The sequence below is a fragment of the Chlorocebus sabaeus genome, chromosome 15, assembly GCF_047675955.1.
Source record: "Chlorocebus sabaeus isolate Y175 chromosome 15, mChlSab1.0.hap1, whole genome shotgun sequence".
Taxonomy (NCBI): Eukaryota; Metazoa; Chordata; class Mammalia; order Primates; family Cercopithecidae; genus Chlorocebus; species Chlorocebus sabaeus.
The window spans coordinates 56,284,055-56,353,226 of NC_132918.1; the positions used below are offsets into that span (position 1 = coordinate 56,284,055).

General features: G+C 48.6%; 1 protein-coding gene across 4 annotated transcripts; it reads left to right on the forward strand.

Moving 5' to 3' along the window:
• The first annotated feature begins 9,900 nt into the window (after nt 1–9,900).
• Nucleotides 9,901–60,473, forward strand: KY (kyphoscoliosis peptidase). Of its 4 annotated transcripts, none has more exons than XM_008009062.3 (11): nt 9,901–10,801; nt 14,084–14,146; nt 18,190–18,252; nt 31,193–31,267; nt 33,068–33,130; nt 35,737–35,819; nt 40,033–40,141; nt 41,629–41,746; nt 50,025–50,213; nt 51,554–51,744; nt 55,920–60,473. In XM_008009062.3, exons 1-11 carry the CDS (start codon nt 10,489–10,491, stop codon nt 56,813–56,815), a joined length of 2,163 nt encoding a protein of 720 aa, XP_008007253.1. In that variant the 5' UTR covers nt 9,901–10,488; the 3' UTR covers nt 56,816–60,473. The 4 variants fall into 4 exon arrangements, with proteins under 4 accessions (XP_008007253.1, XP_008007254.1, XP_008007255.1 ...); XM_008009063.3 differs by having other exon boundaries at nt 9,901–10,747; XM_008009064.3 differs by lacking the exon at nt 18,190–18,252.
• The last annotated feature ends 8,699 nt before the right edge of the window (nt 60,474–69,172 follow it).

The following is a 69,172-nucleotide window of genomic DNA, read 5'->3' on the forward strand; positions in this document are numbered from 1 at the left end:
TTGTTATCTTCATAAGTGGATCTACACGCTCTCTTCTAAGTCAACTACGAGAGAGATTCGTTCATCTGTGTGTCCCCACAACATCAGACACAGTCTTAGAACATAATGTTGGTTACAGATGGAATGAAGGAATCATAATTGGATGGGAATGGGGGAGGGGAAAATCTGAATGAATAAAGAATGGGTGAATGGACAAAGCACATTAGATGGAAGGTATAGAAGGGTGGGGTTGGCTGATGGTTTGCACAGTGGTGTCTAGGTTGCAATGGAAGGAATAGCTAAGTGGGATGGATGGGAATAGATGGAGTGGATGGATGGATATGAAAGAGCATAGTGCTCAATCAAGTATGTGGTAGAGTGGAGGGATAAACAGATGGACAGAAGCACATATGCCATGTCTGGCTTTGGGCTGGGCAGGAAGGCTGCAAGAAACTCACTAAAATGTTTTCACCCCCAAATCACAATTTTCATTCTCTCTCCCATTGCTCTCAAACCACAAAGATGGGGGTGGTGAGGAAGTGGGTAGTTGACAACAGCCGGGCCTGGGTGCTACCTGCATTCCAGCTTTGCCCATACCCTCACTAAGGGAGTCCTGCCATAGACTCCAGGCATCACAATGCTTAGAGCCACAGGACCCAGAAAAGGGCTGAGGACTTACTTGCCCCTTCCTAGCCCTCTTTCCACTCTCACCCTCAGAAGAGGCTATACTGCAGGAAAATTGACTGTACTGGTGGAGCCTTGACTGTCCTCACACTCAACACCAAAGGTTGGAAAGCTGCCAATTTCACTTCCCAGTCTGCTTTGCCCACAGGGCAAGCTTGCACACTCACTGCACCAAAGTTCAGCTGGGAGTCGATGCTATGTTGCCCTCACTAAATCAAGAGCTCCCTGGGAGCAGGAGTTGTATCATCCTCACTGCCCCATTCCAGTGATAGAGTTCCTGGTACAGAGTTGGCATAGAAAAAAAAAGATGTTTGTGAGTTAAGTAAAATGAACAATGAGTCTTACACACAACTGCCTGTTGTTGGGGGCAAATAGTGATAGACCTTTGTCTAGGACACTGAGTGTGAATCCTAGCTCTGCCACTTCTGAACTATGTGACCTTACCAAGTCCCACACCTCCCCGAACCTTTATTTCCTCATCTGTGAACTCAGGATAATAGTTGATACCACTCAACTATCCCCTGTGGCTTTGAGGATCATATTAGGAACTGGCTTCTAATCTAGTCCTTTTTGAAGCCCCCACCACCACCCCAGGAGCCTTGACAGCCAAGCCCCAAAGCCGCTCATCCCTCCATGTCAACCTCCTTACCCGGAGGACAGAGCGGAGCCTTGTGGGGAAGGGATCGGCAGGCCACAGGACTTGAACATGCCCCACTTTCAGGCTTTTGCTACTAGGCCTGCGCATAATCACCCTGACCTCAATATTTCTCTGTGAATTATGGAAAGAGAGTTCTCTGAAAATGAGACGTGTGAAAAGTTCCACCAGGCTCCCCCTCTTCCCCTCATTTCATCCTTTCCAATTTAATAAGGACCACGGCTTATTAGCTGTTCCTGTCCAGCTCGCCTTGTCCTGTGCCTGCACACGTGAGACTAAAAATACCCGCGGCTCCTATTAGAAGCTCTGCCCCAGGGACGGGCAAGGCTGGAGTCTGCACTGACACTGAAAACGCTCCTGCATGCCCCCTGGGATCCAGGCCACTGGGCTCCTCCTGCTTGGGGCGGAAGAACACCAACATCCTCCTGCCAGGCCCCTGGGGGTGGACAGTAATAATCAAAAGGCTGCTCTTAGCTCATCTCGTGGTTTTGTTGAGATCCGCCAAAGCGCTTTTCTGTGTTCCTCCTCACCACCTGATCAGACAATCTTGAACCACTAGGAGAGGTCCTCTCTCAGGGGGCTGCCACCACTAGGAGCACTCTGCCTGGGCCCTGTGAGTGGCTGGCCCACATTTCAGCCTGCTCCTGGAAAAATGCCTTTTCACTGAAACGTGCAGAATGGCAAGCACATTAGGCTTGGGGGAGGACTGGGCCCATCCAGAAGCTACTGGGGAACTGTGTGAACCGATTTCTCAATCCTTTCTCTGTCAGTAAAATGGGCTTAAAGGCATCAGCCTGGCTTCGGGATATTGTGAAGACTACGTGAATTCATGGAAATGGAAATGCAGAATTCTGCACAGAAGGAGGTGACTGGTATTGAGCAGACTCTGGAGCCTGACCTGCAGAGGAGTGAGTCCTTGTTTACGTCAGAGAGAGGGGCGGGTCAAGGAATATGCAAGGAGCATTTCAATAGCTGGGTAATCAACACTTGGCTAGGTTAAAGAGGTAATCTCTCCATGCGCTCTCATGTGCCACTGGATACCTCTCTTGGCATTGCCCAGGATATTTTGGAAGTGGTGGTGAGAGACAGATTGATCTTCATCATCTCCCTCCCCAGCAAAGGGCCAAGAATGCCATGGAGTGTAAAGACTCCAAAATTCAAAGTACCCGAAATTTGGAAAGCAGTGCTTCCCACACTTGCACATTATTATATGCAAGAGGATGAGATTTTAATGAGCTCTGGACAAAAAAATATGGAAAGTAAATTAAGGTGTCATGAACAGAAATACTTTAAGAAAGGGAGTGGCTGACAAACTGATCAGGAAGAGACGTACCAGAAAGGTTAAGAATGAAAATTGCTCTTAACAGCATGAATCACGGCTTATGACTTCTGATGGGGGCAGGGGGCAGGGCTGGTGTCTGCATGGGACTGAGCAGCGCTGTCTCAGAACCAAGCTCTCCCCAAATTCATGCTCCAGATGGTTCTGTCAGTGTGGAGGATGGTGCCTTCAGAGCTGCTTGTCCTCGTTTAACCTTCTTCTTCGTTCCCTGCAGGTCTGTGAGAGAGACACAGAAGAGCAAATGCTACACATCTCTGGAAAGCTCAGTTCTAGCTCCAGGCTAAAGGAAGAAGTCTCAGCTTGCTGGGAGGATTAATTCTGTCCAATTTGATTCAAACATTTGTTGAGCACTTTCTGGGTGCAACAAACATAGGCACAAAGTGTTGGGGGATTCAGGAATGAGTAAGACCATGACCTGGCCCCCTGGCCCTCAAAGAGCTTCAAGTAATCAGAACTATGAGCACGACTCTGCCATAGACTTTGCTACGAAATACAACAGATCTGAGGTAGGTTGGAAGAGTATTTTTTTCCAACCAATATTTAAATATTTGTGCTGTTAAAGTAGGAAAAAGAACTAAGGATATGAATTTTTTAAATACACACACATGCACACACACTACACACACACAAGGTAAATTTATCCTTAAAAATTGTTCAATCTCCGTGGTAATAAAAATGAAAATTAGAAAAGGTTACTATGTATCGGCCGGGCACAGTGGCTCACGCCTGTAATCCCAGCACTTTGGGAGGCCCAGGCGGGTGGATCACGCAGTCAGGAGATAGAGGCTATCCTGGCTAACACAGTGAAACCCCATCTCTACTAAAAATACAAAAAATTAGCCAGGTGTGGTGGTGCACACCTGTAGTCCCAGCTACTCTGGAGGCTGAGGCAGGAGAATGGCTTGAACCCAGGAGGCAGAGGTTGCAGTGAGCCGAGATCGCGCCACTGCACTCCAGCCTGGGCAACAGAACGAGACTTCATCTCAAAAAAATAAATAAATAAAATAAAAAGAAAAGGTTACCATGTATCAATTATCATAATGGCAAAGGTTGATGTACCGATAGTTTTCAATGCTTGTGATAGTGTATGGAGAGGTTGACATACACAGCTAGTGAGTGTAAATAGGCACAATCTTTCTGGTAGGTAATTTGACATTTCATATATATATATATATCTCAATCCTTAAAATAGTCATAGTCTTTGACTCAGTAATTCCACTTCCAAGAATCTATTCTAAGGAAATAACCAGAAATGTAGTCAAAGATATTTATTATCACATTATTTATAAAAGTAGACAATGCAAAACAAACTAAAAGTCCAACAATGAGAAAATAGAAAAATGGATTGTGGAGTGTCAGTATAAAAAGTGACTAAGCAATCTTTTAAATTAGCTTTTGAAGAGTTTTTGGTAAACTATTCATTACATGTTCAGTGAAAAAAAAATCATGATACTAAACTGTATATGGTGCAATACCAATTATAGTTTTTAAATAAAAATATTCATTTTTATTTTACACCTATTGATTTGGTTTGGCTGTGTGCCTGCCAAATCTCAACTTGAATTGTATCTCCCAGAATTCCCATGTGTTGTGGGAGGGGCCCAGGGGGAGGCAATTGAATCATGGGGGCCAGTTTTTCCCGTGCTATTCTCCTGATAGTGAATAAGTCTCACAAGATCTGATGGGTCTATCAGGGGTTTCTGCTTTTGCTTCTTCCTCATTTTCTCTCGCTGCCACCATGTAAGAAGAGGCTTTTGCCTCCTGTCATGATTCTGAGGCCTCCCCAACTATGTAGAACTGTAAGTCCAATTAAATCTCTTTTTCTTCCCAGTCTCAGGTATGTCTTTATCAGCAGCATGAAAACGGACTAATACACCTATATATCATAAATGTTCATTTATTTTACCCTATGTGGTAGTCGTAATGAAATGAAATAGTAAATAACAAAATGTTTAAAAGTGATTATCTCTAGATGGTGGCATGATGGGATTTAGGCGGCTTTATTTTCTTCTTTACATAGTTCTTGCACTTTCTAAATTGTTAGTAATGAGCCTGAATTTGACACAGTCTCTTGTCTCCTGATGCCCTGTGGGACTTTATGACCCAGCTCACCCAGAGGGGTCTCCTGAGTCTGAGGACTGAGCTGGGCCTGGCCCTTTAGCTTGGGTGGAGGCTCTGTGTCTCCCCTGCCTGTCCTCTCCATCTGAGCCCAGTTCCCACCTCACCCAGCACTCTGCCCTACACTACCCCAAAAGATCCTCCTTTTCTTACACAGCATCTGTATGTGGCGTTTGACTGTCTCTTCATACCATCACCACCCTTGCCTAGCATCTTCCCCAGAAGGCCAGTCTCAGGTGACAGTGGTTTTGATCATGCCTAAGGCAACCGTGGGACCTGCACCCTCACCCTTGTGAATATCCTTGCCCCTGCTCTCCCATCCCTACTGACCAGGACCAGCATCACCGCTCAGATGGGCAGCTGAAGCTTCACCCACAGCAGACTGGCCCTGGCTGCTCTTCTGCTCCTCTCAGAGCTCTTCCCCTGCACCATAGCACCAGCCAGACTGCCCTGGTTTCACTTCCTGAGACACGCCATTTTCTCTCTCACCTCCAGCACTCTTTTCAGCCCCTCCTGTTTCCTGCCCAGGCTCCTCCTTGCCTGGAAAGTCCGGTCCCTCTCTCCTACTCATTCATCCCTAAGGACACTGTTTAGGAATGTAGCTTTCTTGACCCCTCCTCTCTGGGAGGACAGGTGCCTCTCCCCTGTGTTTACTCTTTCATTTCATCCTATGGCATTGCACATAGTGGGGTCTCAAGAACAAGCCGTCATCTGTGCTGGGAAACATCTTCATGGCAAACCTAGCAGAGGTGGAAAGCTCTCTTTACAGTGTAACCATCCTCACCCCAGAATGGTAAGGAACTATCACAACACAAAAATTTCTTTTCTTGTCTACAAAAATGGCAGTCTTCTGCCTTCCTCTCCATCCCTGGCAGGACTACCTCACTGCTCCTGAAGACTGCTGAATGCTCCCAGCCACCAACTTTTACTACTGCCACTGCCACCAGTTCTCTCCCCACCCAAAACAACTGATGCCACAGAGACTGTAAAATCTGTCCCCAAAGGCCCAGTTCAGGGCTTGAGCTCAAAGAATTTTTCCAAGACAGAGGTCTTGAAACCCCGGGTCAAGGTGTGTTCATCACGATTCTGAAGACCATCTTCCCCACAGGCTGACAGCTGATCTTTTCCCTGGCCTGGGCACTACGCAGCCTCAGCTCATGGGCATGTTATGGTCATATAGGTTAGTGGGGGCAGGTGTTGTTCAGCACATGAGCTTTGGAGCAAACAGAATTGGGTGGGGTGTCAAGGGTTGGGTGTCCCCTGCTACCTGTAAGACACATGTGAGACCTTGGGTAGGTCACATTAGGTTTCTAAGCCTCTGTTTTCTCATCTATAAAACAGAGATGATGCAAAGGTTTATCCTACTGAATGCACACGGCGAGTTCACCAGTGTCATCGGGGTGGGAAAGAAGCAGAACTGTGCTGTGCCGTAACTCCTGCCAAACAGGCTGCAGCCGCAGAGATCTGATGTCAGTTCTTCAAGGAATGGATTCTGTGGCTCACTGAGTTTTTCTGTGATTGTAGAACAGTGGCCACAGAGCAGTGATATGGGAAGGAAGACAACGCGGAGGTCAGAGATGGCTCTGTTTCCTTCTATGCTCCGTCTCCAACTGTGAAACCACATCCATGAGACCTTCCCCAGAGCAGGACCCAGCAGGGGGTCTGACCAGAATACAGGAAGTTGCCATAGCTATAACTACCCATAGCTAAGTACCTTATCTCATTTAATTCCAGCAACACCCTCACCCACTTGACAGATGAGGAAAACTGAGGCTCGGAGAGGTTAAGTACATTGTTCACTATTACCCTGCTGGGAGACAGTGTCTGGAAACAGGTTTGCCTGGCATAATTGTTCCAGAGGGGATTGATATGATTTCCAAATTTGGTGGGTGTGGGACAAGAGCAGGGGTGAGCTTCCAAATTAACTATTGGGATTGTAAAAAGAGGCACCACAGAGAACTGGCATTCCCCAGAACCTCCAAGGTCTGGGGTACCCAGGAAGGCTTCAAAGTAGAGGGAAGGAAATGGCTCCAGTTCCTTCTATACCTGCCCTCCAACTGTGAAACCACATTCATGAGACCCTACCCACAGGGTCCTGAAGGATGCCTAAACTGTACTTGCCAGGGAAGTCCAAAGGGGTTTTCCAGGCAGAAATCATAGCAATAGCAAAGGCTCAGAAGCAGAAGCAAGCTAAGCCAGGCCGGCCAAGAGGCCATGGGAAGCCTACACTGGCTGTGGAAAGGTTTCTAGGAAAGGTATCCCGTATCCCATGTAAGGATTCACTCATCTCAGGGGAGGCTGAGGGAGTTAGGAGACTGGAATTTGGTCTGTTACTCTTCACCAACCCACACCACTCTCTGTGTGCCTCTTCCCCACATCATCAATGGAGAAAATTCCCTGCCAAAAGCCTTTCTTGCACTGGCTTACTCACTCTATCTCTATAGGGAAGAGAGAAACTTGCCTCTTGGAATCCCAAGAGTGGTAAAAACAGTTATGACTGATGGTCCCTGCAAAACTACTTCTGAGGGAGCTGTGAGGGTCAAAACACACTCCTCTCTGGTGACAGCTTCAACTGCCAGGTTGAAGCTGCCCCTGGTGAACACTTCTCATCTCCAAAACAGCAGAACCAACTCAGGGCTCAGAACCATTCAGACAACTGACAAATCTCGCCTTCTAGCAAAGGAGTGGATGCAGGGCTGCTGACAGCTGGATGTGTCTAAGTGTTGAATTTGACGAAGGTGACAACACAACTATTTTGACTGCTCTTTGTCTTTTTGGATCCTGGAATTTCCCACTCATTTTGATTAAAATAAAGTTTTGCTCAAGAATGGAGAAAGCCCCTGGTTTGTCAGATCCTAAGACAAGGAGGCAGATTAATTATTTAGGTCAGAATACAGAGAGCCTTGCATCTTTTTTATTCAAGATAGTGGCAGCATGGAGGGGCTAGTATGGTGTGTCTGGGGTGTAGAGGACATGGTTTTTGCTGAAGCGTGTGTGGGTTTGGTAGGGAAAAAGGAAGAGATGGGTCTGGAGATTTGCAGGTTGGGGGTTCTGTCATTTGTCCCATTGATTGTGTGAGCAGCTGGAGGGAGGATTTGAGCAGAAGGGACAGAGTCTCTACTTGAATGATATCCCAGCCACCTCAATCTTCTCTTGTCTCTCCTTCCCCTGTCCTGATCTATCCAAATGCCTTCAGCCACATCACCTTCCCCATGGTGTCTCCCTCTCAGCCCAAGAATGGATAGTGGGGAAGAGGGGAGGCAGCTAGGTCAACCCAGGCCAAGGATGGGAATAGAGTTGGCATTAAGAAGAGCATCTCATCTATGCTCCTGGCAGGCCCCAGAAGCTGGGCTGTTGGACTGATGACCATGGGCAAACCTCTAGGAGGAGGGTCTAGGTGTCAGGCAGCATCAGGATCCAGGGGCAGCAACATCTCCCAGAGCAGTCGAGGTGACTCCAATTTCAGGAGTTTGCTCCAAAGCGGTGTCCACACTGCAATTCTTTCCAAAGGAAACATTGGTCCATGTCTGGAGGCATTCTAAGTTGTCGCAATCGGGAAGTGAATGTGATTGGCATCTAATGGGTAGAGGCCAGGGATGCTGCTAAACATCCCACAGTGTACGGGAAAGCTCCGCAAAAGAGAATTATCCGGCTCAAAATGTCAGTAGCGCCAAGGATGAGAGGCCCTGCTCCAAAGCTGTCTTCAGACATAGCAGAGAGACATGAGGCCTCCACACCATCTCCCCAGACCCCTGGCAGCCCATTCCCAGGTCAGAATATCCTTCTCCAGAGGCAGTTCTGGGAGGGGGCACCAGAGTTTGCGAGTTCCTAGCAATGACACTTTCCAGCAGGAGAGCAGGGGTTGGGAGATGGGAATGCAAGTGTAAGGAAAAGAGACTTCAGCTCCCCCCACCATCACCACCACTCAGACCCATCCAGCAACCAGGGGTGCTGCACACCGGCTTCTCGTTGGTTTCAGCACTTCAGACAACCTGACACTTGAAGGAGTTAGGCAACACTGACTGGCGCAGGGTAGCTGGGGGAACTCTGGGACCTGAGATCTGCCTCAGCAATCTCCAACACCCCAAGAGCTTTGCGTAATTCATAGTTCTTACTTCCCCAGCCACACAGAGAGCAAGTGTTAGCCAGCCTCCCAGCGGTGGGTGGGTGGGTGTGTGTGTGTGTGTGTGTGTGTACCTGCACACATACAGATAGGACAAGACTCACTTTAGCAGAAGGAAACCTGCCTTGGGAGTCACCCATCTCCACTTGTCTGTCTATGGCCTCAGCTCTCTGGGGACTCCAGTTCAACATTTCTGGAAGCCAATAACCTCTCCTTTCATCAGATGCCCAGTGGGTGAGGTGGGGGCAGGGTGGCAGGGGGCGCTGGTAATGCAATGAGACAACAGACTACATGCGACCAAACTGAGCCACTGTTATTGGGGGAAGACCTTCAGAATCTCAGGGTGTGGCTGTGACATGTCTCCTGCTTCTCTGCTCCACCAGTCACTTCTCACTCCCTCTGTCCCTTTACTCATCCTTAAAATGAAGTAAGGGTGAAGTATTTCCTACCTACATGTGAAGGTATTACCTACCATGTGAAGACCACTTTCTGTACACCAGGTGCCTTATATTCATGCCATTCTCACAAGAACCATGTAAGAAATTTTTACCAACCCAGTGATAAGGGTAAGAAGGTGGAGGGGAAATGGCTGGTCCAAGGTCACACAGCCAGGAAGTGATGGAACTGGTACTGGAATGCAGTCTGTGTGACACTGGCTTCTCCAAGGAGGATCTGGGAACCCTCAGGACCATGCTACAAGGTGGGGTCCATACACTCCAATGTGGGGAGGGCTCCCAGAGCAAAGGCCTCCATGTGGGGGGCATTTATTAACAGTAGAAACTCGAATTAGAGGAACGCCCCCAGCAGGGTGGGCCGTTAGTGCCCCGGGGTACCAGGCAGAAGCCTATGTAAACACTCCTGAGACCTACAGCCAAACCCCTGCTGCTGTTGGCTGGGCAGGCCAGGCCGGGCTAAAAATAGAAGGCTTCTCAGGTCCAGCTCCCTGTGCCCCAACCTCCTCCTCTCCCCCTCCCTCCTTCCCCACAGGGCAGGAGCCAAGCTTCTAGAAGGAACAGAGACTTTAAGACTTTCGTTTCAGATCAAAGAGGATTGTTAGCTTGATACTCAATGGGCATGTTCCAAGTTCTGGAGGGGCCGTAATGGGGGGGAGCTCCTGACTCCAAAACCCCACCCAACTCCCTCCTAGGGAGAGAGCTGTCAACCTCCAAAACCCACCCCGGGAACGAGGGAGGTCGAGGCCAACACTTGGCCAATTTCTGCACATCTTGCAATTCAATCTGGAGCCCCTTTGCTGTCTTTCTTTTCCCTGAACCTACTCTCAATGTTGACAGCACTGTGCGATTTCTGTATTTGCCAGAGGCTTCTCGTGGGAGGTGGGCTCCGGGCCCTCTCGGGAACCCTCCGGAGACCGTGGGGATGAGGCAGCGCTCAGCCAGAGAAGTCCTGGAGCCCAGGACCAGCGCTTCAAGTGCACCGAGCGGGAGGCAGGGGCGCAGGGAGGGAGGCTCTGGACCGGCCGCCTCTGCCGACTATGGCCCCGGTGCAGGTCAAGGCTTGGGCCTGGGGATTTCCTTTCAAAGGTGACTTAGAACTGCTTCATTAGGGTAGCGCCCTCCCAGGAGGGCCCTAATGGCGTGTTTGGCAGAGTCAGCGAAACGCGGCGCCCTGCAGCTCCAGCGGCGGGGGAGCGCCCTCTCCCGCGCCCTCGCCCTCTCCCGTGTGGGGCAGCTGCGCGCACGGGGCCATTTGCAGCGCAAGCAGCCTAGTGTGCGGCCGCGGCGCCCAGGTCGGAAGGGAGGCGGCATCATGGAGCTGAAGAAGGACATCAACGCCGTATCTATCGACATGCTGCTGATCGTGCACTCGGAGAAGCGGCGCGCCGCACAGGGTACGCACTCAGACCAGCAGGCGGACCCGAGCGCGCTGCTGCAGCGCCGAGGAGGTAACGCGCGCCCGACCCGGGTCCCCGGGTCCCCCGGCACCTCGGCCTCCTTGCCACAGGGTCCGCCCGCCGGGGGGCGCCCATTGCTCCCCCGAACGAGGTCTGCGAGCCGGACCCTCTCCCCCATGGCTGCCGTCGCTTCCCCGCAGTGGCACCGGCGTCCCGTGGCAACGCGCAGTCCCGTGGCAACGCGCAGCCCCGTGATTGCCCCAGTTTGACTCCCTGTGCAGGCCTGTGGGTGCTTCCGTCACCCCTGGGAGTCTTTTTCCTCCCAGCCACTCCCTGACGGGGAGAGCAAGACTGGAAGATACCCTGGAGGAAGGCGGCCAGAGTCTCAGGGCTCACTCACGGGTAGCAGAGGCCTGCTCCCCTCCCACAGCACACTGCAGGGCACAGGGGACGCTGGGAAACCTTTGTGCTGAGTCAGGCTTTGAGATGGGGAGCTCCCTGTGTGGCCCTGCACAGTTTACAGCCTCAGTTTCTCCTTTCTTGAGCCTTTCTCCTAGCCTTCTGTAGATGGCAGGCATGAAAGGCGTAAAAGGAACACAGGTTTGGATAGGGTAAGATTTGAAACCTGCTGTCTCCACTTGAACTTATCCATCAATTTTACTTGTCCTACATATTTTCTGGGTAAATTTATAAATTGTAGATTGGTAAAATAAAGTGACTGTTTACAGAGTGATTGTGGAAAGCAGGATCCGGGCCTCTCTGTTCTCCAGACGACAGAACACAATGTGAATAGAGTACAGATGGATGATAAGGAAGGTTAAATAAGCCCCTGAAAAGCCAGAGAACCTCAGGGTCCTGGATGGCAAGCTGTCTCCGAGGCTGGTGTGAGGATGCACTAGGCGGACTGTGGGCCAGTTCTTTAGAAGTTAGGCCTGACAGTCCATGCAGGAGAATGACTTCTGCCTCTCTCCTCCCCTCCAGCTCTGGAGCTCCTTGGAATTCCTGCTGCTGCTCTGCCCTTGGTTCTTCTGTCCCCAGAGCCTCTGTGCGCGTTGAACATCCACCTTCCACCTGCCTTGCTAAAGTAACGCTGCTGTGGATGGCCTTGCCACTACCAGCCACACAGGCTAGAGCTGCCTCCGGAGCCCTGGGGACTTCTTGGGAAGGCAGGCAGGAGAAAGAAACAGAATCTAGAGGGCTGAGTATGTTGACAGGCACTCTAGTCTCAGGGCTGATTCCTGACTGAAGCAGGAGTTGTTTGGATTCATTGGCTCTTTAGTTCTCAGACCTGCTCTTGGGAGAAGGGGAAATGGCCTGTCCAGGGTATTTGTAGTTAGAAAATCAGCAGAGGGCATCAACTTCTTGATAGAAATGAGACTGCTCTGAATACATGTACCACAGTCCAGAACGCCTTCTCCAGTGTGTGGTGAGGCCTAGTTCCAGGTCAGCCCACAAGTCCCACGATCCTCTCTGATCACGTCACTTCTAAAGACTCTGACACTAGAAAGGGCAAAGAATGCAGAGAAGCCCAGGAAATACCAGGCATCAGGACTGCCCTGAGAGGTGCCCAACACCTAGCACAAACTCGCCATGACTCCAGACTAATGTATGCACACTTGTGACTGTGACAGAGGAAAAAAGACCCCTAATGGCTGGGCCCTTTCTGCTGAGCTTTTTCTCCAAATATTTTCCTGATGGCCATTTCTCACAGATGCTATGAATGACAGTGTAGAGATCTCTGTCACTTATTCACAACCAGAGCAGAGAAGAGGGAAAGTGCATGACTTTTGATGCCTGGTGGGCAACAATGATATTCAGGAGACCCCAGGGTAAGCCAGCCTGCAGACCCCCTCCTCAAAAAACAGCCTAAGGGAGGAAAATACCCAACAAGATCAGCTTGTTCCAAAGCCTCCAAAGATCTAAAACAAACCCATGCTCACTTCCAGGTATCTCCTCCTTTCTCCTCCGCACTCCAGGTCCTCCACTGGAGAGTGGATCTTCCTTGGCTATGTAAAAGAGGGCCTAGGCTCCATGTCAGAAAAGATCAAAGCTCAGTTATTGTTGCAATGAAGAGGATGGAGTAATCTGTAACCAGTGGCCCTTCTGCTGGTGGCCTTGTGGAAGAAAAGAGTCAGGGGGACAAGAAGGCAAGGAGAGTGTGGACAGGCTAGATCACTAGGAATTTGGGCTACAGAGCCAGCAGATGTTCTCTCCCATTTCTGTAAGGCATCCTCCCAGTCATTTCCCTAGAACAGTTCTTCTCCAAAACATGCCTGAAAGCCCTCAACTCCTATCAGAAAGTAGAGTGCATATATTCCTGCGGCAGTAGAGGATATAGCCTACAGCTGCCTGCAGCAAGACCCAATGAGTTTTGAAGTCTCAGGCCTTATCCCAAAAATCTATGTGATTTGTGTATTCTACTCCATAGGTGTGTCATGAGAGTTCCAAGTGGTAAGTCACTGGCACTGGCTATGGGGGACTCTGCAGAAAAGAAGGGTGTTAAGAAAGGAGTGGCGGCCCCTGAGTGGTTGAGAGGGCTGGAGAATAAGACTCAAGGCTGAACTTCCAGGAACAGTGCCATCAGCAGTACCACAGAGCTGGTCTAGTGAGGAAACCTCCTCGGCCACCAAGGAGCCCTGAATACTCCTTCCGCGCCAGAATCTCAATTTTATTGCAGCAGCACCCGCTGCCAGAACGTATCCCCATGCTGTGCCAGGAACTCGACCTTGCGGCTACCACTTGCAGCCGCAGCCAGAGTGAGAGCTTTCCTTCCCTTCCCTGTTGCATCACCAGGTCCCAAGGCAGAGTGAAACACGGGTACATCAGATTGGCCATGGCTAGGCCATACGTGTTTACCCTCTAGCTGCAAGGGAGGCCAAGAGAACTGGCAACTGTCATTTTCTGTTCCCATTGGGATTGATGGTCTTAGCCCACTCCTCCCACTCTATATCAAGACTCTAAAAGTGAGTGATTCACCACTTACAGAAATAGGCAGGCAACATGGATAGCAAATGACTTCTAAAATAATGCTTTCATGTGTATGCAGAGGAGACGTGGAAGTGGAAAATGGGCATCTGTACTACAAAAATTCTCCCCAAATGATCCTGATAACCAACCCCACTGCCCTTGAAAACTGTTTTAACACTTTTTAAATGTTTTGAATTTTGAAAGTTGCATTCATTTCCTCAGGGGCATCTGATTCATGGGTAGCCTCTCTCAGATTCCAAGAGAGCCAAGATCCACCTGCTCTACCATAACCCAGATAAGTCTGCAACTGGCACATCACTCTTTTGCCCTGGGTCTCCCGCCTCAGAGAAACTTGTTATTTTGCAGGATTCCAAGGCATTGGAAATGGAGTCCGAAGATGGCAGAAATTAGAAGGAAATGACCTTCACGGTAAATTATCTTTTTCCTTTCAACCTATAGGATTTAATACATTGAATAATAACTGGAAGGATTAGGTTTCACTCATTTGAAGACTGGCCCTAGACATCTAACCACTGAACAGAAAGTGGCTGCTCCTGACCCAGCCAGGACTCTAGGACCACTGTGACTGTGGGAAGTGGTCCCTGGTGTCAGGTCCCCTGCTCTCCTGGAGGCTATGGCTGAAGAACAGGAACTTGAGTACCCATTTGTTTGCTGGCTGAGCTGTAGGGGAGGACTTCACATCCCTTGGGATGGTGAGGTTTGAGTGTGCTCCTATGAGAGGCAGCCATCTATGTTTTGAAAATGTTTCCCAGCAGAGAGGACAGTGGTCTGCCTTGGGACGGAATGACTTGAGGCCTGAGAAGATGCCACTCAAGGGTTCTATAGCTTCCTGCTGGCCTGGACCCAAAATACAATAAGAAGTCAGCTTCCAAAGCCTCTTTTTTCTGGTGCCAGGCAACTGCCACCCCAGGCCCAGGATCTCTTTGGGAACACTAAGGGGCCAACTATAATAGGCTTTATTCTATTCCCTTTAGAGTTCATTAGCCCAGCCTCCAGGGACAAACATCAGGGACATTGCACAGTGGGCACATGAGGGTTCTAGTAGAGACCAAACCTCTACTCCCAGAACCCCAGTAGAGAACTCCATCCACCCCCAGCTAAGTGAGCCCTGGGATCAGATGACTGGTTTATCAAATGCCAGTCTAAAGGAACCACCCTCCATGACACAAATGGGGAAATAGGATTGCAGATGAATAGGACTAAACTGCTATGTTCTACCATCCTTCTGACAATAATGAAAGGGAAAGATGAAGTTCTAAAAGTGAATTCATTCACTCATTCTGTCCACAAATGCCTAGAGTGCTTACTTTGTGCCAGGCATGAGTCTAAATATTGGAAATGAAACAGTGAAAAAGACAACCAAGAACACTGCCTTCAGGGGAGCTGTGTGAAAATGATTGGAATTATAATGCACTGCAGGTGAATCTCCACACCCTGGAGGTGAAGAGTGTTCCTATGTTCCCTGCCTTTGGTAGGAGTCCTCAAGACACACCCTCCACCCCTACCCTGCCACTGCCAGGGAACCACCCCCTCTGTGACCTAACCTATAGACATGCATGGGTGCAATGGCTTCCCTGTAACCTTGCTACAGGGGCCATCAGTTGGTAGACATGCCAGCTTTAGCTCTACTGAAGTAGACACCAAAGCTAACAAAACTCTGCTCTGGGCTATTGAGAATTTTGATAAGAATCAGACCCCCAGAGACCTGTTAGCCACAGAAATGGCCATGCAGGGCATGGAAGGTATGCATGCTCGGCCCATGTGTGAGTGGGTGAGCGGGCAAGCAAGCCACAGGTGGAAGCAAAGAAGCACAGCATCCTTGTTGGTTGCGGCTGTCTCATACCTTGCCTGAGTTGTCTGACACTCATCTTAGGGCTTCTCAGGCATGTTATTACATCAGGAGAAGATCGAAATATACTGAATTCATTCTATTTTTACCATCTTCTGGGTTTCTGATTTAGGAGAAGGTTAGTGGAAAAATATCACAAAACACAAAGTGACACATTGACTATTACAAGACCATTACAAGGCTCTTGTAAAAGACATGAAGTGAGTCTTAGCACTATGTGTCAGCTGATAGAAGATGATTAAAATAGTTCTTGCAAAACCACCATGAGAACTGGGAGTTTCAGGTACATGCAGGGCTGGAGAGAGGCTCTACAGAGGCCCTGAGCCCAGAAAAAATGACGCTTTTACCATTCCACCAACATGTGTAAAGCAAAATTTCATTTATTTTTCAAATGGTACGTTTACATGCATGCAGAAATCAAAATTAGTTTCTTTCTGTGTTTTCTGATGCTGAGATTCTGAGTGCAGGTATTGAAGCTGACCTTTTCTCATACCTGTCTTACCGGTGCCCAAGGCACCCAGCCCTGGTAACCAGCAGGCTGCCCAGCCCTGGTAACTGGATGGCTTCCATCTTAGAAGGAAGTGACTGATAGCATGTGCTGGTGGAGTGCACACAGACGCTGCTGAGCATGGGGTTGATCCAGAAGGGCGCATATTCCCCCTCTTGCTACCCCGTGCACTGCTTGGGCTGGGGCATTGGCAAGGTGCTGAGACTAGAGAGCTCCAAACTTTTCGAAGCAGCAGGTGTTTGGGCCCAGCCACCTCCTCACTCCCGCCACCCCACCCCGATAGCTTGCCCAGCAACGGGCTTCCCCTGCTGTGATTGGCTACTTTCCTTGGTCCTGGACAAAGTCTGCCTAGTAGCACAGGGACTGACGCTCCACAGCTAAAGGGAAACCAATTGTGCAGCCTTGACTATAAATACCCCACAGCAGCTATGCCAGCCAATCACCCTCCTTGAGGATTCCCTTCCCGGATTTTGTTTCCTCCCTCAGCCAGCCGAGGCACTGCCAGCTGTGCCTGCAGGAGGCGGCCCTGGCTTCCCTGTCCTCTCTTGGTCTGGGGCTCCAGCCCCGCATGCCACATCACCCTGTATTGGAATACACAGTGGACCTGGCCCTCGGCTGACTAGTGTGGGGCTCAGGGACTTAGCTGGGCCTGTTCACAGGAGAAGGCTGGAGCAGGCAGGCTTTCCAGGGCAAGACCCTGTCAGGTGGATCACAAATCCAGCCTGGCTCAGTACCTCACCCCCTACCTTGATTGGCTTCTGCGTGGGCCCAGGCATGGGAACCACTGAGTGGCTCATCTGCACAAGAAGAATCATCTAAATGGACCTGTTCAGGCCAATGCCCCAGAGGCATACTTGTTTCCACACTGAGGCACTGGTCCCAGTGGTCACCTCCAGTGACAAGCCCACTGCAAGCCAGCAGGAAGCTATAGAGAGAAGATGGCAGGCCGGGGTGGTAGTGGTGGGTGAACCTCCAGCTGCCACCATCCTCCCCTTGCCCAGCCTTTCCCCCACCCCTCTGAAGCAGAGGTTCAAGGGCAGCCTCACTAAGAGCAGGCCACAGCAGCAACTGTAAAGAAGGGAGGAAAGGTCATGCTTCCCGTAGGAGGGCAAGTAAGCCTGTGACCTCCCACTTCTTGGCCAATGGCAGGAACTAGGCATCTCTCCATGGCAGCCTGACTCCACTAGGCACTGAGGACAACTCTGTGTCCCAGGGACAGAAATATCCCAGCATGTGGAGAGAATGTGCGTAGAGTGCATGCCCTGCAAATGTTTGTGAAACAGAACCAAACTACACATCATCCCGTCTCCTAAGCTGCTGCTTCTCATCAAGAAGCAGGAGGCTCAGCCGGGCGCAGTGGCTCACGCCTGTAATCCCAGCACTTTGGGAGGCCGAGGCGGGTGGATCACGAGGTCAGGAGATCAAGACCATCCTGGCTAAGACGGTGAAACCCCATCTCTACTAAAAATACAAAAAAATTAGCCAGGCGTGGTGGCGGGCGCCTGTAGTCCCAGCTACTCAGGAGGCTGAGGCAGGAGAATGGCATGAACCTAGGAGGTAGAGCTTGCAGTGAGCGGAGATCGCGCCACTGCCCTCCAGCCTGGGGGACAGAGCGAGACTCTATCTCAAAAAAAAAAAGAAGCAGAAGGCTCAACTGGGAGTCAGAAGACCTGGGGTTTAAGTCCCAGGTCAGAACCTCCCAGCATGCTCCACAGAAAGGTGTGAAGATCAGTGAGGCATCTGTGTATGGACAGTGCTTTTGAAACTGTGCCCGATGACACCAAAGTTGGGAGTTATGGCTACAAAGACCATGGAAGACTGGTAGCCTGTTCCAGAAGAAACCCAGCGTGTGCTGGCACATGATAAGAGGCACAAGGGGTATGTGCACATGGGCTTCCAGGCATTTGTCTCCATGCACAGTGTCATTGTGCTGGTTTGCACATGTGCAAACTGTGAGGGTGCACACACATTTAGGCCTGGGGATGTGCTTGGCCCTCGCCAGCCCACCTTTCCTGCAAACACATACAGCCCTTTGCTCTGCCTGGGGTAAATTCCCCAGTGGTCACTGCAGGCCTCTCTGTCTTCCTTAAATAGAAAACTTGGTGGAGAAGCAGCACCCTCAGCAGCCCCAGGTGATCACTTCCTACGACAGCCAAGGTAAGTGATTCACTGCTAGCCATGACTTCCCCTGCAGATGTGTGCCCAGACCTGATGCTCTGGCCAGTGACAGTCTGTGGAGCTCAGACTATGGGGAGCAGGGTCCTCTCTGCGCCCATGGGTTTTGGAAAACCCTTTTCCTCTCCCTGTGTCTCACGGGAAGCAGCAAGAGGCTGCACAGTCTGAGTCTTCCCCTCACCATGAGATCAAGAAATAAAGCCCGTGGGCCTCAGAGCCCGCTGCTGTCATCATCTTCACTATCACTGTCATCACTATTCAACATTCAACATTCAGCATTTGTTGAATGCTAACCATGTGCCAGACTTACGCACTTATTCTCATGTAAATTAAGCTTCACAGTAATCCTGTTTACCATCCTCACATTACAGATGAGTAAACTGAGGCTTGGAAAGGCTGTCATGTGTCCAAGATCACGTGGCCAGCAAGAGTCAGAGCTGTGCAGCCTGACCCCCAGCAAGGCCTCAGCTGTTAACCTTCACACATCTCTGCTTCCTCATCTCCCCTGGAAACCAGTCTCCCTCCTGCTGGCTCATGGCATCCAAGCCCTCCCTTGTCCTGACCCATAGCAGTTATTCAGCCTCTCCTGCTGAGACTGAGCCTTCCCAGGGCATCCTACCCAGTGAGTTTGCCACAGCAAGGCAGAGTGAGAGGCACCTTCGTTGGGAGTCCTCACTTTTTGGAGACAGGCTCTGGGGACTCGGGGAAGACAGGCAAGAGCATCACTGACTTTACAGTTGACTGGATCTGAGCACATGACAAGACAGAGACAGGAGGGCTCCACAGCAGTGGTGGTGGGAGGCCAGGTTAGAGAGTCTCACTCCCACCTTGGTTAACTGCTCTGCATTAAATACTGGGCCCTGGTGTCTGTGTGCTCTCACAGGCTCAGCCGTAAGAGTTCATCACGCTTGCTCTGAGAGTTGATGTCCTAACCTGCAAGGAAATGATCTGATCAAATTCAGAGGCAGTGACTTCCCCCATGCCCCACATGAAGCAGGGGGACTCTGGAGGCCCTGGAGGAGTGGAACCTCTCAGGGAATTGCTCTCTGAAATACAGGTGGACCAGCTTCTCTAGAGGAAGGCGCTGGCAGGTAGCGATGAAAGGCCAGCCAACGGGGGTTACCAGCATGGGGGAGCTGGCTCTCCTCACAGTGCAGGCCAGTGTCCCTTTAGGCCAGAATTCCTGAGAGTGCAGCTCTAGGACAGGCCTTAGAGACCTCTGTGGGCCCAGCAGGACCTGCCACCAGCCCTAGAAACCACAAGGACAAGCCCATATGCTGTTGCTTCTCGAAAATGAACTCAACTACACATGGCTCAACACAAAAAAAGGACTCAAGAGATATCTGGCTCTAATAAGAGTGGATTAGCACCACTTACCTCACTTAGTGAAGAAGACAGACAAAGGCCGCTGTCCTTGTGGAGCTGACATCCTAGTGAGGAGACACAGACAATCCTGACAAGTCAAACACCCTGATCCAGATAAGGCATGAGGGGAAGTGAAGCAGAAAGGATGATAAGGAGTGTATGTGGGAATGGGGGTCTGTGCAGGGGTGTATATTCATTTCCTATAGCAGCTATAGGAAATTTCCACAAATGAGGTGGCTTAAAATACCACAGATTTGTTCTCTTACACTTCTGGAGCCCAGAAGTCCAAAATCTGTTTCACAGGGCTAAAGTCAAAGTGTCAGCAGGGCCGGCTTTTTATAGAGGCTCTAGGGGTGCCTTCGTTACTTGCCTCTTCCTGCTGCTAGAGGCTGCAGGCCCACCATGGCTTGTGGCTGCCTCACTCCAATCTCCGCTTCCATTGTCACATTGCCTTCTCTGCTTATAAATAGCTGAATCTCCCTGTGCTCCCTTGTATAAGGATATGTGTGGTTGCATTCAGGGCCCAGCCAGATAATCAGGATGGTCTCTCTATCTCGAGATCCTTAATTTAATCACATCCGCATAGTCCTCTTTGCCGTATAAGGTAACATTCACAGGTTCCAGGGATTCTGGCATGGATATCTCTAAAGGTCATTCTTCAGCCTATCCCAGGGGACAATTTAAAGTGGAGTAGGTGAGAAAGATCTCACTGGGAAAGTGACACCTAAGCAAGGAAAGAAGTGAAGAACAAATGATGTGGGTATCTGGGGAAGGGCTTCCAGCAGAGGGAGCAGTGAGCGTGAAGGCCCCGGGGCAGGAGCGTGTCAGCGTGTTCAAGGAGCAGGCAACTGTGCTGTGGAGAGGAAGGGAGGGGCATGGGCAAGGTGGGGGTAGCAGGAGAAGAGCCAGAGAGGACACAGGGCAGAGCTGGCAGGGCCTGGGAGGCTTCTAATCTGAGTGTGATTGGAAACCATTAGATGGTTGTAAACATGACAGCCTCCAATGCGTAGAGAATAAACAGAGGGTTTCCAAGGTTGGAAGCAAGACAACCCTTAAGAGGCATCATGATAATCCAGCAGGAGATGTTCCCCCATGGTGTGAATTTGGGGTATACGAGAACGAGAGGAGTCAAGGCTTGGGACCTGAGCAATGGGGAGGATGAAGGTGAGGGAGATGCAGGAGGAGCAGGTTGGGAAAGAAACATGAATTCAAATTTGGCTTTGTGGAGGCTGGTGCCAGCACCTGCCATTTTGGAAAGCAGTGGCCAGGGAATCGTTACTCCATGTGCCACTTTCTTATTCATCACATGAGCCTTGACAACCTTTGGGCTCTGTTCTGAGAACCACACCAGCCCCCAAAGAAGCCTTCTTGGAAGCTCTATCACAGTAATAGCGGTGACCAGAGGCAGGACACTTGGTGTGTGCCAGATATTAAGCTAAGCCCCTCTCATGGCTCACCTCATTTAATCTCCACACCCACCTTCTGTGGAAGGTTATCATCCTCATTTTACAGATAGAGAAGCTCGGAGAGATTTAAATAACTTGCCTGAAGTTGCACAGTTAGCACATACCAGACCCAGAAGTGGAACCCATGTCTGTGTGCTCTCGAAACCGGTGGGCTTAACTACTCCACCATACTGTCCCTTCCATACAGGACAGGGACCAATCTGGTGGTGTTGATCTGGGTACAGTACCCCCACCCAACCCCCACCCTCAACGTGCAGCCTAAGGTTTCAGTCTGAACTCATTGCTTGGAATGCTTCAACATTGTCCCTCCTCCTCAGCCTCTCTTTCAATGATAGACTTTATGCAACAGGTGACAAATGAACATTGGAATCCTGGGTCAGGGAAGGGGCTTTGGAGATGGATCTGTAGTGGGTGTGTGGGTTGAATGAATGGAAGATGGGTAATCACAAGGAGCCCCTGCAAAGGACATTTTTTTTTTTTTTTGAAACAGGGTCTCACTCTGTGGCCCAGGCTGGATCACAGCTCACTCCAGCCTCAAACTCCTGGGCTCAAGTGATCCTCCTTCCTCAGCCTCCCGAGTAGCTGGGGCCACAGGCGAGTGCCACCACATGGCTGGGTTTTTGTTTTTTGTTTTTTGTTTTTTTTGGTAGAGATGGGGTCTCACTATGTTGCCCAGAATGGTCTCAAACCCCTAGGCTCAAGCGACCCCCCTCCCTCAGCTTCCCAAAGTGCTGGGATTACAGGCATAAGCCACCATGCCTGACCCCAAAGGACATTCTTGGGGAGTCAGTTTTCTGTTGGGGCTTCTGTCCTCGAGGTCATCAGCCCTTATTCCCATGCAAACACTTTGTAGAGTAGCCTTCTTTGATCATGCGTGCACTGGGGTCAAAGTGCCATGTTTCCAGACCTCAGACCTCCCTGTGGAGCTCCAGCCCATAGAAGGAATCATGAACGGTCCTTTGTTTTCGGTTCCTAATGGAAGCCAGGGGCAGGGCTGCCAGTGATGACCTTCACCATGCACACCAGCAGATGTCTAGTCGCAGCCTTGAGCTCTGGAACACTAGCTTGTCATCTCACAATAAGAGCTGCTGAGTGGGGTTTTCATGCTGTGTCTGGCAGTACCCCCTAAGGGTGGTGTTCCAGCATGTTGTACAGAGCTGGACAGTCCCTGTCACCATCTAGCATGCTCGTTCCTGGGATGTCACTGCTCTTCGCTTCCTGACTACTGCATCCTGGGTGGAATCACAGCATGTCTCTGTTGAATACCTAACCAGGGACTATTTAAGGTTTTTTTTTTTTTTAAACTACCAATGCTTTAGCTGTTTTTCTGACTCTAAGCTACTGCAGGAAAAGAAAACAAAAACAAAAAACAACAACAACAACAAAAAACCCTCCAAGGTAGAAGAAAAAAGGCTGTAAATGTGCCAACCTGTTATAGAAAAAGTTAACAAACACCTTAAACCAATGATGGCAAGTATTTCACATGAATCCCATGACCCCTGCACACATATATACACCCGTGCACATGCACACACACACACCTGACAGTCTTTGTTAATTGATCCCTTCAGGCAGCCACTTCCAATCAGCCAGAGTTAATGAAAAACATGAAACCTGTTTGCCATACTGCGTTAGGTGTTCTGAGCCAATTAGGCCTTTAGATAAATCCTGATTGAAACCTGAAGAGATCTGGAGAGCAGCCGTCAGGTAGGAGAAACCTGACTGGGTGAAAGGCAGGTGCAGGGCAGTAAGCATGTGGACATTCTCGTGCTTGCCTGTGTGCTCTGTTCCTGAGAAGGCGAGGGAAAAGCAAGGAGACCTGGCGGGGTCTAGGAAAGGGGCCAGGGAGCCACTTCTTAGGATTAGCAGAAAATAATCTCTAACAAGCTCTTAACTAAGATGGTCAAAACTGCAGCTTCAGAAATGTGACTTTGTTGACAGCTGGTGGAGCTGGGGAGGGGTGCATGAGAGAGGTCAGCCAGGCAGCCTGGAATCCCAGGAAGGGCCTCCTGTAGGTTTGGTTGTGATGGTTAATAGTCAAGATTAGAATAATGTACTGTGCTGTACTTAGGCTGTACTTAGGGTTTAGATCTGACTGCAAATTTTGCTCCAAATGATCTACTGTCTGTTAGAGACTGGCCACATTAATATTTTTTCTTAAATTAAGAGTTTTATTTGATCCAGGAGCGTCAGAGCCAGCAAACTCTCTCCACTCCATGCCTTAAGGAAGCATAAAGCTATATTGTGAATGCTCTTCCCCTTGAAACAGCGTGTCCAGCCCAGGCCCAGTTCCTGGAGCCAGCAAAGCCTCCCAGTGGTGCCCTCACACACCTGTAAGTCAGAGCAGGAATCACACTCCTACGCAGATCAGGGATCCCAAGAAATTGGCTGTTTTCCTTGAGGGAATGCTAAGCAGCAGCACAGCTTTGGGGGAGAACCAGGAAGTGGGATTCAGGAAAATATTGGACATTGATGCCTGTCCAAGAGGGAAGAGGAATCACAGAAAGGAGAGAAGGGATTAGAAATAGTGATGGCTGGGGCTTCTGGGCCAGGGCCATGCTCCGAACGTGAGCCCACCTCAACACCCTGCCCTGGAGGGACTTTAACAGCAGTTTGTTTTTCAGCTTGATCACTCTTTCACAAAGAGACACGGCTGAAGTGGGACATGGCTAATGCCCATAGAGACATGGCTCAGGACACGTAACACAGGGTGGCAAACAGGTGTCATGTTTTTCATTAACTCTGACTGATTGGAAGTGGCTGCCGGAAGCAACTAATTAACAGACTGTCAGGTGTGTGTGTGAAAGTACCTGGGCATTATGAGAAGTTTGGGGAAGAGATTCGTTGTTGAACCCTAGGCCGGTAAGTTGTTCACTTTTGCAGTTTCTCTAAGCGTATGGAGATTGTTCCAGTCCAGCATTTTCCAAATTGTGTTTGACAAAATAGTATTGGGTCAAATAGAGTTCTTTACTACAGGACTACTCAGATCATTGTGTATTGTGACCTATGAGAGGGGAGAGAGTGAACATGTTTCTCAATTCATTTTTCACAAGGCATCTTGAAGTCAAGTACCACTTAGCACCCACTTTAAAAGACACCTCAGAGGGTTTGAGGTGGAGAAAGTGAAAAGGAGAAGAACAGGCCCATGCCTCACTCATGATGGGAATACACACAGGAAGTATTTGCTGATGGTGACAGCACCCGATCCTACGACCAGAACTGAATTATGCCTTGAACTCTGAAATACTTAATGATATTATAAACTCACAAGGCTGATTTTCTCTCAACATTGAATATGCTAGAAACTGCACTTCAAAATGAATGTTAACCCCTTCAAAGCTACGCTTGGCAGAGGCCACATTGTATCTTTTCAAATTGTTTGAGAATGACCCTCTTTGGCATGCAGAACAAGTTTATGAGTTACACAAAAAAGACAGTATTGTTATTCTACGAAAAATAATTGCAGCGCATTTAGCAGGCAAAGGGTTATAAAAGGAGGTTTAACAAAATCAACGAGGAAAAAATAATACTTCAATAGGAAAATAGGCAATTCACAACATAAGAATTTAAAATGGTAAATAAGTATATGCAAAGAATACTACAATAAAACTAAATGTACAAAGCAACCAGGTATTATTATTCATTGATAAAAATTTAAAGGTTTGATAAAACCAAACATCAGTGAGTGTATGTGTGATCTACTTTTGCGTTACAAACCACCACACAACTTAGCAGCTTTAGACAATAAGCATTTACGAGCTCACCAATCTGCAGTTTGGCTAGAAACTCTCATTGGATCCATACCCAGCTGATCTTGGATCTTGGGTGGGCTTGCTCATGTGCTTGTTGTCAGCTGGTGGGTTGGCTGGAGACCAGCTGTCTGGGATAGCCTCACCCGAGAGGCTATGCTCTGCTCCGTGTGAGCTCTCATCTACAACCTGGCTCATTCACATGGCAGTTATGGCTGGGATCCCAAGAATGAGAATGGAAACCTCAAAGTCTCTGGAAGCCTAGACTCAGAATTTGTGCAACATCACTTCTGCCACGTGCTAATTGGCCAAACCAAATCAAAAGCCCAGCCCAGATTCAAGGGGTGGAACAAAAGACCTCTCACTGGGAGGAAGTGCAAAGTATTGCACTTTGTGACCAATTTTGCAATCAAGCACAGCGAGAATGTGCAAAATGGGCATTCTCTTGCATAGTACTGATGAGCTCATAAACTGATAAAATCATTCATGAGAAAAATTCGCCAATATCTAACAAAAGCCTTTAAAATATCCATATTATTTGATTCATACTTAAGAATTTATTCAAAGGAACTGATTTGCAAAGTGTGCAAATCACTTTACATACATACAAAGATGTATGTATCAGAGTATTGCATCGTTTCTAATAGCAAAACTGTGGAAAGCTAAATATTCAACAAATAGGGATTGCTTATATGGATTATAAAGCATCTACAAAATAGAATACTATGCAGCCATTTGAAATGATAACATATGGCTATGCTTACTGACATGTAAAGATTTAAATGAAGAAAGCAGGTTATGAAAAATATGTTTACTGTAATCTGCTTTGGATTTTTAAATGTAGAAATGAAGTCTTAAAGGAGTTTCACTTTCTACTTTATATCTTTCTGTGCCATCCAAGTTTTTGTTTTAATTCTGCTTGGGCTTTTTTGTGTGTGGTTGGTATTTTTGCTTTTATTTTTATTTTAAATTAACATACAGTAAAATTGAATTTTTGTAGTGTGCAGTTTTGATTGCTAACACATGCATAGATTTGTGTAACCACCACCATGGTGGTTACCATCATCAGAATATACAGAATACACCACCATCAGAATATACAGCAGTTCTATTACCCTCTTTAAAATTATCTTGTATGGACTCTGATCCTCCCATCACCCTTAAGAGTTCCCTTGTATTGTTGCAAAGTACTTTTTTTTTTTTTTTAGACAGACTCTCACTCTGTTGTCCAGGCTGGAGTGCAATGGCACGATCTTGGCTCACTGCAACCTCTGCCTCCCAGGTCCAAGCGATTCTCCTGCCTCAACCTCCCAAGTAGCTGGGGTTACAGGTGCCTGCCACCACACCCAGCTAATCTTTGTATTTTTAATAGAGATGGGGTTTCACCATGTTGGCCAGGCTGGTCTCAAACTCCTGACCTCAAGTGATCCAACCACCTCGGCCTCCCAAAGTGCTGGGATTACAGGCATGAGCCATCATGCCCAGCCGAGAACTATTTCTTGATACAGATGTACCACAGGTTGTTTATCCAATTCACTCACTGAAGGACTTTTAAGTTGTTTCCAGTTTGGGGTGATTATGAATAGAGCTGCTATATAAACATTTGTGTACAGGTTTTTGTGTGAACATAAGTTTTCATTTCTCTGGGATAAATGCCCAACAGGGCAATTTTTAGGTTGTATGGTAAGTACATGTTTTGTTTTATAAGAAACTGCCAAACAATTTTCCAGAGTGACTGTTCTATTTTACAATCCCACTAGCAATATATGAGATCCAATTTCTCTGCATCCTTGTCAGCATATGATATTATCACTATTTTTAAATTACAGTCACCCCTCAGTATACATGGGGGATTGGTTCCAGGACCACCCACATATAACCAAATGTGGGCATACTCAAGTCCCACAGTCGTCCCTGCAGAAACCCCATATAGGAAAAGTTGGTCCTCTACATGCGAGTTTTGCACTCCACGAACAGTACTCTCCATCTGCATCTGGTAGAAAAAAAGGACATATGAGTGGACTTGTGCAGTTCAAAACCATGTTGTTCAAGGGCCAGTTGTATATTATTGCTCTTCTAATAGATGTAATGTCTCATTTTGGTTTTAACTTGCCTTTTCCTAATGGCTGATGATGCTGAACATCTTTTCATGTGCTTATTTTCCATCCATAATCTCTTTTATGGTAAAATATCTGTTCTTTTTCCCTTTTTCCAATTGAATTGCCTTTGCACTTTTGTAAAAATTTATTTTGCTATGTTTGTGTGAATCTATTTTTTATTATTCTGTTTATTGATCTGTTTATCCTCTTACCAATATCACACTGTTGTGATTACAGCATCTTCATTAATGCATCTTAAAATCAAAGAGTGGGAGTCCCCCCATCCTTTTTTTCAAAATTAGTTTAGTTATTCCAGTTCCTGTGCCTTGATGTCTATATTTTATAATTATGTATTTGCACAGTTCCCCCAAAGTGTTTGGTTGAACTTGTATTAAATCTATAGATCAATTTTGAGAGAACTGCCCACTTGACAATTCTAAGTCTTCCAATCCATAAACATAGTATGTCTCCCCATCTATTTAAGTCCTCTTTAATGTGTTTAATCATATTTTGGAGTTTTCAGTACACGATTATTACCCATGTTTGGGATTTTTGTTTGTTTTAGATTTAGAACTAATATTTTAATTTTGGAACTATGAGAAATGGTTATTTTTAAATTCCATCTCTAATTGCTTATGGCCAATATACAGAAATACAATTGATGTTTGTATGTTAACCTTGTATACTGTGACCATGCTAAACTAACTTACTAGTTCTAGGAGCTTTTTCTTGGAGATTACTTGGGATTTTCTATGTAGACAGACATATCAACTATGAATAAGGACAGTTTTATTTCTTCCTTGCCAATCTGTATGCCTTTTATTTCTCTTTCTTGTCTTATTACACAGGGTGGGACTTCCAGTACAATATTATTAGGATCAGTGAAAGTGGACATCTATGACTTGTTCCCAATATTATTCTAAGTTGTAGAAATTATGTACACATAGGTTTTGTATCATTCCTTTACTATTTTTTTAATACTTATGAGGGCCTATAGTGATAGCCCTCATTTCATTCCTGATATTGGTGTATTTACCCCTGATTTGTGTCTTACCTCTTTTTTTTCTTGGTCAGATCAGTAAAATCTTTACTGATCGGTTTATCAGTGTTATTTTAAAAAGAACCAGCATTTAGTTTCATTCATTATTCTCTGCTGTTGTTTTTAATTTCAGTGATTTATTCTCTCATTTTTATGATTTTCTTCCTTCTGCTTGCCTTGGATTTAGTCTTCATTTCTCTACTTTCTTAAAATGGAAGCTTAGATTGTTGATTTGAAATCTTTCTTTTTTCTGTAATAAGAATTTAATGCTACAGATTTCCCCTTGAAGCACTGCTTTGGCTTCATCTCACACATTTTGATGTGTTTTATTTTCATTTTCAATGAGTTCAAAATATTTTCGAATTTTCCTTGAGACTTCTTCTTTGATCTATGTGTGATTTGAAAGTATGTTAATTTTTAATATTTGGAAATTTTCCAGTTGCTTTCTGTTTTTTACTTCTAGTTTAGTTCATTATGGTCAGAGAAGAGTTTTGTATGATTTCAATTCTCTTCAACTTTTTAAGGTTTGTTTTGTGACCAAGGATGTAGTCCATCTTGGTGACTATTCAATGGGCATTTGACATGAATGTGTGTTGTGCCGTTATTAGATGGAATCTTTTATAAACATCAAATAAATTTTATTCATTGTGTGGTTCATTTCTTCTATATATTTGCTGATTTTCTTTCAATTCTTTCAATGACTGAAAAATCAGCAAATATATAGAAAATAGAGTTGTCTATTCCTCCTTTTCGTCCTATCAGTTCTTGTTTCATGCATTTTAAAACTTTGTTGTTGTTTGACATAGGTATATTGAAGGTTGTTATGTCTTCTTGCTAATATTCCTCTGTCCCTGATATTTTCCTTTCTCTGAAGTCTGCTTTGTCCGATATTAATATAGCAACTCCAGCTTTCTATTATCTTTTCACTTAACCAACCTATATCATAGTAGTTAAAGTTGGATCCTTGGAAACTGAATGTAGTTTAATCTTATGTATTTACCCTTTCTGACAATCTCTATTTTTTAATTAGTATGTTTAGACCATTTACACTTAATGTAATTATTGATACATTTGTATTTAGGTTTTCTACTTTATTATTTGTTTTCTGTTTGTGCCTCTGTTTCCTCTTTCCTGCTTTCCTTTCCTTTCAGAATTACATTTAAATTTGCCTATTAAGTTTTTTACTATATCTCCATATATACCTATTTTTGTATGTATTATATGTACTTAACTTTTCATAGACTAATTATAGTTAATATTAATATTTCAAGTAGAATGAAGAAATCTTACCTCCATATAGGTACATTCACTCTCCTATTCTATGTTGTAGTTGTCATATATTTCACATCTATCAAAAACCTATCAGATGTTATAATTATTTCTTTCAATTATTATTCATATTGTCAAGAACTTAAGAGGAGAGCAGAATAATATATTTATCTAGATATTTACCATTTCTATCCCTCTTCCAAGTTTTCCTCTGGTATAATTTCTCTTCCATCTGAAGAACTTCCATTAGCATTTCTTTTGGAGCAAGTGTGTTGGTACCAAATTCTCTTGGCTTTACATCACTTTTCACTGGCTACTTTCCATATTTTTTTCTTTAATAGTTTGATTATGCATCTGGACTTGGATTTTCTTACATTTATCCTGTTAAGAATTCACTGAGTTTCTTGAATCAGTAAGGTTTTATGTCTTTTGCCAGATTTCAGAAGTTTTCATTATTTCCTCAAATATTTTCTCTGCATCACATTATTTCTGTTTGCCTTCTGAGACTTCAGTGACATGAATGTTAGACTTTTAGATATGGACCTACAGATCCCTGAGGCACTATTCACATTTTCTGTTGTTCAAACTGGACAATACCTGCTGATCTATCTTCAAGTTCTCTGTGTTCTCTGTCATTTTCATTCTGCTATTGAGTATATCCAGAGGATTTTTAACCATATTTTTCAGTCTAAAATCTTCACTTCTCCTTTATATCTTCTTTTTATTGCTGATACTTTATATCTTTCCATTTATCTCAAAACTGCTTGCCGTTACTTGTTAGAGCATGTTATTGTGGCTGGTTTTTTGTGTGTGGAGTTGTGTGGAGTTGGCATCTGTTGATTATCTTTTCCTTTTCAAATTAAGATTTTCCTGAGTCTTTGTAGCTGAGTAATTTTGAATTGTAGCCTTTGCAATGCTATACAGATCTGCCCTGCATGTGCACCACCCAGTGGCCAGTCCGGGACCTGGGCATTAATCTACCCCATAGTTTACTTCCTGAAGACTGTGGTATGATGTTTAGGATGAGATCCATGCATGCACAGTTCAGAGGTGACCACAGGAGTCCATCTACAACTTTATGGAATTGCCTTCTTGAGCTCCCCGCTCTTCAGGACCCATTTCTCATTCCTCTACCCAAAAGGCTGGAGCTTCAGTTTCCTCACTCTGCCGTATGGGCCTCACAACTGTGTCTGCATCTGGGGCAAATCAGCAGAAAACAGAGAGAAAAAACAATAAATATTTGCCCTCATTTTCTTGGGACTGTAACTTCTCTGGTAGAAGAAAATAGTTATCCTTGCCCCAAAGTTGTAGGTGCCTGCATGGCCACCAACATCACTGCTGCCATTGCTACCAACAGAATTGCCTGGGGACTGAGTTGGGAAATAACAGAATAAAGAGGGGGAAAACCAACAAAAGATTTCTTTTGCTCTCTCTGACTCTTAGGGGTTCCCTTTCTCACTCTGCAGGCCAGAAAGAGAGGATTTCTCTTGTGTGCTCTTTTTCTGCATCCACTGCACCCTTCTGGGTTTGAGAATGCCTTTAAGTTCAGTCTAGATGATACCAGAGGGGGAAGAAGAATGGTAAATTCACTGTCAATTTGCTAATGCTTTAAAAATTCTTCCCAGTCTTTGCCAGTTATTCTATTATTTTACTTTGCAGAATCCTCTAATAGTTGCCCCTTACATTCAGTACATTGTTTATAATTGCATTAAGTGGGAGAGACAGGGCTGAGTTTGCTTTACTCCATCTTGCCTGAATTTGGAAACTATCTGCTTCGTTTGTTGTTGTTTTGATTTAAAGAAAAAAGCAAGGATGATTTGTACACACAAAAGAAAGTTCTAAAACTAATTGTTTTGTTATTCAATCATCAGTCATGAGGCATTTACCCTTTCCTGGCAGCATCTGGTTGAGAATGTCATCTCTTTTTCCTTTTAGGGACACAACTGACTGTGGAAGTCCACCCTCGAGATACCATGCCCCAGCTACTCAAGAAGTTCTCCTTGGCTAAACGTATGTATGACAGAGGTACTCATGGTGGAGGGCTGGCAGAGAGGATTGAAGGCAGCTGGTTGGGCCAGATCCCAGCGCAAGCATCTTCTGAGGGAAGGAGAAGAGTGACATGGGCCTGCAAACTGGGAAAAGGCAGAAGCATGACAGCTTCATCCTTGGAGACTCTTTTCTCCACACCCAGCTACCACTGATTTTGCATCTCTGGAATTAGTCATAGGTAACACAAGACATTTAGCTGAAGACACATTGCATCACAAGAGTGTTGTTGCTGTGGCTTTTAGATACCATTTGTTTACTGCCCAAAAGTGGCATGCAAAATGCTAAGTACTTGAACATTTATTAACTTTTTAACCTTTTGATGTATACTAATATCATCCCCACTTTTTAGATCAGCAAAGTAAGGCTTAGAGAGGTGAAGTGACTACCCATGTCACCCAGTTAGGAAGTGGGTCAGAACCCAGGTATGACTCTGAAGCCTGTGGTCTTAACCAGCATACTTTGCAGCCCTCAGTGCAGTGCACATAGGCCCAGGCCCAGGACCATGATGTCTCCCCAACTCCCTTCTCAGTCCCCTCTCTGCATCTGTCCACCTTATTGCTAAACAGGGACCTCAGGAGGAATGCAGGTTAAGTAACAGAGGCTGCAGAACAACTGAGGCTCAAGTCCTTTTTAGGTCCATGCAGTGAGCCAAAGTCCTCCAAAACTGTCTGGTCCTGTAGTCGTCAGCAGTCAAGATCTCAAGAGAGTAGTCTACTGTAAAGAGGGCAGGCTCTAGGGTCAACTGTCTAGGTTCATGTTTCAGCTGTGTGACCTTGGGCCAGTGGCCTAACCCCTCTTTTAAACTCAGTTTTCTCATCTATAAAAGAAGGAAAATAAGTGAATCTGCCTCATAAGATTATAATGAGTTAAATGAGAGGTAAGTGTAAAGCCCAAGCCAGGCATAGTAAGTGTGTAACAAATGCTAGCTATCATTTTGAACCTTTATCATTCTATCAAAAACGTAGGTGGGAAAAAAATGTAGGTGCGAAATACAAAATGCAGGTGTGAGAAATAAATGGAGCACTGTTTCTCAGAATGACCTGTATGTAGTTGCAATCTTTTTTGTTATATTTATAGCCTAAAGTGGCCTTCAGGGGTATAAAACTACCTGCCTTGGCATCCCCACCTTCAACTCCCCCTGATCCCATCAGGGACCCAAATCTTCCTGACCTGGTTCCAGATCAGCAGGAAAAGTTCCTTTCCTTTTGCCCAGGGAGTCTAATAACTATTGGCTACGATTCTGCCTTTACAGTCTTTGATTCATGGGATTCAGTTGGCCTTTAATCCTCCCAAGGAATAATTTAGTTATGACCTGACCCTTCTAGGTTTTGACCTCCACACGAACTGCTTTCCCCTTTCTCCATCTTTGTTTCCATCCATGGTCAGTTCTTATCCCAGCATTATCTGGCAGTGGATTCAAGAAAGCAGGAAAATCCAAAAGAGGGCAGGAACACCAGGTTCCAGGAGGACCCACTGAATCATCCAAAGTTTAGGTCAGAGCAAATACTAATTCCAGTTGCAGAATGCAACTCCCTTTCTTGTCAGCCACTTCCTGGTTCTTAGTCTTCCTTCTGCCATACCAGGAAGTTCCTGGCAATTCCAGCAGCAATTCTGTGGTCAGTGGGGTGGGAACAAGGAGGCTATGAATAGGAGAGTACAGAGGAGGTGTCAAAAGCAAGGACCACCAGAAGATGAGTCATCAGTGCTTGCATTTCTGTTTCTTCTGAAGTATCTATACTTCTGATCTTTGGAATATTGTAGGTTTACAAGGTGATAAAAATGGAAACACAAGACCCCGGCAACCTGGAGGGAAAGATGCCCATGGTAAGTTCCAGAGTCTTCCAGGAGAATTCTCAAGAGAGCACATGGGGTTAGCCCATAGACTAATCTCCATTTGGCAGTTGCTTCCTGGGTCACTATGCTGAGAAGCTGGGGCCACCTTTGGGTTCAGGAGGGGAAGAGTGTCATGATTGATTCGCAATGTCTGCCATGGATACAGGTGGAGAAGGAAAAAGCTCATGCACCAGATGTCATCCTAAAGCTAAAGTATAAACCCCACCAATAACAAGGCAGACCATTATAGGAAGCATATTAAAATCATAATTCAGGATTATGTTAACTTTAAATGGAATGCCAAATGTCTGTAAGGTAGGAGGCATGGGAATAAGCAGCATGAGGCAGAGGAACGAGAGGCATGATAGACAGCCTGTGTTGGAATCCTGCTTCTGCCCCTCATTTGCCTTCCCTTTGCCTCAGTTTCCCCCTTAGTAGACCAGATGTTATCTAAGGCTGGGTGCAGCTCCATACTTCTTCCTATTGTTTTGCTTTAAAATCAGAATAATTTAATGACACTGATATAGTAAATGTATTTATGTAGAATCATATTTAGATCTTATATAATCTCCTCACAGGTAGATTTAATGAGGTATAAATCATGGGCATTTTTAACGTTCAGATACTGGAAAATGGAACCAAGAAAGGGGAAAACTAGTAATAGGGTTTTCAATGGCATTTTAGAAATGCCACCTTTATCCTAAATAGGAGTGCAGGGAGGCCTCATTTGCAGAGCTATACTGAGTGGAAATCTGTTGGATGTGTGAGTCCACTTTGAATGCACTTAGGTCACCCTGATGACTCTTGTGAGAGAATGATAGGAACAGATTCTGCAGAGGGAGAGGGCACTGAGAAGGGGGAAGGCTCAGCAGGGGCCTGCCTGAGTATCCCCAGTCTTCTCTGGCTGCATTTGGACCACACAGGGCAGGGGTTGATGACATAAGTCATGGTGGCCAGGCAAGAAACCCCTGGGCCCAAATATTGGTCAGCTCCCCAGTAAGTGGGCATTGCCTCTCAAACCATGCTGGCCCAGAAGAGGGTCGCAAAGGGTCTGGGGTGAGGTCTAGAGGTGACACACACCCCTCCCCACATCTTTCAGGTCTAATAGCACCAGATTAAGCGACTCTCACTGACAGCGGCAGCCCTGAGGATGTGTGGGCAAATGCACCTGCAGTGCCCCCCACCAGGCAGGGAGGCCGCATGTCCTTCCCCGCATGCACTTGCAGAGGAGCCCCACACCCTGCACCCTCCCAGAGAGCAGTGTGTCACTAACATCACATGATTTGCCATCTTATTCATGCTCCCGGGAATCCCACAGATGTGTACCTGAGGCCGGGGAGCTGGGTCCAGTCCCTCCCAGCAAGGTGGAGGTCAGAACCAGACTGGAACCAAGGTAGAAGTGCAGGCCCATCAGGTGCTTTCTCACATGGCCCTACTCATCCCAGACTTCCTACCATACCCTGGGGCCTCTCCAACACACCTCACTTGCCCAGCACCCAGAGGCTCCGGACATGGAGGCTGAAGGTGGGTGGATCCACCTGGGTCAGGGGCTGAGTTCCTCTTTGGTCCCAACTTCTTCCCACTCCTATCCTGTCTTCCCACCCAGCTTCCCTGATTTTGATCTGCCTGACTCAGGGACCCTTGGTTAAGAAAGGATCTGCCAGAGCCAAGGCTCTCTTCTGGGCTGGGACAGGGGTCTGCTGTCCATGCATCTGTTGGTCTAACCATTGGCCAGGCAGCCTTGCAGCAGCCCCCCAGCAGCAGCTGATTATAGCTGTCCTGTGTCCAGTGGGAAGCTTGCATGATTGCTGGCCCTGCATCAGCACTGGTCTCGAGTTTTCTCCCCTCCCTGTAGCTCTGTCTCAGAGACCTGACTCATGGCTTGGTCTCTGGGCAGGAGGCTCCCTGTGAGTAAGGCTAAGCATAGATGAGTGATTTGGAGGCCCAGCCTTTCTCAGGGCCCTGTTACCAGAACGCCATCACACATGGTTGAGATGCTCAAGTCTCCAGTTGACCAAGGGCAAAGGAGGAAGCCTATCTGGGTGCCAAACGCACCTTACCCTGCAGAACCCAGATGGCCCGGCCTTTCCATGCCCTCCTTCTCCACCCAGGTGTCCTTTGGCACCTCCACCCCAGCGCTGTGGTTGTGGCACAGACCTCCCTCCTTGAGCCTGTGAGCATGAGCAGCACTGCCTGGACACTCCCCAAAGAGCATTCATTCCTGGGAAAAATAACAGGGAATCCACGGAAAACCAAACGGTGGGAAAAAGGAGATTCCATCATCGATATGTCTGGGAACTGCTGGGTTAACTGAGGTTAAGCCCGTTTCCTACTTCTGACTTCTCAGAGTCTGCAATAGGCATATGTTCCCTGTAGGCCTCTAAGAGGACTGTGGGAGTTGCCATAGTTCCCAAACTAACTTGATCGGGGACCCTTCTAGGAAAGTTCCCATATAGCTCTTAGGCTCAATGTTTCAGGCTTTGAGAATTGTCTTAAAAGTTGGACAGCCACAGATCCTCAAAGAGACAGCAAGGCCTAGGCCAGACAGCCCTCCTCAGTGGGTCTCAGCTGCTGACCAAGCTGCCCTGTGTTTCCAGCCTACCCTTGGGATCGATCCAGCCTGAAATCCATGTCCCTGGACCTGCGGCAGTTTGAGAAACTGGATCTCTACGCCTCACAGGTAGGAGAGCTGGCTGCTCTGACCATGGGCCCCTTTGAGGTGGCTCAAGAGTTCTAGGGCAGCAAAGCCTCTCCCCAGACACCTCCTGAGCATAACCTGAGTGGCTTGGTTGGATGGCCCTGGAATGCCTTTTCATAGCATATGGATGGGGACAGAAGGCACAAAGCAGCAGCCCCTGCCCAGGGCCAGAGGCCATTCCATCCCCCACCCCACCCACGATCCTGTTGCTCCCACCCAATACCGCACACCCTGGAGCACTTCATTGGCGGGCCCCTCTGGCCAGCCCTTACCTGCCTTCTCCATGCCCCTTTTGGCATTTCTGCTTCTAAGCTCTGCCCACCTCCAGTCCATGGAGGAAGGGTGGAGAGGATGGGAGGACCATGGATGTAGATGGCCATGACCACTATAATCACAGCCGTGCTCACCTCCGAAGTGCATGAGCTACCAAGCTCTCACGCCTCTGGGCCTGAGCATGTCTCAGGTGCAGGTGGGAGGGGCAGATGAGGAGCTGAAACACTAGGGACATATGGGAGTCATTGGAGCCAGGCAGGAGCTTCAGCACGGAGAGTCTGATAGGAGGAACAAGGTGCTGAACACTTTTGTGAAGTTAGGACATTAAGTGGTCTTAGAAAGGCCCCCTTGTAGGTACTCAGGAACCTTGTTTGTTGAAATAATGAGTGGATGGTGGGTGCGTGGATCAAGAAAGCCAGATGAGAAGTAAGAACATGAGTTGAGCGCATCCTCCTGTCCTGGCAGAAGACATGACCTGGATTAAGTGGAGACATTGAGGAAACAGAGGAGTGGAAAGGCCAATCCTGAGCTAGGGGCAGAGGGGAAGAACTCCATCACCAGTAGGTGTGGAGTGGGTGGGAAGTGGGGGAGACGGGCTCCCGGACAGCTGGATTGACTCCTGGAGGGTGGATCAGTGCCTCCCCATGAGGAGCAAGGGAGAAGAAGCAGGTTTTAGGGGGTGAGTGTGTTTGGGATATGAGAGGCCCTACTCTCTGTGGCACATCCGGGGGAATTGCCCCCTGGGCAGCTGAATATACAAGCCTGGAAAGGTCTGGGCTGGAGACACTGATTGGGAGTCATCAGATTTCATTAAGAGCTGAAGCCATAGGTTGGGTATCATATTGTGGGGGCGGAGGAAGCCCATAGGGTGTGGAGCCATCAAAGAGGCTGGGGCAAGGCCAGGAAGGGTCAGAGCTCTGGAAGGTCTAGGGAGGGGCTCCCTGGGGCAGGCGTGGTCAACTGTGTGAGCTGTGCTATCTGCTCAAGTGAGATCAGGGCAGATTCATGTTGGCTACTGCAGCATCAAAGTGCACCTTACCTCCAGAGGGGCAGTGCACAGGGGCTGGAGCCTCAGGCCTCAGACCTCAGGTGGGTGGAAGAGCAAGCCAGAGGTGACTAGTGGGGAGTGAGGAGAAGATCCCACAGGAGCCTGCAGAGAAGGGGAGGCTAGACATGAGCAGAACTGAGGAGACTGGGAGGGCATCCTAAGGTGGGGGAATAAGGAGGCATGGGGCAGCCAGGAAAGGAAGGAAGGAGGTGAGGACATAGGAGAAGGAGGCCATTGATTGAAGAGGGGAAGTCCCTGCAAAGGCTGAAGATCTGAGACATACAGATAAGTTGAAGCAGGAGGGGAGGATGAGGCTCTTAGTGAGGAAGTCCCACCTGGCCTGCTGTGAAGTGGAGGCCAGGCCATTCCCTGTGACTGAGGGAAGTCAGTGGGGTCAGGAGTCTGTAAAAGGCCCGGATTTTTGTAATGGCCATCAGAAGGGATGGGTCAGGCTGCTAGCCATACTCAGAAAACAGTGCCAGGAAGCCAGCAGAGGCCAGAGACCCAGCCACAGAGCAGGGAGTGGCCAGAGCAAGCCAGGCCCAGGTGGGGCCAGGAGGTGGACCAAAGGACCAGAAGCCATGGCACTGAAGTAGAAGGCTAAGTCAGGACTCCAGGCTGCAGTGCAGGCCGGCAATGCTGAGTACCATTCGGGGCCCTGGGACAGGGACAAGGACAAAGTCTGTGGCGTTGGAACTGGACATAGAAGAAAATGAAACAGAAAGCAGCTGAGAGAGTAGAACAGGGGCCCAGAGGTCTCCAGAAGTCAGGGTGCCAGTGTGCTGGGCCAGTGGTCAGCAGGTGGGTCCTGGAGTCCCTTGTGAGCAGTGAGATGGTTCCAGCTGAAAACAAGGTCCTGGAGTACCCTCAAGGTGGGGGCTGCGGGGAATGTGGGCACCATTGCAGGACCCATTGCCCCAGCTTCTCTATAGAGATTAAACAAAGTCAGGGCCACCTTTCCAGCAACCTCAGCCCTGTTTCCCTGAGGGCCCCTAGGAAGAAAACTAATTTGTTCTTTTTTATCATAAAATACCAAAAAATTTGCCATTTTAATAATTTGTAAATGTACAATTCACTAGCATTAATTATATTCACAATGTTGTATACTCATCACCCAAAACAGAAGCTCTGTACCCATTAAGCAATGAAATTCCCATTTCTCCTCCCCCAGCCCCCAGTAATCTCTACTTACTGTCTATGACCTTTCCTACTCTAGATACTTCATATGAGTGGAATCATACAATATTTGTCCTTTTGTGTCTGGCTTATGTCACTTAGCATCACATTTTCAAGGTTCATCCATGTCGTAACATATATAGAACTTAATTCCTTCCTTTTATAGTTGAATAAAATTCCCATTATATAGTATATATACTGTATATACTTTATTTTATTTGTCCTTTCATTCATGGATGGATGTTTTTTAACCTTTTGGCTGTTGTGGATTGGTTGCAATGAACACTGGGGAAACAATGTCTGTTTGAGTCTCTGCCTTCAGTTTTTTTGGGGTGTATACTTTGGACTGAAATTGCTAGATCATATGATAATTCTACATTTAACTTTCGGAGAAACTGTCAAAACGTTGTCCACAGCAGCTGCACCATTTTACCTTCCCACCAGCATCGTACGAGGGTTCCAATTCCTCCATATTCATGCCAACACATTATTTTCTGGTTTCATTTTTCAATAGTCATTTCATTAGGTCCGCAGTGGTATCTCATTGTGGTTTTGATTTACATTTCTCTCATGACTAAGGATGTTGAGCAATTTTTTATGTGCTTATTGGCCATTTGTATATCTTCTTTAGAGAAATATCTGTTCAAGTCCTTTGCCCTTTTTTGAATTGGGTTGGTTTTGTTTTTGTGGAGTTCTAGGAGTTCTTTTTATATTCTGAATATTTAACCCTTATTGGATATATGATTTGCAATGTTTTCTCTCATTTTGTAAGTTATCTTTTTGCTTTCTAAATGATATCGTTTAATGTACAGAATTTTTTTATTTTCACGAATGGCCTTTTATCTGTTTTTTTCTTTGTTGCTTGTGCCTTTGGTGCCATATCTAAGAATTCATTGTCAAATCCAAGGTCATGAAGATTAACCCCAGTGTTTTCTTCTAAGAGTTTTATGGTTTAAGCTCTTATATTTGAGTCACTGATCCATTTTGAGTTGATTTTTGTATATGGCATGAGGTAGAGACCCAAGTTTATTCTTTTGCATGTGGAAACCCCATTGTCCCAGCACCATTTGTAAAAGAGACTCTTCTTTCCCCACTGAATGGACTTGACACCCTTGTCAAAGATCCGCTAACCATAGATATGTGGGTACGTTTCTGGACTCTCAGTTATATTCCATTTGTCTATATAATCTTTATGGCAGTATCAAACTGTTTTGATTACTGTAGTTCTACAGTAAGTTTTGAAAATGGGAAATTTGTGTCTTTCAAATGTGTTCTTTTTTCAAAATTGTTTTGGTTACTTGTGGAGCCCCTTGGAACGTATAGGAATTTGAGAACTGATTTTTCCATTTCAGCACCAAAAGCTATTGGAATTTTGATAAGGATTATGTTAAATCCTTAGTATTGACCATGACCAGGGGCTGCTACAGCTGTCCAGATGCCTGCCTGGCTAGCCCCCAGATCTGCAGAGAAAAGCTGTGGTGGCTCTAGGGCCTGTGATTGAGCTGGTCAGCACCACCTGCCCTGTCCAACATCCCCCACCTCCTCCCAGTTGGTCCTCAGCCAGCCTTTGCCCCTCAGGGCCTCTCCTCCAGCTTCTCTGCCTGGGGGAAGAGCAGCACTGGCTATAGGTGCAAGGTGCTGGGCCGCCAACAGCCCCTCCCTGAGGCCCTAATACAGCATCCCCTTCCTGCTCCCCAGGTGACAGCCAAGAGTGGCCTAGACGAACTGGTGAGTGACCTCCTCCAGGAGGCCCATACTGACCTGGAAAGGGTCCGTGCCATCTGGATCTGGATCTGCCATCACATAGGTAGGCCCACCTGTGACACTGCTGGCTCTAGAATCCCTTGTTTCCTTTCCCTGCAGGCCTCTGCTCCTATCAGGTTATTCACGTGTGCAGCGTGACATGAAAGGTGGGGGAGAGGGACCCAGGATCTGGGTGATGAACCAGAGATGAACCAGAGAGTTACCAAGGAGGATAAAATTTACCATGTGCTATTAGTCTCCATGAAAGTTAGCTGGAGGAGAATCCCTTGCAGCCTTCTGCCCATAGCCAGTGCCCAGAGCTGGAAACTTCATCCAGCAGCAGCCTTCCCTCTGTCCCAGCCTTCCCTCTGTCTCATCTCCACAGAGGTGAGAGCCCGGAGCAGCAGGTCATCTCAAAGAAGGATGATCATTGGTGGGGAGAACTTGCAGCTGTTTGAAAAGTGATTGCAATATCAGAGGGTTCACTAAATACCAGAGCCAGGAAAAGTGGGTTCTCCACTTCCTGCTCCTACACTAGCAATGTTGACCACTGGTCCCAGCCCAGCCTCCAAGGTTCTTGGAGCCACCTGAGGGACCTAGGCCTATGCAGCTGCCCACAGCTCTCCACAGGATGGCCTCGGGAAGCTCCCAGGTCAAGCAGAACTGCAGAGGTGGTGGCTAAGGGATGCTGCCCCTTGCCACCTTGCAAACACAAATGAAAGTGGACAGGGCCAGATCGCGAGGTGGACTCCTAGTTCTTTGACATGAAGACCAGCCGGGTCTTTCTCAGCCTGCTGCCACTGGGCTTTGCTTTTGTTCTTCTGGAACAATAGTTGGGAATGCAGCTTAGAGAATGAGTTTGCCAGGCACAGGCAGGAGGTCCAAACTGAGGATTTGAGAGACCCCCAGCTCCCATCCCAACTCCACCAGCTGTGCCTGTGCCTTAAAGGGGCAGGTCAGAAACAGGACATTTATAGGACTTCGTTACCGCTCCTATCCCCATGCCAATACACACATACACAGTCCCTTTGGGTCCTCAGTGGCTACAGAGACTTCTGCCTTAGGGCCTCACCGCAGGCCTCAGGCTTCTTTGCAATGTCTTCATCCCCTCCTTAGTGAAGTGACAGGCTGTGGGAGAGCAGCCTTCTCCACTTGGGGATGAGCTCTGTGTGCCCCATGGGTCAGCATGAGGCCTCCGGGCTGCAGGAAGACGGGATCAGTGATTTCACTGGAACTGTGTGCAGAGCTGTGTGGTGGGGATTAGCAGAGAGAGCCCCATGCCCCCGCACTGTCCTACTCCCTTCTCCTCCTAGCCCCTCCTCAGGGGTTTGGGGAGCCAGGTGGCACCCTCTGCCAAGGCCTGCTCCTCCTCTCACCACTTGCAAAAAGAGGTGACAGTTCCCAGATCCCATGTGGGCTGGGGCTGTAGTTCCATTCAGCCCACTGTGGTTTCCTGGGGCTGGTGATGGCCAGAGCACAGCTAGGGGTGGGGATGGAGTCTTCTCGCCTCCCAGGCTCAGGGTCCTCATGATCCCCTCACCCGCCCTGTAGAGTACGACATTGCAGCTGCTCAGGAGAAGGACCGCCAAGCCTTCAAACCTACTGATATCCTGCGGACCCAGAAGACCAACTGTGATGGCTATGCTGGCCTCTTTGAGAGAATGTGCAGGTACGAGAGACAGGAGTCCCCGTGCTGACCACCAGATCCATCCCTCTCCCTCTTCCACAGTGCCATGTGCCTTTGCCCACATGCCAGGCCTGAAACCTGAGTTTGCAAACTCTGCTCTGGAACCCAAGTGAGTCCTGAAAAGGTCAATTTCTCCCTTTTTAACACCAGCGTAATTGACTTTGTACCATCTGCCGGGCTTCGCGATGCATTAACATAATGGCAGATGAATGCACAGAGATAATTTGGTTATAAAAAGCCTTTTTTCCGCCTTCTCCCATCTCTATGCAGCTGAAGGTTAAAAGAATAGCAGGCCTGGGAGCGGGAGGACAGTGGCTGCAGATGCCAAGGGGACTGTGAAAGGCTGTCCTCAGGGCTGGCACAGGGGGCCTCTTTTGAGGGAAACAAAAGATCTCCCACCTGAAAAGATTTGTCAGTTGGACAGCTGAATCACTAGGAAGCAGCTTCTCTTGGAGTCGCTGGGCTCCATTCTCAGCACTCTGGGAGTGGGCCTATGGCCAGGTTGCTGGGGTGGGAGACAGCTCTGGCCTGAGCAGGAGAATGGGCCATTGCCGGTTCCCAGTGACTCAAAACAGGCTTAAGATGTGAGGTGGGGGGAGGGGATGGCCACTGACCTCCACAGCTTCCTGAGCCTACTCTCTGAGGTCTGTTGGGTTCCCCCAGAAAACAGTCAGCTAGCCCTGGGGCCATCAAAGAACCCCTCCCCAGGGGGTAGATGAGCGGCTGCCCACTGTCTCTGTAGGCTTCTGGGAGTGAGTCTTCTCAGGCATCCAGATGTCAGTCCCCCAGAACTGCAGGTGGCAATTCATCAAAACCAGCGTAACACTTAGTCCACAGCAGGCAGTTGTGATGGCCTCAGTGGTGCAGAGGCAGCAGCTGCTGGGCACTGGGTGCATGCAGCCTATTCCTGGCCCAAACCCCCTGTTGTGCTGCCTCCTGCCCCCCATCACCACTGCCAAGAACAGGCACCCACCCGGCTGCTGAGTTGCTCTAACGACCTCCTGCTCTGCTCCCTGTTTTTCCCTTTTCTCACTTTCAAGGCCATTCCCTGAGACCACAGCCCCAGAGGCAGCCACAGTGGGTCAGGGTACAGAAGATGCCACCCTGGCTGCTTCCCACCCCCTACTCCAGACCCAAGCATACCCCCTGCTGCCTATGGGCCTCTCCAGGAACCTGGATCCTCACTGGCCTCTCTACCTAGGCTCCCCTGGTCCTGGGTTCCTAACACCGCTAAAGGATCACACTGTCTGGCAAAGTCCTCCAAAATCTGACCTCAGCCAAGTTTCCAGCCTTGTACTGTGTGACACCACCTTCCCGTCCACCTCTGCATGCACACCTGCTCCCTCTCCCCAGTGCTCCTTCCAGGCCCCACTCCAGGACAGCCCACAACCTTCCCTGTCATATAGAAATGACAGGAAATGACAGCATATTCCTAGCAGACTTACGTGGAATGGGGCTTATTCTCTTTTAACTGATGAAATAGCCACAAGTCTTAGCTCCGTTTGTGCCTAGCATCTTTCAGAACATGATTATTTTCATCTGACTTTCCAAATTTGAAAATGCTTAGGATTTTTTCCAAGTTCCAGGATATATCCCCGTTTATCCAGTATAAGCTTTCTAGCATACTGTAGAAGGAATGCCAGATTCGAAGCTAGAAAGACCTGGGTCTACCACGTAGAGTGGTATCGCCTCCTTGATCCAGTATAAGCATCCTAGCATCCTTTAGAAGGAGTGCCAAAGTTAAAGCCAGAAAGACCTGGCTCCCAGTGTTTAATTTACCACCTATTCGTTTTGTTCCTTTTGGTAAGGCACTTAACCTTTTGCAGCCTCAGTGCTCTCATCTATACCTGGCAGGGCTATAGGACTCAATCAGACTGCAGTTTTGGGCTTTACCAACCCGATTTTGGGGTGGGTGTTTTTTAACCTATCTTGTCTTTCTTGAGTATTGATTGGAGTTCTTTTGCTCTGTGGAACTTTCCTACAGGCTCTGCCAGCCTACATAGATTCAGAAAATTGACACTTGCCTTGAGTGAAACTGTCAGCTTTTGCCCAGGTCCAGATACTTAACAATGGCCCTATTCTGGCCTGCAGCTTATCATTGAAACTCTCGCTAACATTTTGCATCATTTAAAGTTAGTTCCAACGTGGTGATTACCATGTGCAAAATTCCTCACATCGCCTGAGATGTTTAACAATAGTTCACAGTCCCCTGAATTCCTTTAACTTTTTCTTTAAAGATCAGTAACCCATCTATGCATTCCCTCTACTAACTCTCTTTACCTTTAAAATAACTGCCAAAAGTTTGGTATATTAATTAGCTAATTCCTTAATAACTGAGGACATGTAATCCACACTTGCCGATTTATCCCTGCTTGGTTGTCAGGGTAGCTTCTTAGAAAGAGTTGTACCCACACGGACATCATTACTTTTGGCCAGTCCATTCTACCTCCCTGAAATTGCCTCATTCAAGACTGATTTAATAAAGTAATTTGGTGGGAAATTCAGATATTTTCACAATTTCATTCATTTCCTTCTGTCTTTCCCAAGTCACTGATGTGGGGTTTTTTGGTTAGTGCTATAGCTTGTAACTGCTGGTCCAGTTTCCTTCTGACTTTCTATCATCCAATATTAATGTCTCTTTGCCTCAATTGCCCGCATCCTTAATTGATTCTGCCTAATTTCCTTGCAGGAGCCAAGCTTAATTCCCCAGACTGCTGCCCCTGAGTCAGCCTCCAGTAAATTCTCTTCCTGTTAGCATGGCTTTCACATCACCAGCTAGCGGGTTTTTCAGAGACTTTGGATAAAGCCAGGCGCTTATTACCAGTTTGAGCCCTGACACTGAGGGAGCTGGTTGTCACCAATCAGATGTCAGCTGGCTTTCCACCCATCCTCTAGCTGTCACCGAGAGCAGGGGCAGGAGTGTGTACAGTCAGATGGCTGCTTCTGGTTAGCAGTATGTCCCCTATAATCCTAAAACATCACTTGGGTCCAAAGGCCCCAGAAGATAGGGAGTGGCCATCTAAGCCTTCTTCTGGGAGATGCAGATTCATTGGATAACCTTAAATTATCACCAAAAGTGATGCTGGTGTATAAGGCCTCTGAAAGGGACATCTTAGCCCCCCACCCTTATAGCTACACCAAAGGATGGCACTCACAAAGATACGCTTTGTCACTAGTGCAAATCATCTTTTCATTTCACTCTCTGTACCACCTATAAGTGTATAGACCAAAACAAAATCTTGATTGACAAAAGAGTTGGTGCAACACAAAGGTTCTTGAACTATGCATCAGGACAACTGCATCCACTGCTGCTTCAGCCACTGGCTAGCTGCGTGTCCCCAGGCAAGGCAGCCTCTCTCTCTGAACAGCTGACTTCTCCCTCACCTGTCGGAGAGGAGGCCTCTGAAGTCACGTCTCATGAGGTTCTGCACAGGGCCCTGGAGAGAGAATTATTAGCAAGATTACTTGTTATTGACCTAGCTGTAAGGGTAATGTGTAAGAAAAGGGAAAAGAGAGCACATGGGAGAAATATAAACACACTGTTAGATTATAAGAAATCAAGTACATAAATTGTGAAAGATAAGTCATGGTTTGTTTGTCCTGCTGCAGTATAGAAGCCACAGTATTTTCAACAAAAGAGCAAAAGAAAAGCATACTTCATTGTCTCTCCTACAGGCACACTCCTTCCCTTTTTCCCCCACTTGGCTCAGACATCCTGGGAGAGGTGATCAGATTTGGGAGAGTCTACTGTGGTCAGAGCCTATTGGTGGAGGGTGCACCTGCCCACCCAGATATTTCAGCCACACTGCTGCTGGGGCCTGGCATTGGTGCTGACTGTAGCAGCATCACACAGTTCCTATGGCAGGGCCTGGACCATCTCAGTATAAAATAATACCAAATTAATACACTAGGATACACTGCACCAAACTGGAACACGCAGATCTTTTTAAATAATAAGGATAATGCATTCATAGAAGACTCAGCAGCTTCAGGGTTCATCAAGGGTACCCAGGTAATGACATTGCCTTCTGCTTGGCTGCCCCTCTGTTCAGTCTCTTCCCATCAGGTCACATTTGGTGGCCATGTGGTTCTTTGCAGCCCTCGGGGCTTCTCTGATTGAGTCCCTGAGCCCTGACGTTTGCTGTAGAGGGGACTGCAGCTTTCTCCAAATCCTCCAGGGTGCTCCTTGGAAGCTTGTTCAGGGCATCTTACATCCATGTTTTCAATGTGGCTTGGGATACCTATCAGCCATGAACTATGGAGGTGGAATTGAGGTTGTCAGTTCTGTAAAGTAGAAGCGAAGATTCTGCAGTCTGAGGTCATTAAATAAATCTCCCTGGGTGATATTTTAGGCTCTGGGATGGCTGGTCGGAGCTCTTCAGGAGGTGGAAATGTTTCTGTGCTCTGCCCCTCCTTCAGTGCTCTCTGAGCTCCTGCCTGCAAAGTTAATTTCTCCACCTTTGGGCTCTCCGGGACTTTGCGTATAGACTGGCATTTTATAAGCAAAGTTCTGGAGACAGTTCCAGTGACAGTTCCCATATCCACCCTCCTTCCAACTGTCAGCACATCTAGGGCAGCCACTGAGCCTTATTTTTGGGATATCATATTTTATTATGTTGTTACATTGTGTCGCATTGTATGGTGCCACGTCATGTTATAGTATTCCCTGCTACAGTGCTTTATACACAGCGTGTGCGGCCAGTGATCTTTTGATGACATGAAAGAGTTTTGGTTCATCCTGGCTAGCGAGAGTGGCTGGAGACAAAACTCCTGTGAGTTCCACAATCATTGTCTTATACATACAGATTATTTTGCATGAGAATTATGGCATATTTACAATAATGCTTTACATTATGACCTTTGTCCAGTTCATCTGACACATTGCTGCCAGGTAATAAAATATCCTCATATCAGAGTCAAGCATGGCATAAGCTTATAGCTGAGTTTATATTTTCATCCTTTTCTGCCCCACGCATTTCCCACAGCCTTTCCAGCTTCTCCTCAGCCTGCCAGAGAAGAATCAACCCCTGGAGATCATTTAATGCCAACCTTTCTCACTGCCCATGATGAGCCTGGCAAGGTCACCCATGAGGTGACCATTAGACCTGAGAGGTGACCTTATTTCCTGGCTCTGGGGCCACCACCCCCACTCAGAGCAGTGCAGGTGGACATCCCTGCCCCTCACTTCTTCCTCCTCCTTTCCTTTCCAGGACTGGGGCACACTCTCACTGCTGCTCCCTGACTTCATTCTTCCAATATTGCCTCCACTTCACCCCCCTGAGGGCAGGATGTCCCCCTGGACACATGGCTTCTCCCAGGAGGACATTCCATACCCACTCTGATTTACCCCACTGCCTGGAGGCTGCACAAATGCTAAATTCCTCTCTTTCCTTCCTTGACTCCAGGTGGCTCTGAGCAGAGGACAAGCATCAGTGGGCAGCGTGTCCAGAGGCCCACAGCTCCACTAAATCAGTTCATCTTAATGCAAAATGAGCCATTCTTTAAGCCCCATTGTTCCCAGGACTCCCCTTATCCCTCCACATCATCCTAGAAAGTGATATGCACAGACGTTCTAGGCAGCAATGGAAAGTAATTTCCCGAAGAATATAATTTTAAGTAGTATTTATGGTTTTTTTTCCAATTCTCCAAGTAACACATAATCATTATTAAAAATTTAGAAAATATAGAGAAGTTTCAAGAAAAAATTAAAATCACCTATAATCCCATTGCTAAGAGACCAGGTGCCTTTTGTGCCATCTCTTCCCCTCTCGCTCCCTGCCCCTCCTTCTCTGTGCATGCAGGCAGCACACACACACACACACACACACACACACATACACACACACACACACATACACACACACACACACATACACACACACACACACACACACACACAGCATTGGCATGACATCGTACTGACTGGAGAGACTGACATGCTGTTGTCAGTTCACGTTGTGTCAGGGGCCCTGTTTAGCTCACTAAGTATTTTTCACAACATTTCTTTTCCTCACCCAATCTCTGAGTAGACAGGACCCCACCTCCTATCGAATGTTTATCCCACCCCTACACCTCCACCCACTCCTCTGGCCTTGCTTTCCACTGGTCCCTCTCTGCTAGCTGTTTCCTCTCAGACTATAAACACATCCAGATTTCCTCATCCTGAGAACAACCCCCTCAGCCCTGCATCCCCCAGCACTCCCCACCACCCTCCACTCTCTGCACTGCAGAGAAATGAGGAGAGGGCACTCCAGGTATGCAGGCTGCACCTGCTCCCCTTTCTTCCATGGTCTCCTCAGCTACTGCCTCCTTCTGCCCTGGAGTGGCTTATGGCCTTTGCCAGCAGAAAATCATGACACCAGGATCTAGTTTCTCTTGCAGTCTGTCCCCATGCCCCCAAGTGCTCCAAGAAGCCTTCTCACAGAGCCCAGCTGGTATGTTCTCATGGGATTCCTTAGAGGGCTTAGGAAGCCTGAACCTCCTTTTGTGAAACAGCAGGCAAAAGGGCGGGGTCTGGAAAACTTCCAAGCCCCTAAGGAACCTCAGCACTAGTGACCTGGACTTTCCGCAGGTGAGCAGAGGTTAAGGCAGACATTGTAACACGTCCTCACTGCATGCATGTGAAGAAACAATGAGGGCAGGGAAAGTAGAATCTCTTAACCCTCAGGACATCACATTTGATCCCAATTACTCTCTCAGCAAGTGATACATATTAGTAATACTTAATCTAATATTTTGCTAATTTTAAATTACATGTTCATTTTTACTGGGAAGATTACCCCCATTCCTATAGTAGATGCATGGCCATTTCACCCCATTACCCTGGAAGGCTCCATGGCCCTCTTGCTTATAGCAACTGAGGCTGGAGCCCTGGTCTGTGGAAGGGCCCCGCCCTCATGGGCCCATCTCACTGAAACAGGTCCCACCAACACCCTGGTCTGCAGACTCAGCTCAGCAGAGTAGAGCACAGGGTCAGCACTGAGGTGGGACTGAGCAGCCTGCGTGGTGCTCAAAGGAGCCCCATCAAACGGGCATCAAGCACATCCTCGGTTTCACAGGTTGTGTATCTATTACACCAATTTTCCATGAGTGCAAGGAAAATGTCTTGAGGAAGGGGCACCTTTTCTAATTTACATAAAGGCCCTAGAAGGGCTAGCATGGGATGTCCCTAGGTCAGACTACCAGTGAAATTGTCTGCACAGTACCCCCCCTTGGCTGTCCTCGGGGGAGCAGGGCTGCTGAGGAGCAAGACCAGCTGGCCATGAAAGGATACCCAGGGTCTTGCTTTGGCCTTGGGCTGGTGCCCACAGCCCAGGCCTGGGCCTCAGGGTTTCAGCTCCAAATGTCTAGTTTTATGTCGTCCCCAGGGGTGACCCATGCCCATCTTCCCACCCAGGTTCCCAGAAAGCAGTGCCATCTCTGCCGTGAGCAGTGGGGAGCACAATGTCAAAAGGACCCCAAAGCTCAGGTTGACTGGTCAGCGTTTCCATTCCCCTCAGGGCGGCCACAGAAGACTCCAGAATTGTGGCCAGGGCAGGCAGTCAGCAAATGACCTGAATGCACCATGATGGCTCTTGCACCATTCACAAAGGACAGGCCCACCAGTAAGACCTGAGCAAGCTGGCAGCTGGCCAGTCCTCCCTGGGCCAGGACTGGAGACACCCACTGCCTGCCCTGGGTTCCTGTGCAGGCTTCCTTGGGAGGAATAGCAGGGGAGTAGGGCTTGGCTTCTGTACCCTCACAACCAGCAATCCCCCAACATCTCACGCGTGTCACGAGACTCATCTCTTCAGTCACACGTCCAGAGTGCCCTGGTTCTCCCAGCAGCTGTGCTCACCCCTTGCGTGTAGGTTTTGTTGCAGGAACATTGTCATTTCCCCGGCTCCTATTTTCTTGAAGCCAATCTCATGCTTGCCCCCATTTTTTCCTGCTGAAGAGCTGCTTGAGGAGCGTGTCGAGCAGGCTCTAGGGATGAACATTTCAGAAGTGATCTGAATGGTGTTGGTCTCAGGGGAGGAGCAGACAGCGGAGACTGCAGCCAGTCTGTACCGACAGGACCAGCCAGCACTGTATCTCCCTGTCCCCCATGCCCAGAGATAAAAGTCCTCAAGGCTGTTTATATGTGAGTACAAGAAGCAAGAAAAAGGATAGACAGGGAGGACTGATGGGCAGCAAACATGCCTGAAACCTGAGACCATGGACAGACTTGGAGGCAAGTCGCAGCAGGATCCTCCTCTCAGACCCCCTGTCCTGCCCCCAGGATCGCCGGAGTGCAGTGTATGACCGTGCCTGGCTACTCCAAGGGCTTCGGCTACCAGACAGGGCAGAGTTTCTCGGGGGAGTTTGACCATGCCTGGAATGCTGTGTACCTGGAGGGAAGATGGCACCTGGTGGACAGCACCTGGGGCAGCGGCCTGGTGGACACCACCACCTCCAAATTCACCTTCCTGTAAGTACTTGTCTCAGTTCTGCTGGGCGTCTGGCAGGTGGAAGTGGAGGAGGTGCCGGGTTGCATGAAGCAGCAGGTAGAGAAGGCCAAGCGGGAGGGGAAGGAGAGCCAGGAGGCCCCACGCCCACCCCTCCCTGGCTCTGAAGTGGGCTGGCTCCAGGCCAATTGTGAGGACCCACACCCTTTTGTCACCTCACCCTCCACTGACAAACACCCCCCTCTGACTCCCTGTAACTCCCTCCACCAAAGCACTGAAAGCCTGGAGCGTTTGCCCCCAGGTCACATGTGAGGAAAGGCAGGGCTAATAGCCTTCTTTAGTTGTTGGCAGGTTCCCTTCCAGACTTTGGCCATTGACCGCATTACCAGGCACAAATGCCAGAATGTTCTCTTACTACTTTGCCCAGACACCAGGCTCCTTCTCCTCTCTGGTCTGAGTGAGACCAGATCACATTTCTGAGGAAAGGGCTGTGGTTTTGGGGGAAGGGGAGCTATTGGCAGTGCAGGGTCATTGTGAGGCACAGTGGGGCGGGGGGCTGGGGTGCAGGGGACTGGAGCATTTCTATCCTCTGGAGCTCTGGCCAACCCTGGCCTTAACCTGAGGCTACATACAATATTCTTCATGGATCATGATGCTATCAGCAGCTCAGATCCCTTTTTATTCAGAAACATGAGTGTGCTCTGTCTGATTTTTGCAGCTTAAATCTTGACACTCCCACACATGGGACAAATACAAGCCATGTGCACACACATCCTACACGCAGGGCTCACGCACTCACAGATGCCCTCTTTACCACTGTTATTCTCAACACTGCTCCTCTTAGGCAGAGCAAAGCCTCCCCCGTCTCAGGAAGGGCCTCCCTGTTCTTCTCTTGATCCCCATTACTGACACCCAGAGAGTCAGCACTCCAGTCGGTCCTGGAGAGCCACAAAAGGTCCCCACCAGCACAGCTGCACAGCACAGAAACAGGCTGTGGTAGATGGAGGCAGTGAATTCAAGCGCTCTGTCTCCCTGTCTTCCCACAACCCCACTGCGTGTTCCACAGGCTATGCCTTTGACCCCTTTGAACTTCGGATTGTCTTTGAGCATGAGGGAGTCCATTTTCCCCACGACACCCTAGGGCACTGAGGGCACTATGGCTTCCCTTAGAAGCGACCTCAGACCCTGCCTTGGCTACAGTTTCTGGAAGCATCCACTGAGGAGGAGTCTCCAGTGCCCATGTTAGAGTTGGAGATGGCACCTCTTCCCATCCAGGGTGTCCACAGGACCGCTCCGGTGGGTGTGTTGGGCCCCTGCCTCCTCTACACAAAGCTGGCTGCTAATCAGTTTGTCTCTGCTCCAGCTACAATGAGTTCTACTTCCTCACCCATCCTGCACTGTTCATCGAGGACCACTTCCCAGACAACAAGAACTGGCAGCTGCTAAAACCTCCTCAATCTCTGAGGCAGTTTGAGAACAACATGTATCACAAGAGTGAATTCTACAACAAAGGGATGCTGAGTGCCCACCCGGAGACTTCCATGATCAGAACAGGTGAGCCCGGAGCAGGTGCCAGTGTGCTAGCAGCAGGGATAGAGCGTTTCGCACTGTCCTCCAGGAGCCCGCCTGAGACTGTGCTTTCAGGGCATGCCCTTCCAGGAGCATGGCCTGTGAGCTTAGCACAAAGCTCGTGTGTGCATGTGGATGTGTGGGGGCTGCTGAGGCAGCCCAGGCCATCAGGGCAGGGAAGGGCCATAGGCCACATCAGCAGGGACAGAAGCTCACTCACACTAGCACAAACCCAGAAAGGGATGTGTCTGAAGGCTGAAGGTTTCCTAGAACTTGAGGGCTGGACACACAGCCTGGCCTGTCACAGAAGCCAGGGCTGGGTGGTTTCTAGCTGGGTGAGTCTCTCTCAGCTCACATAGCAGGGAAAAGGACTGCGTCACCCCTGCTACACATAGCCTCTGGGCTCAGGTGCCCAACAGAAGCTACTGGCCTGCTGTGTTCTCTTCCCCAACTCCTGCTGGAGAGGATACATGGCCTCAGCAGAGCTGGAATCTGGGTGTTGGTGGTCCAACCAGCAAGGGTGGGGAGCAGCAGGGGTCTCCCAGGACAGGTGGGGGCAGTCCCACCCAAGACAGAGAGTTGGGGCAGACTTCCTTAGGGAGGTAGCCACTGAGCTGGGTCTTGGGAGAAGAGAATAGGCATAGTAGCTAGACAGAGATGGACATGTTTTAGGCGGCAGAGGAGAAGAGGGGACACAGTAAGCCCCCAGCCTCCAAACTCAGGCACCCCTAGATGAGGGCCAGGCTCCAGACCTCTGCCTGGCTGGCTCAGTACCCCTCCCTTCTGGAGGCGGGACCCAGCGGTTTCCAGCCCACTCCCCTGGGGCAGTATAGGATACCCAGCTTAGCCATCTCCCATGGCTGGCCTGGGCTGACATTTGCTCCCCCAACCCTCACCATGGAGCCATAGCAGCTGAGTATGTTTGCATACTCTGAGGCATATGGGGGCTACCTTGGGGGGGCCAGAACTGGTCACAAAAAAGCAGGGCCTTCCTGGAAGATTGTCTCTTATGCCTCTCCAAGGCCTTGGCACCTGATCCAGTGCTGGGCACACAGCCTGGGCACACTGCAGAGCCCTGTAAGTCAGGTCAGCCCAGCCTCCCACACCTCAGCAAAGGACTGCCTGGCAGCACTGTCTCTGCCACTGGGGACTCCATCCACCCAGGACAGGAGGTCTGAGATCACACTGACTATTAGCACAAAGTGCCTGTGGGTGGCCCGGAGCCCCTGGGGAGCTCCCACCCACACTGCAGGGCAATGGCGCAGCCGGAAGCACAGGTGCCCCCAAGTTAGTTCCAACTGACTTGTCCCTTCCACCACACAATAGCTTCCTTTGCCAGATTGCTGAGCTCTTGCATACTCTTCCATCTCCAAATACCTGGCAGCTCCTGCGGCTGAAATAACAGCCTGAAGTTGCTCACTTTGGGAATCCATTTTCTGCGCTTACAATAGATGGAGGGCTTGTTCAATGTATCACAGGCCATTGAACCATCGGAAAGAACTGACCAGGTCAAAGCAATACCAAATTGATGCCACTGAGTGGAGTTTGCCTTTTTAAGAGACATAAAAATATAAACACCAGATTCCTTAATTTATAGAAATCTAAACCTAAATATGATTCCATATATCTGATACATATTTACAGAGTATTTCTTTGTGGTAGCTAGTTATGAGTGGGGAGGGGAAGGAAGCAAAATAGGGAAACTGAGGTGAGCAGAAAGGAAGGGAAGGAAGAGGGCACCTAGATAAGGGGGTGGAAAGCTGCCGGGCTCCAGGAGAGCGCCACAGAGCAGAAAGGAGAGGTGGAGGAGGCAGGGGGACTGGAAGAGCCCGTGGGCTCCCACAGAGGTCTGCAGGGGTGACCAGTCCTTTATTTCAAGTCTTCCCAGTCATTCAACACACCTTTGACAAGAACCCTCTGGGTGAGACACCGCAACCGGGCACTAAGACATGGCAGGAAATGAAGCAGGTTGGCCCCTTCCCCACAGAGCCCACCGCCCGGCAAGGAGTTCAGACACTACACAGAAGTGCTCACGTGATTAATTACAGCAGTGGAACGTTCTCTGAAGGAGAGCCAGGGCTAGGAGAGAGCTTGCCAGGGAACTCAGCCTCAGCTGAAGGGTCCGGGTGGGCTGCTTTGCCATCGGGACATTACCACGAGGCCTTATCCAGGTTTGGGGGAAGTGGTGGGGAGGGAGGAGTGGGTGGGAGGACCCTGAGGCATGAAGGGTGTGGCCTTGGAGGATCTACGAGAGTGCTTGATACTGGCGAGGCAGGAAGAGACAGGCCTCCGCATGGGTCTCCAGCTTCAGGGCTCTGCCATGAGCCCGGGAGTAGCCAGGCAAACATTTTCAAAGGAGCCCTGGGGCTGCTCTGTGGGGTGCTGGGTGGTGCTCCACAATCAAAAGTGAATCGCAGGGGGATCTGGGCCTCACTGTGCAGGACTCACAGCCAGTTGTGAGATGGAACAGGACAGGGGCCATGCGCAGTGAGGAGCTGAGGTAGCTTCTGCCCACTGAGCTAGTTCAGAAGTGAGGGGAGAGGGGGGTTTTCACCAAGAGGAGATAACAAGTCTGTTGATCTTGGTCACTTTCCTTTGGAGGTTACCATGGGACAGATGTGGCATGCAGTGGCTGAAGGCAGTAGAGAAAGCAAGTAGACAAATAAAATAGCACTCAAGCACCAAGAGTCACACGATTTCAGTGTAACAGAAGGGGAAGCAATGGCATTGGAGTTAAGCAGTGCTCAGAGAGTGGGATGAGGGCCAGGCCTCAAAGAGTGGGGGTTACAAAGGGAGGAGAGGACTCGGAGGAAGGCGTGGAAGCCAGCAGCCTAGGTCCTCCAAGGTCTGAGGGCCCTCATTATTAGGAAGTCACTGGAAGGTGGGGGCAGAGGGAAGTTACTGGAGTGCCAGAAAGTTGAGGGGCAGAGGGGAAATGGAGGCAGTGGGTGGACATATGGGAGTGTAGGGCAGGTGCAAAGTAGGCAGTATCTGAGAAGGCTGGGACAGTTTTTGAGGTAGAACAGCTGTGAAGAAGGTAGAGGAGCTGTCTAAGCAGCCTCCCCATCATGCTGGCCCATGTGGGCTTCTCCCATTCCTGAGGTGGGAGTTGGCATGGAATGCACATTCAATGGGAAGTCTATTCAGGCCATTATCCTAGAGCCCAGGCACAGTGTCCTGCCTCCCCCACCAAGAGCCCAAGCTAGGGGAACGTTCCTGGTGATGTGGATCAGACAGCCCCTCCCTTCCTGTGCACTCAACTGTGAACAGGGCTGAGGAGGTTGCTGGGGCTGGGAGCGGATGACCGGTTTCTGAGAGAAGTAAGGCCAGGCTCTAAGAGAAGCCACTGCCCCTCCCTGTGGCCCTGGGAGCCAGGAAGGACCAGGCAGGTGGGTCCTCATAGGCTACAAAGACTAGAGAACTGACCAACTCTCCCTGAAAATCAATGACCAGGACAGATGAAGATGAAACTGCAGAGCAAAGGGAGAGACGGCGGCGGGGGGGGTGGTGTGTGGCAGTGTGGGGGTTGCAAAAGACCCTCCTGTGCACACACTGACTTTTCAGGACCCATTCCTGAAACATGGCTAAGATACACCTATGTGAGAAGCATGGGGTGGGGGAAGTGGGGATCAGGGAACTGCCCCACCCCAACCTCCTGTGCACAGTCTCAGGGAGTGAACCCATTCTCACTAGTTTTAAGGACAATGTGTTGACATGACAGCATTGACACTTAGATAGATGCTGGAGGGAGCAAGGTGAAAGCTAGACCTGAGACTTGGGGGAGAAGGTGCCCCTTCTGCCCCATGACCCCCTCTGGACACAGGCAACCTTCATCTAATGTGAATCAAATGGGCAGGATGCACACATACCACTGGGGACAAATTTTTCTAGAGGTCCCTTAGCTTTCATTTATCTCAAAGAAAACTACCTGAAGGGAGCAGGGAACCCTTCCAGCAGTGCGCTGCCACTGGCTGCTGCCACGCTCAGTGGAGTCATATTGGGTGCTTGAAATGGACTGTGGTCAAAGTATTGACACCATGGAAATAGGCAAGCACTATAAGTCAAGACGTTTTTCTCCCAGGGAGACAGTTGTTAAACATTTACCAGCGCATCAGCACATGCTGGACCCATCTCTGCTGACCTCGACTTTCTCTCCACAGTGAACGGGAAGGCCACGGTCACCATTGAGAGCTGTGCCCCAACACTGTTCATGTTCATGCTCAACGGCAAGCAAGAGCATGGGCTGCTGAGCCTCAGGAAGAATGGGATGAAGTTGGAGGTGTACCCTCCAACCATGGGCACTCACAAGCTGCAGATCTTTGCCAAGGGCAACTCCGACATCTACAGCTCAGTGCTGGAGTACACACTCAAGTGCAATTATGTGGACATGGGTGTCCAGCTGCCTGCTGAGCTTCACCAGCCCGTGGGCCCCAGCTGGTTCTCGGAGCAGATGGGCATCATGAAGCCCTCCCACCCTGACCCTATCATCCACACCAGCGATGGGCGCTGCTCCATCAGCTTCAGCGTGGAGGAGGGCATTAACGTCCTGGCTTCCCTCCACGGGGATGATGGCCCCATCACTGAGGAGACACAGCGGCGCTACATCTTCCAGCTGCACTGGGAGAAGCGGACCGAGCTGAAAGTCCAGCTGCCCCATGCCGGCAAGTTTGCCCTCAAGATCTTTGTCAAGAAGAGGCAGGAACCAGGAAACTACATCTTCGTCTTTAATTACCTCCTATGCTGTGCCAACACCAAGGTGAACTGGCCCATGTTCCCTGAGAGCTTTGGCAACTGGGGGCAGGACAATGAGCTGCTGGAGCCTCTGTCGGGTGTGCTTCCTGCCAACCGGAACATCCCATTCAAATTGAAGCTGCATGGTATTGCCAAAGTCCTGGTAAAGGGGCAGGACACATGGCCCCTGACCCTGAACCACGAGGGCTACTGGGAGGGCAGCTGCAGCACAGCTGGCTGCCAGGAAGTCTATGTCATGGTGCTGGAGAATGCCAACCACAACTTCTACTCCTACATCCTGAAATACAAAGTGAATGCCCAGTAAGGCCTGTGCCCCGGGCTTACCCTCCCAAAGGGCCAAGCCAGACCTCCCCAGGGAGGGCTCAAGGGAAGTGCAGGGAGCCCTGGACGCCACTGAGTCTGCATGAAATCCCTTCTAGGCCTCTGCCTCAGTGTCCCTCCTCTGAAACAGGAGCTGTGATCTTTGTGTTCCGAAGGCTTCACTCAGGTGTGGCTGTGACTGAGGGGACAGAAGCAGTGGCTCTTTAGAAGAAAAAGGTGCTATGTAAATCTAAGGTATTGTAAAGTGTACACCTGCATCCAGACGCCCCTTCTCGTGTTAGTGCTGCTGTTGTTGTTGTTATTGTTGTAGGGCTGATGTGGGAAAGCAGGGATATTGCCCAGGTTGACAGCTTTTCACATGATGCTTAGAGAATTATCTTCCGTGCCCAAGGGGACATGATTTGCAAGGCTGAGTTGTCCTTGAATCACAGAGCCCCTTTCAAGCAACATCACCATGCCTCTCGACAGCTCCGGGCCTCCAGGGAATCTTGGACTATCTTCTCCTCCCAGACCTGATCATCTTCCGCATCCTGCTGCTTCTTCGTTAGCTACTTCTTGTTCTTCAAGAGCCCTAGTAAAAGGGTGTGGTGAGGAATCTAGCTGACCCACAGCTGGCTGGAAGCTGATGATCTCCACCGTCCCTTAGTCAGGAATGTGACAACCAGAAAGTTGTGAGGAGACTCCAAAGCAAAGAGCAGCCCATGCCCGCTGTGGCTGTGCAGGTGGGAGGGACACTGTCGGCAGAGCTGCAGCCTGTGTCTGAGGGTGTAAGACCTCCAGCTCTGCTCTGATTGCACAGGGTAGTTAGTTCAGTCTAAGGCCTGGAGTGCGCTCCAGGCCCTCGCAGAGCCTGGGTTTCAGGCCCCTGCCCCGCCTCCACAGGGAGCCTCCAGAGGCTGGCCAGGCCCTTGGGGAGTCTTTCGGATAGCTGTGAATAAGGACCTGGCCGCAGATCAGATGAGTAGTGCAGTGCGGCAATGGGCAATGCCGAGGAGACTCACACCTTAACAGGGCTCTGCCTGCCCCCAGCGTCTCTACCAGCAAAGCCAGGGCTGGGAAGACTTCCAGCTGCACGGGAGCAGCTTTTGTGCCTGTCTCAGAGCAAACGTCCCATCCCATCTCCTTTCCTCCCTTCTCTGAGAAGACACCCCCCTCCAGTCTCACCTTGCATGGGGACAGCTCAGGGCCCTTGCTTGCTCAGGCCAGACTGAGAGGCCTCGGCTGCCCAGCTGGCCCTCAGCACCGCCTCAGGCTGCCGTTGCCATGGTAACGGAGGAAAGGCTGGCTTCAGTGAGGGCACATGAGAGGGAAAGGCGAGAGAGGCCCCACATGGCTACTGCAGAACCATCCAGGCACACAGACACACTCCCTGCCGAAGTCCTGGATTCTCCAGCTCCATGACCCCTGGCTGTCTCAGTGCCCCCCACCCCTGAGAGCCAGCACTGCCTGGTACCTCTCCCTACTGCCCCTCCTCAGGCCTCCAGGCTCAGCCACAGCCAGGGCCAGCTGGGACCCTCACAGCTTCCTCCGTGGCATTCACGCTCACATCCCTGTATCCAACAAATGTCCATGGGGTGCTTTGGTAAGTGCCAGATGCTTGGGCTACAGAGGTGAACAAAGGGGGCCTGGCCATCCAGAGCACAGGGTGAGGAAACTGCCAGGTGGCAGCAGCCTCCCCTGCCCAGGCCTGACTGAAGATCCAGGCTCCGGACACTTCTGTTCATTATCCCACGGGATCCCTCCCCTAAAAGTCCTCACTGCCACCCAGCAGGGTGGCCTAGCCCAGAGCCAGCTCACAAAGGTGCCCATCATCCAACAGAACGGGGGCATCGAGCACAAGGGGTGTCGCCCCTGGGGGGCTGAACTCTCCTAGGCTGGTCCTGCGCCCTCCGCAGTCTCTGCCACCGAGGCCACCCAGCCAGCCTTGTGTCACTCACACCTGAAAAATGCACAAAGGCCCCGGAGGCATAACAGCTATGCACCACCACAGGGAAACAAGGGGAGTTTACACCCTGAAAACAGCCTTCTTGCACACCTCTGATTTTATGGGCTGAAAGAAATGTGTTTGTTTCATCAAAATAGTAAGTGCCTTGGATGACGCATGTCACTCACTGGACCCCGCGCTGGCTGCCTCGCCTAGTCCTGCAGGAGACCCCATACCTTTTCAATATGTAATGTAATTAATCAATACATCCTGGAGCATGCAGAGAATGCCACCCAGCAAAATAGGAGCTGTCCCCAGCACCAGAGAGGGAGGCCCCGCCTCTCAAAGCACCGCAGGGCATCGGCAAGCCCCTCCCTCTCATTTAACCAGGCACCCCCTTTGTAAAGACAGCTGTAAGCGCAGTCAGAAAATCACCTGCATTTCTTTCCACTGAAGTAAAAATACATGAAATGAAATCTAATCTTCATGAATTTTTACACGCATGCTGCTCAGGGTAGACATTCGGAGTTGCATTTTGAAGGCTTTTCTTCAAATCCCCATCTTTGTTTCCCGGGCGACGAGTCCCAGTCGCCGGCGGAATGGCACGGGCGCCCCCAGGTGTCCGAAGCGCGGAGCTGCCGGCTCTGTACGGCGCGAGGCCGCTCTATCACCCGGCTTTTTACGCAGAACTTGAAAATGCTGTGGAAATGTTTATGTTAAAATCACTAGGTGCTTTCTCGTGGCTTCTCAGCGCTTCCTCATGGGTACACGGAGGACATCTTTGTCACGCACAAGCTGTGAGGGCATCCTGGGGGGCAACCTGATGTGTTGAAAAGACAAGGGATGTGATGGGACGGTTTTGCCTGGAAATCACTTCTTGAAACAGAAGCACTGGACGTAGGACTGGATGGCACAGCTGTGACTACACTCATTACTGTACCAATGAAGGATTGGAACTGATCAAACTCAGAGAGTATCTGCTTGCAATTCTCGGGATGGCAGCCCCCAGGCCACAGGGCAGAAGGGAACCGAGGGTGGAGGAGTGGTGGGCAGAGGCACTACCACCATGACTGCAGTTCACTTCTCTCCAGCTTGTTTCAGAAGTGCCACCAGCTCAGCGGGACTCCATTTTCAATCCGATTATGATTATTGTGAGTTCCCCATATGTTACATTGTCCTACCAGGACAGCCTCCTCACTGCCTGCTGAGATTAAAAGGAAATAAATAGACTAACTGAAGCATGAAGGATTTCGGCTAGACATAAAGAACTATTTCCTGTTGTTAAGCAGGAGGGACGAGTTGCCAAGAAAGTTTGTGAAATCCTCTTCTCAAAGGACTTGAAAAGGAGAAAAGTTTTCCCAGTGGTCTGAGGTTTTAGATGCCATGTTCACTAGAAGGAGTGGGTTTTCTCTTCTCTAAACCAATTAATTCCTGAGATATCCTGGTCTGTCTGCAGCAAACAGAGAGTTAACAGCATCACTACATCATTTGCTATTGGCAAAATTTTCAAAGATGGTGTGCCTCTATAGCCACCTCGGTTTATCTTAGGTCTATAATTTCTTTTCATTTGGAGTAAGTAGTCGGCAATTGAAAGAGGTGATTACTTCTCATAATGTGTGCATTGAGTTGTGTGGGCCGGTGGCTGTTAAGTATGCTTTCCCCACGTTGTTGCTGGTGTTGTTTTTCAATAAAATTTATATTCATTTTTATCCAACAATGTAATTATTGATTCATTCTTATCATGGATCTCACAAGGTGGGGAGTGGAGAGAAACAGGAAAAACACTTTCATGTTCAAAGGAAGCCTTAGAAAAAAATCAATGTCCCAGCCAGTTGAATGTGACGGTGAGATGCAAATGGAATGTCGGGTAAATAGCTATTTCACATTAAAGAAAACATAATTAGGTTAGCTTCAGCCACTCTATGGCTCACATGCCTTTGAAGAACATGAAGGCACTGTTTCTTTCATTGAATCTTGTTTAACTTGAAAATTTTAAAGTCAATCCTAATTTATTTTTATACTGGGAGAAAAAAATTTACCAAAAATGCCTATCAGCCTACTTTTCTTTTATTTTGAATGTATATAAATATGTATTTCTTGATATTCATATACATGCAGAAACTTTCCAGGGTTCACCTAAGCAGATTATTCATAAATTAGATATTTAGAGAAATACAGAAAATGAAAAATCCAGACATTTCTGAGAAGCTGCTGTAACCATGGAGACCATTCTCGTAGCTGTAGTGTGAAGGACAAAAAGAACTTGTGTTCCCAAATCTGGCTTCGTCATGTCTCTCACTGCTAGATCCACAAAAACGAGGCCCAGCATGCTTCTCCTTAGGAAGGAGACCTGACAGCATATTAAGAGGAAGTCAGAAGAAACAGTCTTCCGCACAAAAGAAGGAGTAACTCTTGAGTTATTAGAACAGTCTGAAAATGCCATCCCCAAAGCTGGAGCGGATGACCTCCAACGTCCCTTCCAGTCCGGAGAGTTTGTGATGCCATGTCTCTGTGAACAGATGCTGGCAGGCAGTGGGCCTGGGGTTGTCAGTTACAGAACATCTGAAGGGCCCTGCTGTGGAACAGCCGAAGGGCCCTGCTGTGTTAAGAGCCTGCCCCTGGAGCCCCTGGCAGACTGCACTGCTGGCTCCTCTCTTGCCTGAGGGCAAGGGGCTGGAGAAAGCCCAGCAGAGGGACCAAAGGGGAAGAACAGCCTCTGACAGGATGTTGCTTCTGTCTGATTTTGCAAGCAGAACTAAAGGAAACTGAAAGTTAACTGGGATGTCCTCTTTGGGACATCTCAGGCATCTCCGAGTCAAAAGATGCTAAACTGGAGTTACTTCCCCACCTCAAATTATTCCCAACTCCTCCTGGGTCCCCAGTTCAGTAAATGCATCCCTATCCAACCAGATAACTAACTTAGACTCATGGCAGTTACTGGTGATGAAACCCAGTCCCCTCTGGATGTGTCCCACCTCCCACCTGCTCTCCCAACTCCACCTTCTCTCCTTTCCCACGACCCGCTACAGCCCAGGTCCTCATCATCTCAGCTATACTGTCTGTGTCTTATACTTTCTATGGGGAGATGAAGCCTCTCGGCCGTATTACTGTCCACACTGGCCTCCCATTTGTATATTCTTATCGCACCAGGATGATGAGGGTATTAAGACAAGGTTTCCAAGAAATCCTACCAGAAGCAGCTCACCATCTCTGGAAAGACATAATTGGTTTTAGGTACTAGTGGGAAAGGTAGGTCTTCAAAGAAAAACTGGTTTTTATAGGGAATCGGGAAGAAGCCCTGTCTCCTCCTCCTTCTCTAAAGAAACAAGATGCCAAAGCCACCCCGTCAGCCTCGTGTCACTCACACCTGAAAAATGCACAAAGGCTCCAGAGGCATAATAGCTATGCACTACCACAGGGAAACAAGGGGCATTTTACACCCTGAAAACAGCCTTTTTGCACATCTTTGATTTTACGGCCTGAAAGAAATGTGTTGTGTTTCATCAAAATAATAAGCACCTTCGATGGCATGTCACTCGCCGGACCCCATACTGGCTGCCTTGGCCTACTCCACTACTGCGTGAGGGTATGCAGGGTAGCTCTTCGTACCACAGCCAGGCAGGGGACTCAACAGGGTGCAGGAGTGGAGCCCCCACCTGCAGGTAAACAAGCTCCATCTCGAAGCCAGACTCTCCACATCCATGGCTTCCAGTTTATTTCCCTCCTGTCCTCCTGCACCAACAGCAGCACAGATCATATGTTCAGGTGGGCCAGTCGTATTCCCAGGAAAACAGATGAGACACAGTAGGAATGCAAACAGTGTGCTGGAGGCAATACCTGTGGAAGGCATAAGGGAGGGGGGAAGCAGGAGGAGGCAGACAGAAGCTCAGACAATGGTGCAAGTCTGACCAAGTCCCAGCCAACCCAACAGGGAGTTCCAAAACAAAGATTTTTATTAGAGGTGTCTGAAGCTGTACAGAAATGGCCAAGCCCTAGAGAAACCATCATGCTCAGTCATTTGCAGCAGCTGCCTGGCAAGAGCTTGGTCTCAGTTCAAAAGCTCAGGCAGACCCTGAAGGTGTTAACAGGTGGAGACTCTCCGCTACCTACACTCCTTGCAGAGAATCAGCAACTTCTTCCAGAAGGGAGACCTGTGCAGCACACACAAGTTAACTTGCCTATGCTATGGAGGGTTCAGGAAAGACTGGGTGAGGGTTCTATGTGTGGAGTCAGCACACCCAAAGCCGTCTGGGATCTGGCAGTCACTGAAGGGGCTTCACAAGATGGTTTGTGGAAGGGACAGGGGCTTTACATAGGATAAACATGTACTCCAAGGGCCACCTGCAAGGTGCTGTGGACTAATTTGTTGAAAGGCAGCTTCTTTCTTATTTCTCCTTCTCTCCCTCCTACCCCTGCCATCCAGGAAAACCTCAACACAACAGCCAAGAGGATCGTTCCACGCTCCACTCTTACTTAAAACCGACCAATGGTTCCCCATTGCTCAGGGATGAGACTAGACCCTCACTCTGGCCTCATACTGCTTTCTTCACTTTGTGTCCTATGACTCTCCCTGAGAGCCCCTTAGAATCATCAACCATGTGACACCAGGCAGGCCGTGCACCTCCCACCAGCGTGCTTTATATGTGCTGTCCCTTCTAGCCAGGACGCCTTTTCCTGCCTGAGGAAGCCCTGCCTGGCCTTCGTGGATCAGGCCAGCCCACCACTCTGTCAGACCTTCCTAGTCCTCCCACTGCCCAAGCCATGGGGAATTATCTGCCCATCTTCCACGTTCATGTCACACTTTGTTACTCATCTGTTAAGCCAGAACCTTCTACAAGATTCTGGGATTGAGGAAATACTTGGAGGTTCTGCCCCTTGGATGTGAATTCCTTGAATACACATGCTTTGGTTCTGCCCTTTGGCACACCGTAGGTGCTTGGTAAATGCTTGGCAAGTGTTTCACTGGGAAAACTAAGAGAGGTTAGGAAGACAGGGCCAGGGAAGTGCTACGACCCAGCAGTCCATAACCATCCACTGAGCATTTGTCAACGCGTGTTCCCGTTTCACCAGGGCTGGCCCGTGTGCTTTTTGTCCAACTCTGGATGCCACATCCTGGACACTGAAGAAGTAAACCCAAGATTCTCTCAGAGGAGGGCCACATCCTGGGGAGGGCTGGGAATGTGGGGTGGAGTAACCACCCTGGAGGAGGCTGAGGATGCAGCTAATGGTGGTCTTCAAAGGAAGAGGCCCTTTACCAAGTCCAATATCTAAAAGAGGACACATACTGACTATTTGGAAGATAGAACAAATCCTGAAAGTAGGACTTGGTCTTGACTAGAGAAGGATGGCTATCCTGTCTGTAAAGGTGGGTAGCAGAGGGTGGTCAGGGATTCTTTGGCTGTGAACAGTTTTAATGGAATTTTCTTTCCTTTATCTAGATTTGTTCCTGCTCCAAATTTCCCCCATGGCCCTGTTTGAAGATTATATCATCTAAGCTTGATGCTTCTGTTTAACCCAGAGTGACATAAACATTTAGCTGAGGGCACCTGCTGATCCCACTCCCACCCAAACAGAGACCAAAAAACAACGGGAAAGCTTCTAAAGCCCAGAAGAACCTGTTTTCTCAGGAAAGAGCTGCAAAATGGCAAATACAGCTATTTAGGGTCTAAAGGCATAAACATTTTCTACAGCAGAGCCTAAGTATGTGGGACTGTCTTGAAGCCCGTTGATATGCTGGAAACTAATGCTCCAGGGAACACTCAAACTCGTGGTTTCTTTGAGCACAGTTATCCTCAAGGCTGGTCCTCTGAAGAGGAGCCCCTGCAGGACGAGGTATAAAAAAGACAAAGAACCACGAAGTGCTTGGTGTATCCAGTGGCAATGCCACGCCATGAAGGTTTGAGAATGAGAAGGCCACCTAGACAGGGCCCACCAAGAGATTCCCTCTCTCCAGTTAAACCAGCACTCTAGACGTTTAGTCATCATTGCCTGGGGTACTGAGTTTAGACAGATTCTGAGGCCACATCTGGGCTCAGCAGGAAAGAGGGTCATGACTAGCTAGTGATCTGCAGACAATGAATTGAAGGGTAAGGTGTGCCATGTATTTGCCAATCCCATTTTAAATGTAGCCAAATCAGGGCTCAAACCAAAATAATGAAGGAGACTGTTCAGTCCATTCTCACACTGCTAATAAAGACATACCAAAGACTGGGTAATTTATAAAGGAAAAAGGTTTAATTGACTCACAGTTCAGCATGGCTGGGGAGGAAACTTACAATCATGGCAGAAGGGGAAGTAAACACATACTTCTTCTCATGGCAGCAGCAAGGAAAAGTGCTGAGCAAAAGGGGGAAAAGCCCCTTTGAAAACCACCAGATCTTGTGAGAACTCACTCACTATCATGAGAACAGCATGAGGGTAACTACCCCCATGATTCAATTACCTCCCACTGGGTCCCTTCCATGACACGTGGAGATTATGGAAACTACAATTCAAGATGACATTTGGTTGGGGACACAGCCAAACCATATCAGAGGCTATGCAGACCAGTGGGGAGCACTGGCTTCCCATAAGCTAGCCCATGGACTGACAACCAGTCAGCTTTCAAACCAAAGGTCTCAGGATGTGCTGGGGGCCTCCTGACCTCCCTTGAGCTCCAGGAGGATTCCACTCAATATGCATGCCACCCAGCTCAGAGGACACAAATGTGCACAGGCATATCAACTCCAGGGAGAAGGAGCCCAGGCTGAGTGTGTTTGCTCTTTTATCTCCATGATTAAACAGTGCCCTGCATTTAGAATAAGTGATCGGCAAATTTTTGAAGTGAACATTGTCATTTCAAAAACAAAATGATAGATCTCCGGGTTATTTACATGGCTGTTGCCCAAAACAGCTGTTGAGTTACAACATCCTAAATAGTCATTTCCTTCTTTTGCTCAACTAGGAAAGCATATGCACAGCAGTGTGCTCTGTTGCCCCTGTGGGAAATGTATATTTACAGAAAGAGAAAAATTGCCACCTGACTGGGAGTGCTCATGGTGTTTGCCTCTGGGAAACAATCAGGGCATGGGCAACCAATCGATGGGAGGAGTGGCGTTCTTCTCGAGGGAATCCACCCGCCCTGAGCATGTGCCGAGATTGCTTTGTTTCTAGCAGGGGGAATGGCTGACTGCCTCTGTGACACAAGGAATCAGCCATCATTTCACCCCAGCTGTGCAGGGACCAAGGCAGTGACATCCCCCTTTATGGTGGCAGGGGCAGCTATGGAGAGGCTGGTGGCATGAGGGCAGAGGGACAGCCACAACTGTGAGTGCACAAGAGCAGCTGGGCTGCATGACTGATGAACTGCAGATATCAGGAGTGGGGAGCCCCTGGCAGCTCCCATCTGGGGAAACGATGGTGGTGAGGAAAAATGAGGAAGCATTTATTTAAAACAAAATGACAGCGGGATTACGGATTGCCTGGTGAACACTTTGCTCATACTTATATTTGTATTTGAATGTATGTGAACACCAAGGAGATCTGGAAATTAACATCCACCATTTTATTATATTTAAAAAGTTAAATGAAGCCAAGATACTGGCAGCACTTGAAGGCTGTCTCCTCCTCCTATGCCCTTTGGGATAGCCCCACCCTAGGGACTGGGCAAGCGTGGGCACCATGAACCTTTTGGTATTCGTTTCATGAGTATCAGATCCCCTTCTCCATCTCCCAGGAGCCACACAGTGGGGAGAACACGTTAACCTGATTGTGGGAGGGCATCCACTCTGGCAGTAAAAGCTTCACTTGACATTTTTAAGCTCAACAAGAGTGTTAAAGTCTATCTTTAAAAGAAGAAAATGGGCTTCTTTCTGGGAAGATGGCCTCTTAGCCACTGGTCCCCTGTTTGACTGAAATCTGTCTTGTGTGGTCAGGAGCCATTAATGTATGATTGAAGCCTTGAGTTTTCCTCTATACACATTGATTTCACTTGGAGAAGCTCTGTGGACCCCCTCCTCCTCCTCAGTGTTGGCTGTCATGAGGGTGGGGAGGCCTGTGGCTCAGCCCGTTTGACAGCTGGTAGGAGAGTGTGCCAGCTAAGAGCACACACCTGGAGCTGACCACCTGATTCCTAACTCCAGCTCTGCCCCCTCCCAACTGATTTGTGCAAATTACTGAACCTCCCTGTTTTTGTTTCCTCATCAGTAAAATAGGGATACTCATAGCACCTACTGTGTACACTTCTTATGGGGATTAAATGAGCTAACATATGGTACAATGACTAGAAAAGTCCCTGGCACATAGTAAGTACTCAGTAACTTTTGGCTACCATCATGACACATCAGTCACTGTCAGCATGATGAGGATGACACTGATGTGCTGCTCCCTAAGGAATCCAAAAGTCTCAAGCCCCTCATAAAATTGTAGCAACCACTGATTTCAATGCAGAAATCCCATATCCAATATGCAACCACCCAGTCTTTCCTAGAATCCTTCCAGGGACCAGGAGTTCTCCACTCCATGAGGCAGCCGTCCGTTACTGGACACCTATGTTAAGGCCTTACCTATACAAAACTGCCTTAAATTAGGGCAGCTGAGTCAACCCACCCACTAGGCTCAGTGAGTTGTCTATTATATGCTGGGACAACCATGTAGTGGGAGCCCCAAGTCACCAGTACAAAGTCTGGCTCTAGTCTGAGGGTTCCGGGGACTGGGTAGGAGCACTGTAATATACTCAGACAAGGAAGGGAGCCCAAAGAGCAGACAAAAAGAAAAAGAAAACCTCCCACTCAAGACAGCTGTAAATCAACATATGAAACCACATGAAGAAAATTAATGGTTAAAAAATTAATGAACGGTTTTTCAAAAATACAATCTGCATACTGAATGGTGAGACCACCTCAAACCCTGATGTTACTTAACTCCCCAAACCTGGCTGTCTGACTTTGGTCCTCAAAGCAAAAACTGGAGGGTATCACTCTGAGAAAACAGATCAACCCAAGAAAAAAGGCCTACAGGTACCATCAGTGACCACCACCCCAGTGAAAAGACCAGCACCCCATTTTCCCATCTTTGGGAAGCCAGTCAGTCAATTCTTACACACACACATACACACACACACACACACACACACACACCCCCACAGTTTGCAGATGGCATTTGTGGTTGTTTGAAAAAATGTCCATGAATTCTTTGGTGCTCCTACATTCAGAAGGTAGAGCCTAATTCCCATGCTCTTAAGTGGAGGCCATACTTAGTAATTCTCTTCTGACAAATAGAACGTGGCAGAAATGAATGATGGTGTGTGACACTCAAGACTGGATATAAAAGGCATTATAGCCTCCTCTTTATTTTCTCCGGATCACTTGCTCTTAGCAAATCAAGCTGCCATGTTGTAAAGATGCTCGAGCAGCCTCTGGAGAGGCCCACATTGTGAGGAACTGAGTCCTCCTGCCAACAGCCATGTGAGTGAGCTATCTTGGAAGCAGCTCCTGTGAGGATTTTTGCGGCCCTGGCCAGCTTCGTGACTGGAACCTCATGAAAGACCCAGAGCCACAACCACCCACTTTAGCCATTCCTAAATTCCTGACGCCCAAAAATTGTGAGGTCATAAAAAACTTATTATTCGAAGCTGCTAAATTTGGGGATAATTGTTATACAGTCATAGATAGCTAATAGAGCATTTTAATATCTCACTCAGTCTTTTTTTTTTTTTTTTTTTTTTTTTTTTTTTTTTTTTTTTTGAGACAGGGGCTGGCTGTGGCTCTCTTGCCTAGGCAGAGTGTAGTGGCATGATCTCAGCTCACTGACACCTCTGCCTCCCAGGCCTAAGCCACCTTCCCACCTCAGCCTCCCAAGTAGCGGGAACTATAGGCATGTACCACCACACCCGACTAATGTTTTTTTGTGTGTGTGGGAGGGGTTTTTTGTTTGTTTGTTTTTGTTTTTGTTTTTTTTTGTAGAGATCGTGTCTCACTCTGTTGCCCAGGCTGGTCTCGAACTACTGAGCTCAAGCACTTCGCCCACCTCGGCCTCCCAAAGTGCTGGGATTATAGGCATGAGCCATTGTGCCTGTCCTGTATCTCAATATTAAAAAGGACTTTGAGAGGACCTCCAAAGCTCCCCAGACCTGAGGAAAATGTCTGACCTACAGGAGCTCCACAAAGAGAATGATAACACCAGCAAACACTGTCACCGTGCCTAGTTTGTGCCAGAATCCGCTGAGAATTAAATTATTAAAGACATAATTCAATGAATTTCCCAGGATTGTGAGACACTCAGAGCAGTGAATGAAAACAGACCCACTCTAAGGCTTGTGATTACGAATTTCAGATCACTAGAGACAAACAGGTCCTCCAGAGAAGAAATAAAGCAAGTAACTTGCAACAGATCAGGAATCAGAATGACTTCACACTAGCAATCCTGGAAGAGAGGAAA

Excerpts from the sequence above, each read along its gene's own strand:
- KY (XM_008009062.3), top strand. The coding sequence starts at position 10,489 with ATGGCGTGTTTGGCAGAGTCAGCGAAACGCGGCGCCCTGCAGCTCCAG. Across the intron at positions 10,802-14,083 it reads GCTGCTGCAGCGCCGAGGAG|GATTCCAAGGCATTGGAAAT; the intron begins GTAACGCGCGCC and ends GTTATTTTGCAG. Across the intron at positions 50,214-51,553 it reads ACCTCCAAATTCACCTTCCT|CTACAATGAGTTCTACTTCC; the intron begins GTAAGTACTTGT and ends TCTCTGCTCCAG.